Source organism: Schistosoma haematobium, chromosome 1 (genome assembly GCF_000699445.3).
Source record: "Schistosoma haematobium chromosome 1, whole genome shotgun sequence".
Taxonomy (NCBI): domain Eukaryota; kingdom Metazoa; phylum Platyhelminthes; class Trematoda; order Strigeidida; family Schistosomatidae; genus Schistosoma; species Schistosoma haematobium.
In genome coordinates this window covers 75445377-75517465 of record NC_067196.1, presented here as the reverse complement: position 1 = coordinate 75517465, position 72089 = coordinate 75445377, and the positions used below count along the sequence as shown (strand labels likewise).

The following is a 72089-nucleotide window of genomic DNA, read 5'->3' as shown; positions in this document are numbered from 1 at the left end:
AAATTAGTGCTAATACATCGTGTAATAAAAGTATTTGACTAGACGAAAGGTTTTAATATAAATTTATTATATCTAAACCAGTCAAGTGGTGTATTTAGTTAATTATTACTTTCTATAATATTTATTTAGTTATTTGGTGAATTTTACTTACTTACTTACGCCTGTTACTCCTCGTGAAGGAACATAGGCCTCTCACCAGCATTCGCCATCCAACCCTGTCCTGGGCAGTCCTTTCCAGCTCCTTCCAGTTGCTATTGATCCTTTCCATATCTGCTTTTATTTCCCGACGTAATGTGTTCTTTGGCCTCCCACTTTTCCGCCTTCCTTCAGGACTCCAAGTTAGGGCCTGTCTCGTGATGCAGTTTGACGATTTGCGTAGCGTATGTACTATCCATTTCCATCGTCTTTTCCTAATTTCCTCTTCAGCTGGAAGCTGGTTTGTTCTCTCAAACAAAAGGCTATTGCTGATGGTATCCGCCAATGGATGTTGAGTATCTTGCGTAGACAGCTATTTATAAACACTTTTACCTTCTTGATGGTTGTTGCAGTTCTCCAAGTTCCAGCTCCATACAGTAGAACTGCCTTGACGTTGATATCGAAGATTGTGACTTTGATATTGGTTGAAAGTTGTTCTGAGTTCCATATGTTCTTCAAGTGTAGGAATGCAGCTCTTGCTTTGCCAATCCTCGCCTTTACGTCTGCATCTGAACCTCCTTGTTCATCGATGATGCTTCCCAGTTATGTGAAGGATCCCACATCTTCCAGAGTTTCGCCATTAAGTGTGATTGAATTACTGTTCTCCGTGTTGAATTTGAGGTCCTTGGTTTTCCCCTTGTGTATGCTGAGGCCTACTGATGCAGAAACTGCTGCTAAACTGGCTGTCTTTATCTGCATTTGTTCGTGTGTATGCGATAGGAGTGCTAGGTCATCTGCGAAGTCCAAATCGTCTAATTGATTCTGAGCTATCCACTGTATGCCGTGTTTTCCTTCATAATCCAGTCGACCACCAAAAGAAAGAAGAAGGGAGAGAGTAAACAGCCTTGTCTGACTCCGGTCCTTACTTGGAATGCATCTATCAGCTGTCCTCCATGCACGACTTTGCATTGTAGTCCGTCGTATGAGTTTTGGATAATATTGACAATCTTCTCAGGAAGTCCGTAGTGTCGAAGAAGTTTCCATAATATCCTCCATTCTACACTGTCGAATGCCTTTTCATAGTCAATGAAGTTGATGTATAGTGACGAGTTCCACTCAATTGATTGTTTGACGATGATCCGTAGTGTTGCAATTTGGTCTGTGCACGATCGATCCTTTCGGAATCCAGCTTGTTGATCTCGAAGTCGGGCGTCTACTGCATCTTTCATCCGGTTCAGCAAAACTCTGTTGGAGACTTTCCCTGGTATTGACAGTAGTGTAATGCCTCTATAGTTTTCACATTTGCTCAGGTCTCCTTTCTTTGGAATTTTGATGAGGTGTCCTTCTTTCCAGTCCATCGGCACTTGTCCCTCCTCTCAAATCTTTTTGAATAAAAGATAAAGCATGCTTGTAGTTACTTCGATGTCTGACTTCAGTGCTTCAGCTGGTGTACTGTCGGGTCCTGCTGCTTTCCCGCTCTTGATTTGTCTGATGGCCATTCTGATTTCTTCCGTCGTTGGTGGGTTGACATCTATAGGAAGGTCTGTGTGTGCTGATTCGATGTCCGGTGGATTCATTGAAGCCGGCCTATTCAAGAGTTCCTCGAAGTATTCTACCCATCTGTTCCTCTGTTGTTGAATTTCAGTGATTGGCTTGCCTTCTTTGTCTTTGACCGGTCTCTCTGGTTTACTATATTTCCCTGCTAGTTTCTTCGTTGTATCGTAAAGTTGTTCCATATTTCCTTCTCTAACAGCTTTTTCTGCCGTCGTTGCTAATTCTTCCACGTATTTCTTCCTGTCGGCTCTAATGCTCCTCTTCACTTGTTTGTTTGCTCCTATGTATTCAGCTTGTGCTTGGACTTTCTCTGCTCGTGTTCGGCTGTTGTTAATTGCTGCCTTCTTGTTCTTCCTTTCTTTGATCTTGTCCAGTGTTTCTATAGAGATCCATTCCTTATGATGGTATTTCTTTAGACCCAGAACCTCTTGACACGTTTAAGTCAATGCTCCTTTGGTACCTTTCCAGTTGTCCTCCATAGTAGTTTCTTCTTCCTTCAGTAGATCCTGTAAGGCTTGGAACCTGTTGTTGAGAGCTATCTTGAATTCGTTGATTTTGTTAATGTCTCGAAGGAAGGCTGTATTGAACCTTCGTAGTGCTGTTTGTCCAGTTGTCCAGTTTCTCTTTAGCCTCACTTTTAAATTGGCCACAACTAGGTGGTGATCTGAAGCTATATCAGCTCCTCTCCTGGTTCTCACATCTTCCATTGTACTTCGGAATTTTTTATTGATGCAAATATGATCTATCTGGTTCTCTGTAGTGTGGTCCGGTGAGATCCATGTAGCTTTGTGTATACGTTTTTGTGGAAATATTGTGCCTCCTATGACCAATTTGTTGAATGTACACAGATTTGCAAATCTTTCTCCATTTTCGTTTCTCTCTCCCAGTCAATCGATGTCGTCCCATAATATCTTCATATCTGGTGTTGTCTATTCCAACTTTGGCATTTAGATCTCCTATCAGAATGGTGAGGTCCTTTCTTGGGCACTTCTCTATGAATGACTGCAGCCTCTCATAGAATTGATCTTTAATGTCATCGTTGCTATCATTGGTGGGTGCATAACATTGGATAATATTCATTGTGATCCCCTTCTTCTTTGTTTTCAATGATGCTTTGATGATTCTGGATCCGTGAGATTCCCATCCTATAAGTGCATTTTGTGCTATTTTGGATAGCATTAGAACAACTTCCTGAGTGTGCGGAGCATTTTCCTCCTTGTGGCCGAAGTATAGCAGCATCTCTCCCGTATTTAGCCTTTGTTGTCCACCTTGAGTACAATGGGTTTTGCTGATTCCCAGTACTGCCAAGTTGTATCTCCTCATTTCCGTTGCTATTTGACTGGTCCTCCCGGTCTCCCACATAGTTCGGACGTTCCATGTACCTACAAAAACTTTTGCTCTGGTTGTTAGAAGGGGCATCGGCCTTGTGGCTTCCGAAGGAACTCGGCTTTCACCATGAAGCGTCATAATTCTTCTAAATGAAGCCGTTCTAACTATCAAGGCAGAGTTTACATGGTTTTTTTGGTAAGCGTTTTTTAGCGAGTTAGTTTTCTACGGGATGGGGACGCTAACCCCATGCCGAACCCTCCTCCTTTACCCGAGCTTGGGACCGGCAGTAACTCTAGAAGAGCTACAGGCGGAGTTCGGTGAATTTTAGTATTTAATTAAATTTAACCGCAAGGTCCAAGATATAAAACCGAAACAGAGCTATATAAAGAGGACGTTTATGACTAAATGTATATAAATTATAATACCATAAATATTATTAATCTAAGAGATTTACAGCTCAATACGATATATATATATATATATATATATATATATATATATATATTTCAAATATGTGAAATAAATATTTGGGGTAAACTAAAACTCATATAAGAATTTTTTTCAGAATTCACATATCTTAATCCATTCATACCGAATAACATTTTACTGGGTTTTTCTTGTGAAATGCAATAGTTTGTGTTCAATAAGATAGACAATATCGCATAATGATATACTTAATTCAGTAATCACTAACTAGAACCATCTGATCAAAGTGATATTCATTTTCTTAAGTTGGTTTGTTGAATTAATAAATTTTAAAACATCAAAATACAAACCATATATGAAGTAGACAACAAGATAGATCCCTTAATACTAAGAAAACTTGAACTAAACACCATTGAAAGTAACTTATTTACAGCTAGAAATAAAATTTAGTAAAAAGGTTTCGTCGTATTACAAATAGTTGTCTAAAATGTCACTTAATAAACATTAGTCATATTCATCGTCATTTTCTACTTCAACATATGTTTACTGTCTAAAGAATTTAAATTTGTAGACTTGGAATATCACTTGCTAACCTACAATCAACCATATATCACTGGTCTTGTTTGAGAAGTGGCACGTTTTAAATTACCAAGTCATTTGGGAAATGATTTGTTTACATTGTACTCTTCAGTCTAACATTTAACATTAACGATAAGTCATCGTACTCTTACATTAGTCTGTTGATCACAGAGATAAATGCTTACCAAAATTCAGTTTTTCAATAGTATTCTACTAGAAATACAATAATATGTTAGAATTCTTAGTTTACAATACAAAAGTTCATTGCTAAACTGTTAATAAAGTTTATGAATTAAAAGTCATTATTTTAGGATTGACTATATGATGAGTTTTAAAGTTATTATTCATTATGATAGAAAAATAATAACATGTTAACTAATCATTTTTTGGATAGTGACAAAATAATAATCACTATAGATTTGTAGATCATGTTTAGTTTGTAGTGTACATTACGAACTTTGTCAAAACAATCACTGAAAATTAGGAAGTAACGGATGATTGTTTTGTGCATTATAGAATCCTGTCATATTGGAATGTGACAAGTATCAGAGATGACAGTGAATAATCATTGCTGATGTAATGGATTGTCTGAAGTTGGAAATGCAAGTAGCTGGATGTCAGTTTAGGTTTTTGGAGGTCAAGCGCTTACCACGAATTCTAGGTATCGTGGATGTGATTCACTAACGAGTTCCATACTAGAATGCAACAGATATTTAGTGCTTTCTGGTTTTCAGTGATTGTTTAGTTAAGGTCACTTCGTGGTATGAACTCCAAAACAATAGTTATTTTGTAGTAAGAAATATCTCATGTTCGTACATAATTTGAATAACACTAAGTAAACTACAAAATATTTTTCCTCTTCGTTTAAATGTATCCAGAATAACTCTAAAACTACATATTTTTACGTTTATTCCGTTTGTTTTATTTTTCTTCAAAGTAAACTCAGTTAAATGCTATGAATGTAAAAACTGCACGAAAATAACCGAAAACATTCCAGTTTTGTCTCAGTGTCGCCGCTGTTTGGTAAGTTGTAAATTTATTTCCCTTAATGACATCGTTATTTACTTCCTTCCTTCCTTCCTTCCTTGCCTTGCCTTACTTGCTTGCCTTGCCCTTGCTTGCCTTGCTTGCTTGCCTTGCTTGCTTGCTTTGCCTTGCTTGCTTGCGCTTCTTGCTTGCACTTGCGCGCTTGCTTGCTTACTTGCTTGCTTGCTTGCTTGCTTGCTTGCTTGCCTTGCCTTGCCTTGCTTGCTTGCTTACTTGCTTGCTTGCTTGCCTTGCTTGCTTGCTTGCTTTGCTTGCTTGCTTGCTTGCTTGCCTTGCACTTGCCTTGCTTGCTTGCCTTGCTTGCTTTGCCTTGCCTCTTGCTTACTTACTTGCTTGCTTGCTTGCCTTGCGCTTGCTTTACGCCTGTTACTCTTGATGGAGCAAATGCAGCCGACTAGCATTTTCCAACCCACTCTGTCCTGGGCCTTCTTTTCTAGTTCCATCCAATTCTTGTTCATTTTTCTCATGTCTATCTCAATTTCCCGGTGTAATTTATTCTTTGGCCTTCCTCTTCTCACTTACCATTGAGGATTCCAAGTGAGGGCTTGTCTTGTGATGCAGTTGGGTGCTTTTCTCAATGTGTGTCCTATCCACTTCTATCGCTTCTTCCTGATTTCTTCCTCCACTGCGATATGGTTTGTTTTTTCCCACAGTAGGTTGTTGCTAATAGTGTCCGGCCAACGGATCCGAAGTATTTTGTGTAGACAATTGTTAATAAAAACCTGTATCTTCCGGATGATGGCTTTCGTAGTTCCTCCCCATACAGTAGAACTGGCTTGACATTTGTATTCAAAATCCTGACCTTCGTGTTGGTTGATAGTTGTTTTGAGTTCCACATGTTCTTCAGTTGCAAATATACTGCTCTTGCTTTTCCGATCCGCTCTTTCACATCTGCACCAGACCCACCATGTTCATCAATGATGCTGCCCAAATATGTAAAGGTTATGACATCGTTAGTGAACATTATTATTGATTGACAAAATAATTAATTTTTGAATTGAATGTTACAGCAAGTATTTTAAGTTTTGAGTTGTTTTAAAACAAGTAATTACATTGTTAGCATTCTTGTTATAAGCAAATACGTAATTTCAAATGGAATTAGGTAACGGATTTTATGTTTAAGTATAACAGCATGAAATGCCTGATGAAAGTCTTGTCTAGGTCATTCAAACATATATATATATATATATATATATATATTATGCATCACTACTAAGGTTTGACTTGCTAATGCCTAACCGACTGGACATTGGATTAATTGTTCTCTATAGAAGAGACTAGGACCAAGTGATAGCGTCAGAAATCAGGTTTTCAACCTATTCGGATATTACAAACATCCAATATCTTATCATTATACACATATGGTATGCTGATGTTAAAATACACAACTTAGAAGTCCAGCGTTCCATAAATCTCATATTTGTGGCTGTGTGTGAAATAACATTAAAATACTGTTCTTAAATGGTTTGTGAATTCTATTACTTTCTAATGAAATCACTTTAATATCGTTAGAAAACACTCTAAAAGTGATCATAAAATATCATGAATTCTCATTTACACAACAATTAATGAAAATTTATAGAAAGGGCTACCCGATAAATATAATTTCAGTTAGCATTGCTGTTTGACTTAATGGATAATATTTCAAATAGAGAACTACTGTGTTAGATTTCATATTAACTATATTATGGTTACACGAAACTGTACGATTACTAAAGTTGTATTCTTCTACAACTAATAACCAAATATCTTGTATTTAGAAAGTATTTGATGATAGTAAGCTCCACGACCAAACCATCCAGCTCAGAGAACAAAACACCACCAAAAACAGTAAGCTTTTGTTACCATGATTTTGTAATCAGTAGTTTAAGTGACAAACTAAGCCAATTATACAAAACAAAGATGATCACCTTGAATCTGATGTTCAGACTAGTGGATTCTGACCTAAGAGTTGAAATGTAGGGTTTTTACTATGATACCTTATTGTTCTGGATTTATTTATGCTTCTGGTTATAGGCTTTGATTTCTGAAAATTATCAAGTTTCTGTAAAATAGTTGAGTAAAACTATTTGATCTCTAGTGATTCTCCTGATTATTTTAGTCATTAACGAAAAAGCAATAATTGTTAACTCAAAAAAAGTTTATTTAACTTATGTAGAACAAAAATGTTGTAAATTCACCAAACCATTATTAAACGTTGGAAATCGATAACAACAAATAAAAGAAGAATATTGACAGAATATTAAGTTTGTAGTAGAACATCTTCAACGCCCATAGTGATTACATGGCACTGATGTAATTAACACTTGGATTTATTTGGTGATCTGTGTAAACTGACGGATCACTGACTAGTGATCAGTTTCATGTTTGTGTCATCCTTAGTGTTGACCGGATTCCGTTGACTAAGTTGTAATTTAGTTACTGGTATAAACGTAAAGTAAGTTGGAGAGGATTTAGTGATCGTTGTCCATTGTGATCGATGATAATTATCATGAAATGTGTGTTCTATTTGATTTCGTATGCGTTCTGTTGACTTAACACGTTTATCACAATAGTATATTAAATGTCGAATAGTTGGTTTAAAGGTATATATATTTCATATAAGATAATATTAAACGGCAACAAAAGATGTAGCAAAGGTGTAGGGCATCGAAGTTCGGCGATATACCAACTCAGTGATTTAGTTTTTAGAAATCATGTAAGAAATAGAGGAAGTGGATAGACATATATTTACTACCATACACACACACGTATAAAAAATGTTAAAAGTTACATATGAGTAATTATAAAGGGAAAATATATGAGTGATAATAAATGTAAAAATTGGAATAATTCACCCATTCAGGGGTTAGAATAAATCATACAGGCGTGTAGCAATACTAATCGCTACAACGCAAATGATGAAATGTAACGAAGCAATGTGAATGTGAACCGTACAAGTGTACTGACACAAATTCACGAAACAGAAATATGATACATACGAAAAAGGTTCATATAAACTTAACATTGGTAATTATTCAATGATCATCCAATAAAAATGACCTAAGCCTTTGCTATTCAAATAACGCAGTGATCCTGTATCAGAATGTGAGACTTTGTAGTGTGTTTCCGGATCCTACAGAGGGCATCAACACTCTTGAGATTGCAGATACGCCTTGGAGTCAAGTCCTAATTTATACGACATCGAAGTCCAGGAATTCCTGCAGACTACATCCAGCTACTTAACATCAGAACGTCAGCGTTTTGGAGCATTTGTAAATCATGCAAATTTAAAGAATGACTATTTTCGAAGCAAAAAAATGAATAAACATTGAAGATAAGACCATTCTAGTGGAGTGGATAGAGCACGGGTTGGGATAATCGAATGTAATTAACACAAAATTACAAGACTTGTGAATAAAATCTAACAATCATTTAGTAAATGCATAATTTGCAAAATATCCATCAATTGTCTCATAATAACTCAGACTTCATTGTTCTTGCATTTTCATACAAATTGCATCCTGTTTCCATTCTTTACTATTCGATCCTCTTGTCTCTCTGCTGCCAGATCTTCTGTTCACGACTAACATCATATACTACTTATATCAATATAAGTAGCACACACTACACTAGTACAAATCAACTCGGTTTTATTTTAGTCAAAAATCCAATGCTGAATATATAATTATTTGATGATAGTAGTTGTTAATTTAAAATCCCAATTGATAACTAATTAGAAAAAAGTCATGTTTATGAAAAGCGCCCAGAATTATAACAAATCACATATTGCATATCATGCTGATCACGTCAGTTCAATACAAAGAATATCATATCTTCAATAAACAACACACTGTAATGAATCAATGTTATATTGAATAAAATATCCTGTGGTATTTGTACTAGCTGGTTGATTGCGTGCTTATTACTAATTACAAATACAATACGTTCAATTGTGCTAATCTCGTTCTATCTGTATTAAATTGCACTATTTCGGGAATTCTTAGTTGGCACATTAATTTGAATACTTTTAATTATCACAAACCTTCGTATTGAATTTTTTTTAAAAACAGAAGTAATTTTGAACAAGAATCACAATGAGTAAACAATATGATTATAATCGTTTAAAGATCCTGTAGATAGCCCATTCAACTATTGTATCATTTGTCTACTCACTGTAATTCAGACACTTAATTCACTATGTTAATTTCTGTGTGTGTATGATTGAGCGCGTGTCTGCATATCAACTTTAATCTATTCTCCTATTGGTTGTAACATACAGATAATCAATAATTTATCCACACTTGATTGACACTCAAAAATATATATGGATTTTTAACTCACACATACACACACTCTCTTGGTTTCACAGTGTGCTTGCTCGCTGTACGCTTGGGGATTTTATTTATCTTTAACAATGAAAATATCTCTACAACTGGTGTTCAGGCTTCTGAATAATCTCGGGTAGATCCATAATTCTACTAGGAGATTTACCTTGTGTTAAATACTCAGTTAACAGGATATCATTTATTGGAGTCAGATATAGAGGAAATTAGTCTCAACAATCCCCGTCATATTAAAAGACTAGTATTTGAACGAAGAATGGCCAGGTTAAGGGCAAAGTACATCGTTAAAAGCATGTGCACTATTATTTCTCTCTCACCCTATTTGACCCATATTTATTCTGATCATGGATCTTAAATCTCACTTAACATATACGCAGATTCACGGTAACATTCTATATGAGTCATATTAACATTAACAATTTTATTGTATTTTGCTTATCACAATCCTAAATTCACATACTTTGAACGATGTACTTTGCCCTTAACCTGGCCATTTTTCGGATTATTAATTTGGATATATAATTGTAGAATCTGAAGAGAATTTATCGAAAAGAATATTCTTCATTCAAATACTAGTCTTTTAATATAATTTTACCTTTTTATCCCATCATATCAATATTAGAATGAACATAATAAATTATTGATGAATCTGTAACACCAAAAAGTAGAAATTATGACTCTTAACACTGCAATACAAACTTTATACAATAAAATAACATTAGAATATTAAAGATTCCCATTGTGGAAATTAGAACAATACATATAAGTGAACAATTGTTTCCAATTAGATCGTCATCAAGCTTTACTCTAATATACACGAATATTTATACGAAAATGTTAAACCAATCAAAGCAATTTGGGTCAATAATCACAATGTAATAGAATAAGTCACAACGCATAATAGGTAAAAGTACAAGTTAATAGTAGGAAGATAGGTGTACTGATAGTAGTAAGAATAATAAAATAAGATAACAAAAGTCTTATCATCCATTATTTGTTTGTAATTTTCCTCCTCTTTCCGTTTGTATACTTCACCATCTAATTGAGTAATGTACAATCGTATATATATGAAAATTTTTGTTTTTGTAAAAGTACTAATTCCGTGAGGAAATGTGAACACAGTTACGTAATATGAATAATAAAAATAGATTTAGTGAATATAATAAGATGATTAAAATGTTTTTGTTATAATAATTAAAGGTCATAGAGGTGTAAAAAATAAGTAAGGTGATATGATGAGCATTCACGAATAAAACAATGAGAATATAAGACCGGAGTAAAGGGGGGAATGCGGTAGTAACAATAATAACAATAATAGTAATAATAATAATAGTAATAATAATAGGATAATCAAAATAATTAAGGCCAAGGTCGCCTCCATGTGCATCTACCAGTTCACCTGCTCTTGTGGAGCAACGTACATTGGCCGTAGCCAGCGCTCGCTTTCAACTCGGATACGGGAACATATCCCAGCTTGGTTCTAAAAAGGTGAAAGGAAAGCAGTTAAGAGTTCTATACTTGAACACTTAATCGACTATAACCATTCTACAGATCCACAAATTGACTTTAAGGTTGTTTATATGATTTGTTCAAATCTACCGATATTTCTTCGTATCCAACTCTTAAAAATAGCCGAGGCTCTTACCATCCAGGAGCTTGAACCAGAACTATGCGTACAAAAGAAGTACGTCTTATCGTTATCGTTACCTTGGCCTTAATTATTTTGATTATCCTATTATTATTACTATTATTATTATTATTACTGCATTCCCCCCCTTTACTTATGTCCTATATTCTCATTGTTTTATTCGTGAATGCTCATCATATCACCTTACTTATTTTTTACACCTCTATGACCTTTAATTATTATAACAAAAACATTTTAATCATCTTATTATATTCACTAAATCTATTTTTATTATTCATATTACGTAACTGTGTTCACATTTCCTCACGGAATTAGTACTTTTACAAAAACAAAAATTTTCATATATATACGATTGTACAGCTTGATAATAAATTCGTTGAAAAGAGATCCCTTCGCTGAAATTCGTGTTTTAATTTTAATGTTTAAATGGGAATTATCTGTCAATGGTTTTAATATTTGTGTTGACTATTCTAAATCTATTTACCCACATTTGACCTACTATTTCCAATGATAAGACTTTTGTTATCTTATTTTAGTATTCTTACTACTATCAGTACACGTGTCTTCTCACTATCAACTTGTACTTTTACATATTATGTGCAGTGATGTAATCTATTTCATTGTGATTATTGACTCAAATTGCCTTAATTGGTTTAATATTTTCCAATAAATTTTCATGTATATTAGAATAACATTTAATGATTCAAACTAATATACTTTATTTCATATTCTCTTTTAACAGGTCAATAAAACTCAAACAGGTATTATCAGATCGTGTGTTCAATCATGTCCATTAATTTCATTAAAGGAATGTCGTCAAAACAGTATAAAGTGTTGTAAAAAAGATCTCTGCAATTTTGCTAATCTTTTAGTCAGTAATAATATATATATTACATCTGCTGTATTAGTAATGATGGTTATGTAAATAAACTTGTTTGAAAATTTATGATCGGAATCAGAAACATTAATTTATAACGAAATTATTAGAAAACTTAATATTTTCATTGTTGAGTAATTACTAACATTTTCTAATAAAAATTATTTTCTAATACGTTGTTCATACTTTAAAAGTAGATGTGTTTGTTAGGATATTCAGAACTCTAGACTGCTCTATAGTATTCGAATTATCATATGAACTAGGAATTCCAGGATTAACGCAATTGAATTAAGAAGACACAGGCACAAACGAATGTATTGTATTTAGAATTCGAAATCGAGCATTCAACAAGTACAAAAGAATCATTAGTTAATTCAAACACCACATCCGCCACAGCTTAAATAGAAGTATAAGTGTTTGTAATCGGTTGTACGTCTTCTTGTTAAGTTCATCCTGAGTCTGTCCGACATTGTATAAGATAAAAACTTTGAAGTATCTAGAAAGTGCTCATTAGTATTGGAATTAACAAACGAAATCGGAACAGACTCACCTGGAATTGTATACAACCAGCATGTTGGTTTTGTAATGAAATCATTAATATCTAGAATTCGAACCATAGATTTTTCAACACTATCCTCTCCCACGAAATAATGTTGGATCTTTATATCCCCAAGTTATGAATAATGTGGCTTCATTTAAAACATATTTCTCACATTGTTTAGAGTAAACATTAGAACTGTTTTTGTGATAAGGGTAAACAGCAGTTGATATGAAATCATCCGAAATGTAATAAAACTCGAGGTCACTTAGTACTCGTGCTTCGCATTGAGCAGGTTTTTCACAAGGATCAAGGAACAATCAGTTGAATCTAAAAGATATATGTGTTTCCTGGATTTTGTCATAAGGCCTATTAAGTGAGGTTCAATGAAAATCAAGATTCTCTCGAATGTTACCTCTTATTTATTTACATCACTATATTTGAAATAGATTGTATCAAAATAATTCATTAGAGTAGATATCAAGATAACAATCAAAATACTACTATTTATTGTAACAGACCGTTTGTAAGACTTAAGTAATCTATATATTAAATCATTGTTTGAAATAACCGGTGGTTAAAAAATAATCAGGGTTTAATTGGTCAGCATGACTATTAAAGAAATAAATGTCATAATTACTTTAGAAATAATATTCAATATGAATCGATTTCAACTTCGAAAACACTGAGAACCTGTTTCTCACGTAATTAGGGACTTTTCAGTAATGCATGTTCTTAACCCTACTTTATAGGGAATTCAAACTTAAAGAACATATTAATAAAGCTTACAAACTGCATATTTATACTAAATTCCAAAATTGAGCCAGTTCTTTGTGTTTCAACAACATTATTTATTTTCAGTCATTATTTTTCAAATCACTTCTGTAATCTTTAAAGTCTCGACTTCATAGAAGAACTTCCGGAAATCCATTCTAAATGGAATCGATGCTGAGAGCTAAGCTAATGCACAGTAAAATTGTTATGACTTTAAGTCAGGATAGTTATCATGTAATTTATTCTCCAATCGAAATACGACTTATTCACTCTTGTACTGTACTAAACCAATGACGTTCGACCGGTCTAATTAGCTCACCGTCCTTATTAGTCCTTTGTTCGCCTAGCCCTTCCACCTGAGTCCAGAACACTAATAACAGCTTCTGCTATGCGAATCATTTATTTCAAATATACTTGGTTTATATACCAGCCAAACATACCGCATCCCATCACAATAAACTAAAAAGTGGCTGTGAACGTGAGAGACAGTAATTAATAAACTGAGTATGATTTAAGAATAGTAAATCGTATAATAATAAATTATAGTTTAGGGGTTGTGGAGATTGTTAGGTTTTTGATTGAGATCATAAACCGATTGATGTTAGACCACAATTAAAAGCCGCCCAGTGCTCCCAGGTTTTCAATGGTGGTCTAACATCAATCGGTTCATGATCTCAGTCAAAAAATAAATTATAGGTCAAAATGAATCTTATAATAAAAGGAATATAAATATACACAACCTAGTAACTGAACAGTTATACAACAGGAATATATATATATATATATATATATATATATAATACTTGTCCATTAATAGATCTCAGAGTTTGCCGGTAATTTAATCTTCTTTAGGACGACACCGCACGAAGAGCATTCTCCACAGTTAAGGAACTTATTGCTAAAGCTACAATGCTTGCTCATCAGGGCACTGAAGTGCCCATTAGAATCGCAGTAGATGCATCCGACTCAGCAGTCGGAGGAGTTTTACAACAATGGGTTAAAAACTCCTGGCAACCTTTGGCATTTTTCTCTAGACGGTTGCTAGACACTGAATCGAGGTACAGCACATTCGGTAGGGAACTCCTAGCTATGTATTGTGCTGTACGGCATTTTCAACACTATATTGAAGGCCGCGAATTTACCCTTTACACTGACCATGAACCCCTTACTTCCCCGTTAAGCTCCTCTTCAGACAAGTACCCGCCTCGTGAGTCTTGACAACTGGACTACATTTCACAGTTTACTTCAGACATCCAACACATTTCTGAAGCAAACAATGTAGTTGCAGACGCCTTATCTCGGATAACTTCTTTGATCAGTTTCCAAAGGATTGAACTTCTTAAACTCACCCAGCTTCAAAAAAAAAACACGTTATTCATATTTTTCGCCCATTTCGTGTCTAAAAGCGCGTACGAGTTTATTTCGGCATGCACCTACATATTCTTTTCTTCTTTTCCAGGACGGCTGGAAAAGATGATAAAAAGAACAATGAGGTTTACGAGGAGCCGAAATTTTCATTGTATTTTCTTCATGGTCCCTTATAGTAAGGAAAGACAACCAGACGCCGCCAAACCTAGCAACCTAACAACGACAAAACTCGTTGGGTTTACACTTCTGGCTGGCCACGTCTTAGAGTCATCACTACCCCACTAGGGGGAGTGATCTGTAGCGGTAAATAAATCCCCAAAATAAATAGCTCTGTAAGTTTTCGACGCCGGATGCTGACCATATTATTTTTGATGGACTCACCTAGGTAAAGGCGCTCTGTCATGCATCCGCGCCAGATCACGAGTGGGAACGCCGTGCTCAACATCTACTGCAATTGCTGGCCAGATTAGATCAGACGATTATCGATATATTGATGTAAGATCCATTTCGAAGGTTTTGTGTGTTGGTGAAAATCCCTCCATGTATATACTTGTACTTTGTTCCTATTGATCCCCTTAGTTGTACATTGTTGTATTTTGATTACATTTGAATTGTTAATACTTGTATTTTTTATTATAGTTTTTGTTTTCTTACGCATTCACTAAGTTTGTGTTTCTTCCTGAACTTCATCTGTGTTGTTTTACTTGACACTTGTTCTTGGCGGTAGCCATATTGACTTGCTCCTTTTGTGTGTGTTCTATCCAGTCAGGATAGAATAACGTTCGTTTGTTTTGACTGGTAATTTTCCCTCATCTTCTATCAACTTCTTTATTTATTGTAATTTAGATTTGATTGATTGAACAATTATTGGTTGAATAGCCGGGTGGTAATATTTGTTTAGGTAACGATTTACATTTAAATTTATGACGAATTATAGAACCGCTACTTACCCGATTACTTGTTTTGATTTCGACGGGAAAGGGCGCGTGTCTAAAGTCCCCGGTCGGCTATTCTTCAACATCCAAACCGTAGTTTGGATTTTACAGTTCTAAACAACTATTACTTGGCCGAAATCCTTTGGTAATCGTTCGCGGATTTTCTGGAAATAATTGGTCGTTTCGCTTATAATGCCAGTTAATCGTCGAAGGAAATCAAGCTCAAAGTTCGTCGATGTTAATGAAGAATCCCCTATTGTCAAGCAAGTGCCTTTCGACGTCCTTAAGGGTCATGGTTCAGACTCAAATAGGGTTGATTATCATGGTAGTGATTCTAGTCTTAATTCGATGTCAGATGACGTAAAAAATCTTAGTTTAAAGGAGAAGCAAGGGCCTGAATTACCAGGAAAGAGCATGTTGCCTATAGTTCATGTTGTTGGCCCAGAACTACCAAAGGTTGAACTGAGTTATTTCGATGGAGAGCCAAGAGGATACTGGAAGTTTATAAGGCAATTTGAGACATATGTAGCATCAAGAGTCACGGATGATAGCCAGCGCTTGCTCTATTTGATACACTATTGTAAGGGCAAGGCTAAAACAGCTATTGAAGGTTGCGTCATGACGGAGGCATCCTCTGGCTATAAAAGAGCAAGGGAGATTTTAAAATGTTTTTCGGACAGTCTCACGTAATTGCTCGAGAAACACTAGAGGACTTATTCAGTGCTGTGAATTTTGAGTATATTGACGGGGACCAACTATCAAACTTGGCTATTAAAATGGAAAACTGTGCCATGGTCTTGGAACAGATGAATTATACTTCTGATCTAAATTCCTTAGTTACCTTGGAAAGAATAGTGTGACTCTTGCCTCAACCTATGCAAGCCCAGTGGGCGGACTGGGTGGATAAATTGACTGAAGATAACAGGGAACCGACCTTCGACGAGCTCACTCAGTTTATCGCATCGCGTGCGAGAGTGGCTTGTAGTAGAATTGGACGGTTAGCAAACCGTTCAAGAAAAGGGCACAACGTAAAGACGAGCTGTCACGTGCAATCAGAGCAAGGGAATAGTTCGACAACGAAAACTAAATGCAGTATGTGTTCCTACGATCATGCCATTGATAAATGTCCACAGTTCTTAGCGCTTACAGTTCAAGACCGATGGTCTCACGCTAAAAGCAAGGGTATCTGTTTTGTCTGTCTTAGACAAGGACATAGAGTTAAGGAATGTAAGCTGACGAAGCGTTGTAACGTTGAGGGTTGTGAAAAGAAACACCATTCTTTGTTGCACAGCGAGAGTGAGAAACCTGGTATCTCGAATTGTTGCGGATATACTAAATCACTAATCAGTCAAGTGTGTTTAGGCACGATTCCCGTACGGTTGAAATCGCGAAAGGCCGAGATTGTGGGTTATGCTCTGTTGGACAACGGTTCTGATGTGACACTGATAAAATCAAACTGTTTGAGGTCTCTCGGGCTGAGCGAAGACGAAGCATCAGTGGTAGTTGAGACTGTGGGCGGTAATAGAACAATGAAGGTCACGAGTGCGCCTTTTGAGGTATATTCTTTAGATCGATCTGAACATGTTACGATTGAAGGAGCTCTGATTGTGGCAGGTATACCAGGTCATAAGACAACAAAGTCAGCAATGAACAACCTAGTTAAGTGGCCGCATTTAAGTGATGTGCCAATAGATAGCCTAGATTCTGAAGAAGTTTTACTGTTGATTGGTTGCGACGTACCAGAAGCACATTGGATGTTAGACCAACGGTTGGGTGGAAGGAAGAACCCGTACGCTGTGAAAACGTTGCTGGGGTGGACGGTTTTCGGACCTGCGTCGTATTCGGAATATAGGAAAAGAGTTGTTAATCATACCAGTAAATTACAGACTTTGGAGAACGAAATACGGAAACTTTAAGATGTAGAGTTTTCTGATGTTTATTCAAATGATAAATCAATATCACTAGAAGATAAGGAGGCTATAAAGATTGTGGAAGGTGGCACGCGCTTCGACAACGGTCATTTTGTAGTTTCTATACCGTGGAAAAAGAATCGAGATATGAAAGTGGATAATTATGAAGTAGCAAACCGTAGATTACAAAGTTTGAAGGGCATGTTGTCGAAGGATGTCAGTCTGCGCATCAAGTATATCAAAAGTACTGAAAGTGATCTTACTAAGACTTATGCGGAGAGGGTCTTTGAAATATATCTGCAGTCTTATTATCGCCCTCGATGGTATTTACCTCATCATGCAGTATTAAACATGAAAAAACCAGATCTTAGAGTGGTCCTTGATTGTGCCGCCCAGTTTGCAGGGGTTCCCCCAAATGATATGATTTATCAAGAACCCGATACCACCGCTGAGTTAAGGTGTATATTAATAAGTTTTCGCAAGGAGGCAGTTGCAATCCCTGCAGATGTTGGAGAAATGTTCATGCAAGTGAAGGTCACTGAGTCTGATCGAGGAGCTTCAAGATTTCTGTGGTGGCAGGAGGGAGACATGTCGAGGGAACCATCCGAGTTTCAAATGACATCCCATCCATTTGATGCCACATCATCGCCATTTTGCGTGAACTTTGCCCTGAATAAGACGGCCCAAATATTCTCTGACGGTTATGATGGTTATGTTGTAGATGATGTCAAGAATAATTTCTATGTTGATGATTGCTTGATATCCATTCCCAATTGTGATCAAGCAAAGAGTTTCGTTAAGCATATAAGTGAATTATTATGTAGAGGAAGTATACAAAAAATGACCGATCTTGAATCTTGGTTCAAATGTCCTACTTTATTGCATGGCGAATTTTATATGACAATCACTGACTGTCTGGAACCTACTCTTGACGATATTGAGTTTAGAAAAACTGCTGTGGTTAACTTGAGTAGTATAACGTACAACAAGACACCTGTTCTCTCTTATTATTCCGAGTGGTTGAAATTAGTCAGAGTTGTAACCTGGTTTAGAAGGTTCATCGAATTCCTGATGGTACTTCGTTTACCGAGTTGTGAAGGATCCGTTCATCTAGGATGTTTAAAGGTCAAAGAGCTTGAGATTGCCAAGCGTAAGATTTTATTGATGGTTCAGAGAGAAGTGTATGGAGAATTACTTAGTGAATTTAAAAACAGCAGTAAAGTAGTAAGCCATGGTGATCTGAAAGGTTTATCGTTGATAATGCTTGATGGGTTACTCTGCGTTGGAGGTCGACTAAGATACTCAGATTTCCCAAATGCTTTTAAATATCCAGTAATTTTACCCAGTCGACACTTAGTGACGGAAATGATAATTAGACATTGTCATAAAGAACAAGGACACATAGGAAGATCATTAGAACAAGGGTATGGATATGTGTTTACTTGTTTGCAAACATGGGCAGTACATATTGAAATGATGTGTAGTTTGATTACTGATTCATTTTTAATGGCTCTATTACGTTTTATTGGAAGAAGAAGGAAACCTCCAGAGATTTACAGTGACAGTGCGTCAAGCTTCGTGGGGACAGTTTCTGAGTTAAGCAAGTTTGTGCAGCAGTCGAATCAGAAGATAAACATTGAATTGTCAGCGAGGCCCTCATCCAACAGCATGGGTGGAGTTTGGGGAAGAGTGATTAGGTCTATATCACGACTGTTATTGTTGATCACCTGAGAACAGGTGAAGCAGGTCTCCTTGAAGCTTTGGAGTAGTCTTTGTTGTTATTAATGTAGTTAGGTCGAGTAGGCGTACTGTTGTAGGTCCTACTCGTTCCTATAGTGTAATATGTTATATAATGAACCATGACCGTAGGCATCAAGGTAGCTTGTGTGGTATGGAGGGATTTTGGGGGCCGGTGTAAGATCCATTTCGAAGGTTTTGTGTGTTGGTGAAAATCCCTCCATGTATATACTTGTACTTTGTTCCTATTGATCCCCTTAGTTGTACATTGTTGTATTTTGATTACATTTGAATTGTTAATACTTGTATTTTTTATTATGGTTTTTGTTTTCTTACGCATTCACTAAGTTTGTGTTTCTTCCTGAACTTCATCTGTGTTGTTTTACTTGACACTTGTTCTTGGCGGTAGCCATATTGACTTGCTCCTTTTGTGTGTGTTCTATCCAGTCAGGATAGAATAACGTTCGTTTGTTTTGACTGGTAATTTTCCCTCATCTTCTATCAACTTCTTTATTTATTGTAATTTAGATTTGATTGATTGAACAATTATTGGTTGAATAGCCGGGTGGTAATATTTGTTTAGGTAACGATTTACATTTAAATTTATGACGAATTATAGAACCGCTACTTACCCGATTACTTGTTTTGATTTCGACGGGAAAGGGCGCGTGTCTAAAGTCCCCGGTCGGCTATTCTTCAACATCCAAACCGAAGTTTGGATTTTACAATTGATATCACATCAAACATATCTTCCGATCTCCTCGATTTTGTCTTTTGGTTTCTCTTGATGGGTACGAGTTATCCTAGAAGGTGTTACTGATTAAAGCGTTGTCAAACACTGAATACCTGTGCTATCTTCAAGCATGTACTCATCTCTATAAAATCTGCTAGACTTGCGGCTAGAAAAGTGAACCAGTAGATTAAAATCGAGTTTTATATTAGTAGTCGATTCTTCAAGTGTCACTAAAGGTTCTGTTCCAAATCCTCTTCACATTCAAATGTGTTCGCTTCAGTGAAGTAATAAATGAAATCATAGAAATAGAAGTAAACCTTCAGTCACACAATTTATATTTATTCAGTTAGTGCCAGTTAACAATAAAAAGTGGATTGGAGCTATGCGATTCTCTAAACACTAACCTTTTTCAAAGAAAGTTTTACAACGTATCATAGTGTTCTGTCCGCGTCGCTTATTACTCATACTTAAATAACGAGGAACCATATCAGTTCATGCGACGCAAAGTAAAAACACCATTACTGATATAAGTGAAGATTTATTAACTAGGAAGTTTTAAGATCTCAGTTGAAAATTCACTCAATTGTATGTGGATTTGTACACCCGATTGATAACTATAAAAATGTCAAAAGTATCTGGTTTTACAACGACTTAACCAAAAACACCACATTACTCGAAGTGACAGACAAACAATTTACTCCATGGCGTACGATTAACTGATGCGCGTTGGTCATCCTTGGCCTTGACAGGGATCGATGATCGGTTCGATAGTAAGTGATCAACTGTCGGATGATTCGACTAGGGCTCAGTGAAATTTCACTGACCCTACAACGACGTGCTAGGCATCTCATAAAACATTGCTAATCAGCTTATATTAGTCGCTTATCGATATTCTGTCAAATATATCTCCGAGTCACTTTGCTTCTGACATTTGATTTGACATTTCGATTATAAAAGACGTTACTGGTTTAGGAGCAGTCAAACTCCGAATACTTGTGGCATCTTTAGAAGTGAGCCTGAGTGACTGAACGCCTTCAGCTAAGTGTGTCCAGTAAAACTAACGAAGTCATTATCAAATATTGAAGACTTACGGAACAATTTATTTTTTCGGGGTTTATCTACTTTTCTGCACAAGCGTCTATATTCTTCTAGTATGCGTTGTGAAAAAGTTCCCTCATTAGGCCACCATTAAGGCATGACGTACTGAAACTAGGATTTTCTTAGAATAATTAATCGACTATAGTGCAGAAGTGTTCATCAGACTTGTAGTAATACTTCTTTGTTGGACTTTGAACATAACATGCGCGCTACATCTAACTTCTACGCTTCTAAAGCTGGCCAGTGGAAACAATCCTAGTTCGAACAATCTCTCAGATCCTGTCGAAACATGTGAAGAGAAAGGAAAGTCGTCGAAAAAAAAAGGTTAGATCTTTTATTCAACCCTTTCTACATCATTGAACTCAGTATTCTTAGGGGAATAAATCTACAATTTCCATGTTTGACTAAATATAATCAGTCCTTAGCACGTGATTACTATCTTCTCTTTGTGTCTAGAGTAATATTTCGGTGGTTTGCTAGCCGAGGTTCATCATTATAGTCCAACCTCAACTATATGTGCTTTTCTAAACGTTTTCTGTTGTTCATTAGGATAATACCCTATTTCTTACCGAATAACTTCAAGGACGATAAGTTCGTTTACTTTTTATAGTGTCATCCTTCGATTCGTAGTGTCAACGTTTGCTATTACTTTAAGTTTTCATTTTTAAAATTGTGAATTTACTAGGACTGAGGAGTTTGTTTAAGCACGTTTCGCATTCAAGGCATTCTAACCGTAGTCAATGTTCTGCAAACGACTCCAAAACATTGGAAGGAATCTTGGTGAATAATTCATCTGATGTGAAGGATAAACCGTTACAAGATGACCGGAAACCTTTTCGGGATGTTTTGGATACTGGTGGCTCTACGCGAAGTAGTAGTCTTTCTGGTTATGAGACACAACTGCCCATAGACTATCATATACAGACTGCTTTTCTTGACACTAACAATCCGGAGTCCAAGAAAAGTGTTGAATCTATTTCGGACCGTGGTATATTTCCTGCTGAAGTGTCGAATCCCAACTCATCAGCATGCAATACCTCGTTATCGTGGTAGGTTTATTTTAATGTAAGAACTTCATTTTGCAACATTTACCAAGTTTTTTAGCAGTTGTGTTATTTCGAAACAAAGCTCGCTATCTAGCTTGTAGAGTAAATAATTTTCCTGTTTAATTCTTATCAACAATCAAGACTTACTCCTATAGTCATCAGATTCATGTAGAAATTAATTTAACCAACAATTTCCCTTATTTTCGTCAGTGATAATTTATTTTCTACTTCAAGATCAGCAATGCTGTACAGTAAGTTCAATCCGTCTATTATAATCTGGCTGGTTGGATTTAGCTGTGTATTTAACTTCTTATAATTGGGTAGCGAACCCACCTATTTATATACTTTTGGGTGGTGAAATGTTATCATAAACCTATACAAAATACCTGGTACATATTCTTGCACAAGGATGTACATGCCTGTTTTATTACATTGTCTATATCGTAGTTTTACATTCACGAGGTAATATCAGCCTTCATACAGTCGTTGTGGATCAACGCTTGTTAAACCTAAGTAATCTCATGATATTTCAACCTATGACAATTTACATATTTCATTTGAGGAGTTAAGCATTATTTGCCGTACTGTAACCATTGACCGGTTACTAGAGTCCGTATATGGCTGCTTTATGTCATCTGTCTGTTTATTTTCTGGATTACGTATATGTAGTTTAAGGACCACTTTTCACGTCACGGCTTGTTTTTTATCGACTGATTCTTAAACCGTAAGAATCGGAAATGAACTGCATTGGTTTGCATAAAGCTGGTTCATTCATAGTTACGATTGTTTGTTAATCAATATGCAGTGACGTAAACTGCGGCTAATTGGGAATTACTTGGGTAAGTCATATTTACGATACAAAGCCTCTACGTAGACGATTATAGAATGGGTAAAATAGCTCGTAAAAGATATTCGTTTAGTTTGTAGGGCAAGAACAACAAACATTTTTAGTTGAAATGAATTCCATATACCCATTAATTAAAATCCAGCTATTGCATTAGATTCCTGTCTTTCACATCAGTGCATTGATCATAGTTATTTAGCACTATCTTATAATTTAGTCATTCTTGACTGAGGTGAAATCGTGTTATTATTGAAATGATACGTTACTGTAATAGTCATTCCGACTAGTGTCGCTGCTATGACCAAATACTTTTGTTTTGCCTTATCCACAGTTTTTTCATCATTTTCTATTTCGGTTCCAGCACAACTATCATGACAGTAACCAATCCAACACCTGAAACACAGCACAGTAGATCGTTTCATACCTCGGTATCTCGTGCATATGCTTCTGTTCCTCATGCCAAGTTATCTGTTCAATACGGTTATGAGGTAAATCAAAGTTATTTTTCGCCTGGGTTTTTGATATTTGCTTTTATTATTTACATTTTAAATTCAATTACATTTATAACTTGTGGATAAAAGCCGTGTCAAATTTGTTCATAATGCATTTGACTGATCTTGTAGATAAATAAAAAAGTGCGCATACCAAATCTCTATTTATTTATTTATTTATTTATTTATTTGAACACAAACATTGGTACAAAGGGGCACCAAATACATATGCGCCACACAATAAAAGTGAGGCCAGTAATGGTTATCATTGACTTGTGTAAAGGCTGTGATACTGCCCGGGTGCCCAAACCGAAGCAGGTGGTTTTCTTAGGGGGCTGCACCCGGAGCCTTTGATCTAAAGGTCTAGTCTACAGGGCAGTGAAGCAACGTTAGGTGTGGTCCCATAGTAGCCGGTGACCAATAGGTTGATACACCATTTGTTCCCTCAGTATCCTGGAGCCCATATACACCACTGGTTTGGAATGAGTGTTTTCTAACTCCCCTAGGTGAACCCTCCGTGTCCATCAACCCGGTTAAGGCACCGGACGTTCTCTTTTCGTCCTTTCAATTTACTAAGCAACACCCGTCACTTCTCTGGAAGTGGCTGTATATGCGTGGTCATGTGAGAGCATTTCGAGAGAGTGAATGGACTCTCCAACATCGGCCATACCAGGGCATTTTGCGGGATAATTAGATGGTTTTCGCTTCACTTGAGTTAAATTGAAAACAGCAGAAATGGCTCAAAAAGTGACTTTGTTGAATCTCACTAAAATAATTTCATTCATTTGCCCGTAAACGTTTACTATACGTTTATTGTTTTGAGTCCGGAGACTCAAAATAATTATTATTTAGCTAGCGATTTACCTTCACAGAATTATTGTACTTGTTCAGACAACATCAATTGTGGCATCTTTTAAAAGTTTTATTTCTTAAACAAGTTTTTGAACAAATTAACCAATATTAAAATGTACACTTATAGAATTTCCAGGTAACCTGTATTTATTTACCACGAGTTCTGTATTTTCAAACCGTCTATGGTACTTCATGCGCGGTCAAATCCTCAAACAACGTTTTATTAAAATGCTGGTTAAGTGGGTTTTTTCCCTACCGTTTAGTTTTCTCAGGTACCACTTGTTGATAACTAAGACAAAATAGCTAAGATATATGAGCTGCCAAGTGTATATCAATTCCACTAGCAATGATAAGGCACATTGTATTCTGATTTTACCTGTTGTTCATTTTTAACTTTGTCTACATACCATTTCATAAATGAATGTTCTTAACTCACTGTTATATATTATTATAACCATTATCAGCAACAGCATCTAAAGTGCTTCTTTTGCGTCTGTAAGCAAACTGATATGGATCAGTATGCTCTTTTATCGCAGGCTGAAGTGGAAGTATTAATAATTTTTCCATTGTTTTGAGGAAGGGTGAAGTTATTGCAATAGGTCTAAATTTTACATTCTTATCACCAGATGCTTTCTTGGGTACAGGAATTATCTTCATCTTTCTCCACATTTTTGGTATGAGATTAAATGAGAAGGATCTGTTAAAGATAGCTGTGAACGGATAACATAGGACGTCAGCACACTTTTTAAGAAGGATGTTTGGGATACCATCAGGTCCCAAACATCGAGATGAATTAAGCGACTGGAGACATCTTCGTACATCAGTCTCAGTGAAAGTAGAAACACAGCTATTATTTAAACCCGTAGATAGAGGGAGCATCACATCAGATGACTGACGTACAAAAGACTTATTTAAGCCACAAACATTCATCTGGCTATCGCTTCTAAACTGTCTGTCACCTGTAAGTTCTTTAAAGAGTCTCCACATACTTGGAGAGTTTTTGCAAGACAAGAGTTTTTGAGTAAACATACAGTTGAGACGTCTAATCTCTAGGTTTATCAGTCCATTTAGCTTACGAACTTCATTCGAGTTCTTCTCCTTGTACATTCTTTCTTTCATCCTCCGTAGTCGTTTTAGTTGTGTAGATGTAAGTCAGTCAGTCAGTCAGTCAGTCAGTCAGTCAGTCAGTCAGTCAGTCAGTCAGTAACAACGTAGAACTTCGTACGTACGTACATCAGTTCGAGTTGCCACACCACATTAGCACAGAGATGCAGTTGTCGATTCAAATCCCATAGTGGTAGAGGTAATAAGAGTATAAGCAGTAATCGGGAAGATTAGGGTTTGGAGATGTTATTTAAAGAGTATAATCCAGTGAAATAAATTTGGAAAGAGGAAAAAAGGGACATGAAGAATTCAGAAGATTAGAATTTGGGAGAACACAAAGAGTGGATGCACCTGCGCCATTGCAAACGATTTTGAGCCATGTCATTCAGGGTCTCTAACCATCGGTTGCTATCATCTCGCGGTCCCCAACCAGGTAGTCTACACCTACCAACATGACTCACTCCACTTGTCAGTGACTTCATGGACTTGTGCCATGTTTTGGTTTGGCCGCCCCTAGCTTTCTTCCAACCTACTCCTATACCACTGAACATAGCACGTCGAGGCAGTCGGTCGTTGGGCATACGTAACACGTGTCCCATCCATCTCAACTGATGAAGTTTCACTACTTCATCAATTGATTTGCCATCCTTACCTAGTACCCGTTTCCTAACGACTGTGTTACTTACTCGATGGTCCCATGATATACGAGCAATGTTTCGAAGACACCTATGATCAAATACTAGTAGCCTACGGATATCCTCTACTCTTACCGGCCATGTTTCACTGCCATAAAGTAGGACGGAACGAACTGCTGCACAGTAAACACGTCCTTTGGTTGATAGACGGATATCTCGCCTACGCCATAAATGACGCAAGTTGGCAAAAGCTAGTCAAGCCTTCTGTATCCGTGCTGAAATTTCGTCACACACCAGATGTAAGTCGATCAAAACTTACAAAAATGGTTTCAGTGGGACAACAAATATGAAAACAGAATTTAAGGTAACAAGTGATAACATCAGTAGTGATTTCCAGGGAGTCATCTGTAAATAATTCCCAGTTAGTCATATGAAACATGTTTTTCAGATTTCGGATATTTTCTTCTGTGTAATTCCTATATTTGACTTTCTTGGTTTGATGTAAGAGTGTACTCTTCCCGTGCTTTCCATATGCTGTAGGTAGAACACGAATTATACAGTGATCCGAGCTAGATAATGGGGCACGTTTACGAGTCGCATATATACCCACATCATTAATGAAAACGAAGTCTAAATGATCATCCAAACGAGTAGGAAAATCTACTACGTTCTGGTGACCTAGTGACGTAAAGAAGCTACAGTCGCATGAATTGAAATCACCACATACAACTGAAAGTGAATCACTGAAGGCAGTAACAGCGAACTCAGTGGATTCATCAGCGAAAACAGATAGTGCAGATGATGTGCAATCTGGAGTCATGTAGAAATTGGTAACATAAACATATTTGTATTTATTCAGATGTTTTGGACGACACCTTAGAGTTAGACAGTCGATAAAGTCATTCTAAAACTTAAAACACACAAACGAAGATCGACACCAGTTTATGTTTACAAACGTAGCTTTCTGAACTTCTGAAAGCTAAACACTCAGACATATAACTCGTAGCAGGTGATTCTGATACACAAGTAGGTAGCTTAAAGGAAACAGAAAGACATTTTGGTATGTATTTTAGTATTCTGGCTCGGCGAACAGATAATGGTGTTTGTATGCTGCAACTGTGCTCAGACGATCGTTTATTTCGGATAAGCGATAATTTTAAGCACGAGGAGAGACATCGTCTAACATGGAGACCCCCTGCACCACACCAACGATGGACTCAGATAGACCATATTGCCATCAGTCGTCGTTGGAGAAACTCGATAGAAGACTGCCTCTCGTCCTGGAGTACATGTTTAGATTCTGATTATTCCTGTCGAGTCAGAGCTTATGGCGAACTGTCATTTGATTCTACAACCTCATGTGGTGTCCGTCAAGATGGGGAGTGAAGTAATCGAACGCATCGACAACATCACTTATCTTAGAAGGTTGATCAGCCGTAATGCGTTGGTGTCTGACGAAATCGAGATATCCGTCTATCAATTAAGAAACAAATATACTGCGCGACAGTTCGTTCTGTTCTACTTTACGGATGGGAAACGTGGTCATTAAGGGCAGAAGTTACTCGTAAGTTATTAGTACTTGATCATAGATGTCTTGGAAATATTGCCAGCATCTACTGGGATCACCGGGTAAGTAATAGTGAGGTTAGACGTAGGGTATTAGAAAATGGTGGTAAATCATGAGGTTGTGAATCTTTATCGACTGAGATGATTGGGCCACGTGTTACGTGTGTCTCAACACCGATTACTACGACGCACAATGCTGACTAGTGTTGAGGATGGTTGGAAGAAAGTCAGGGGCGGCCAAACCGAAACGTGTCAACAGTCTTTGAAGTGACTAACTTGTGGTGTGAGCCATGTTGGTAGATGTAGACTATTTGGTTGGAGTCTACGTGACCATCGTAACCAATGGTTGGAGACACTGTGTGGCATGGCTTAGAATCGATCACAACGGCGTAGGTGTATACACTCTTTGTCTTCCGTTAAACTATGAGATTAAAATTACTTTATACCTTTCTTTCTACTAACTAATTCTTTCTTCCTGTATCATATCCATGTATGAAACCGTTCTTTTACATATTACTACTTTTGAAGTAAATACTTTAATGAATCTGGTGTTCATTTTGTTGTGATGAGGTGTGGTAACTTGGACCGACGTATATGTGCCTGGTCCTACGTTGTAGGTGACTGACTGACAAGTCAGTTTTTTTTTTTAAGATAACAAAGTTATTTATCATACTCTTGTAAATTACCCGAAACTAGAATTCGAAAAAAAAACTGTAAAATCTTATCTATCCCTTTCTTATTTCATGAACCCGACCGTTGTTGCTACCTTGACGTGGTGGTCGGGCTTGCCTATCGTGATGAAGCAACCGAGCTATACTGGCTGGAGCAACCGTTCCTCAAGGTCCTACCATGTCAGACAGGTCGGTTGAAGAGCGGTAAGACTGAAAGCAACAAACCCAAGGTCCGAAGGCGAAGTCGTACTGCTGACTGTACAGAGATGTGACAGTAGTAAGGTGTTTCCTTCAGACAACCAGCGTGACAGCGATGCTGCCTTCCCACAAGGAGGAGTGGGGTTAGAAAAGGTCGACCCTAAAAATGCACACCTCACCTTACCTCACGGATTTCCGTCTCCGGCGGTAAGGCCCTTTTGAAGAACGGAGCTAACACGTCAAAAACCTCCCACGAAAAGGCCGTGCGCGACCGGCCTCAAGCAGTTGTCCCTTGGGCACTGCGGTCACGCTCTCAGGTCACTGAGACCGCCTCTAATCCAATTTCCTTTTCAGGTACCTCCAGAAGAACCCTTCCTCGGTGTGGGCAACCGGGAAGTGATAACCGCCCTCATACCTCTAACAGCACTCAAGACCACTGTATTCATAATCAACCTCCGTCTTCAATTCCTATTATCGACTTTCAACTCTAAACTTCCTCTTTCGGCCTCCTCCTCAAGTGTCACCATAGCCAACGATTCTAGTGCTCAAAACTCTGTCCCAGGTCTACTGAAACCTCGCTCCAAACTACACATTGGAGCCTTCAACGTACGCACCCTATGTCAAATCGGTCAGCAGGCTTCCTTGGCTAAAACCCTAGAGTCTCTTTCCATTGATGTATGCTGTGTCTCCGAAACACGCATACAGGATCCCAGTGTGGTCATTCACTTGACCTCACCTCGGCAAAACGGAGAGCCAACGAGATACACCCTCCGTGTATCTGGTGACCCGATGGCCAGTTCTCGTGGACTGGCAGGTGTAGGCATAGCACTAAGCATGAGGGCGGAATAAGCACTGCTAGAGTGGATCCCCGTCAACAGTCGTCTATGTGCTGTTCGGTTAAACGGCTCCGTAAGAACTCGGAAGGATAGAGATACACGTCGCTGCCTTTTCGTCGTTTCTGCCTACGCTCCCACTGACTGCAGCTCAGATGATGTGAAAGATGACTTTTACAGAAAGCTTTCTGAACTTCTTCAGAAAGCTAAGCGTTCAGACATAGTACTCGTAGGGGGCGACTTTAATGCTCAGATAGGTAGCTTAAACCAAACAGAAAGGCATTTAGGTGGATATTTTAGTATTCCGACACAGCGAACAGATAATGGTGATCGCCTGCTGCAACTATGCTCAGACAATCGTTTATTTTTAGCAAACACAAATTTTAAGCATAAGGAGAGACATCGTCTAACATGGCGACCCCTACACCAAACCAACGATGGACTCAAATAGACCATATTGCCATCAGTCACCATTGGAGAGGGTCGGTAGAAGATTGTCGCTCATTCTGGAGTACCTGCTTGGACTCCGACCACTCCCTAATACGGGCACGCATCTGCTTGCGCCTCACTGGACGCAAAAGACCCATTAGAACTGAGTTGAGTAACGAGAAAACCAAAAGTAGGTTCCAAGAACAACTGAGTTCACAATTAGGTAGTTCTGAAGACGAGGCTGACCCAGATGTTGCTTGGAAAAATATACAAGCAGCTGTGGAAACAGCAGTGACATCTATTAGCGACTTAAACCACAGAGTTATAAAGAACCAGTGGATTTCTTCAAAGTCTATCACACTGATGGATTCTCGCAAACTCGTCCCATCAGGTTCTGAACATGATGAAGAGCGACAACAAATCAGATCTAGGTTAAGAAAAAGTCTAAGAAACGACCGTGAGCAGTGGTGGGCAATGAAAGCAAAAGAGATGGAAAAGGCGGCGACTATAGGGAACACAAGACAGCTTTATAGACTAATAAAAGAAACTGGAACTAATAAATCAAGTGTAAGTGAGATTATTTCGGAAAAGACGATACTCTCATCTGCTCCCAGTCCAGACGTTTAGAACGATGGGCGGAACATTTTAGGGAACAGTTCAGCTGGCCTTCAGCGACTCTACAACTACCCTCCATTCCTAGACAGTGTGAATGGAACATTGAAGTAGGTCCCCCAACTCTTGCTGAAGTTCAAAAGGCTATAGTTAATCTGAAGCGAGGAAGGGCAGCTGGTCCAGATGGATTGACTCCAGAGGTTTTTAAGGATGGTGGTCCAATTTTAGCGATTAGGTTGACTAATATTTTAGCTAAGATCTGGGAGTTAGACGTTATTCCATCTGACTGGTCACAATCACTTATCGTCCCAATATATAAGAAAGGGTCAAAATCATCTTGTGATAACCACAGAGGGATTAGGTTAACTAATATAGTATCTAAAATACTAGCCTCGATAATTATCAGACGCCTAACTAAGACTCGTGAACTGCAAACACGAGAGAACCAAGCTGGCTTCAGACCTGGTCGTGGCTGCATCGACCACATATTCACCATTCATCAGATTCTAGAACACAGGTATACTTATCGGCGTCCGACAATGGTGGTCTTTCTTGGCTTAAAAGCAGCATTTGACTCGGTAGACCGCGAGATTCTGTGGCAGTGTCTGTCATTGAAAGGCGTACCCCAGAAGTACATAAATCTTGTAAAGGCTCTTTACTCGAACACTACTAGTCGAGTCAGAGCTTATGGCGAACTGTCATCTACTTTTGCAACCTCAAGTGGTGTCCGTCAAGGCTGTCCACTTTCCCAATTTTTGTCTAACTTCATCATAGATCTACTGATGGAAATAACTTTCTCGTCGACTGAGTTCTCGGGTATTGATCTCCATCCAGGAGGTCCTTTTATCGACTTAGAATACGCAGATGACATAGTCCTGTTTGGTGAAGACGCTGACAAAATGCAGAGTCTTCTGGTAGCACTGAGCAACAATGCCAGAATGTTTGGAATGCGCTTCTCTCTCTGTAAATGCAAGTTGTTGCTTCAGGACTGGTCTGCGTTAACACCTGAACTAAGGATAGGGAGTGAAGTAGTCGAACGCGTTGACAACTTCACTTATCTTGGAAGTCTGATCAGCCCTAATGGGTTGGTATCGGACGAAATCTCAGCACGGATTCGAAAAGCTCGTTTGGCTTTTGCCAACTTACGCCACCTGTGGCGAAGGCGAGATATCCGTCTATCAATAAAAGAACGAGTATACTGCGCAACAGTCCGTTCTGTTCTACTTTACGGATGGGAAACGTGGTCATTAAGAGCAGAAGTTACTCGTAATTATTAGTACTTGATCATAGATATCTTAGAAATATTGCTGGTGTCTGTTGGGATCACCGGGTAAGTAATAGTGAGGTCACACTCAGGGTATTAGGGAATGATGGTAAATCAGTTGATGAGGTTATGAATCTTCATCGACTGAGATGGTTGGGCCACGTGTTACGTATTCCTGAATACCGATTACCACGACGTGCAATGCTATGCGGTGTTGGGGATGGTTGGAAGAAAGTCAGGGGCGGCCAAACCAAAACGTGGCATCAGTGCTTGAAGTGACTAACTTGTGATGTGAGCCATGTTGGTAGATGTACACTACTTGGTTGGGGTCCGCGTGACTATCGTAACCGATGGTTGAAGACTCTTGGTGACATGGCTCATAATCGATCACAATGGCGTAGGTGTATACACTCCCTGTCTTCCGTTAAACTAAGAGATTAAAATCACTTCATATCTTTCTTTCTACTAACTAATTCTTTCTTTCTGTGCTATATCCTTATTGCAATCTTTCTTTTATATATTACCACCTTTGACCTAACCACTGCTATGAATCCGGTGTTCATCTTGCTGTGCTGATGCGGTATGGCAACCTGGACCGATGCATATATGTGCCTGGTCATACGTTGTAGCTGACTGACTGACTGACTATTTCATGAACTTTAATTAACTATTTATTTGTTGCAGTTAGCTATGTCATCCATTGGTATATTTGGGCATATAAATTTAAGATGTGTGCTGTACAAATTATCACCTAATATGTTTCCAATACACTTCTGTAGGATTTTATCTGTTGTGTTTAGGCGACTGAATCTCCATTAACTAGCCCAATTAGTTTTTGTTAAGTTATCACATGGCTAACACTAGTGTATAACAACCAAATTCATAAGATTTCGTATTCATTTTCTAACAATATATCCATTTGTTTAGGAAAATATATTTCAGTAGGTTATTATTTATACACGAGACCTTGAAAATATTTATAATTCTCATGTTATGTTTTAATATAGTTGTAATGATGACTGTACTAATCACATTTTCAGTAATAAAGTTGGATTATTACTTTAAGTTAGCCAATGATTCAATTGGAGTATAGTTGATTGTTACTGTAATGAACTGATGCACACATACACTGGTGCCTAAATTTATGTGCACATTCTATATACCTACCTCTTATAATACACTATACATTGTTCAATAATTTTAAGGCTAAATGAATATAAAGGCAATCATTTTTATCCGACTCTGATACGATAATAACATCAATATCAGACTATACAATTAAATTTATTATAGGTCACATAAATACATGACTACAAATGTGTTATTATTTAGACGGTATGCCAAAACTCAATATGTGTGCAGTCTGTACACTTCTGTTATGTATATACATTCATCCATTCTGTGTATAAATATGATAATGAAAATAGTAAAGTCTCTACTATTATTTTTCATGTCTAAAAGTAACTTCAATAACAAAGATTATCAAATATATCTGTGACTATACTTATGAATATCATTTATTGTCTGGTTCATAATAGAAGAAAAAGTATTATACTCATTTATAATTGTCTGAATTCTGATGCCAGTGAAATGAACATCGAGATACTTAACCACAGGATCATTATGAATTGGAGTGAAATTAAATATTTCTCAATCTATTCGATAAATTTGATTTAAACTTATAATGCTTACATGCATGTTACTTTTTGATGAGTACGTAACTTCGTTTAGTCTTATTTTTGGAAAGTCTTTGAAATATTATCATCGTAGATATCTATGCTCAAAACTATCGTTTTTACGGCTTTAATTCTTCACTTGACTGAAAATTCCATTTGATGCAATCTCAAAAAACCATGTAAATTAATTTGAATATGTTAAATGCCTCTAAAAAACAAACAAACTTGGTTAGTAATTCTTCTAAATCTGGAATTGTACAGTGAAATTTTAACATCATTATATAAACAGTTGTAAGACAAATCATTGTTAATTTCTATTATTATTTTCAATGATCCTTCTAGCCAAGTAATACTTTACAATCATCCCCTCAAACGGAGTCGGTTACTAGTACAAATGGACATAGTTTGAATAAATTAATGGAAGATTATAAACCAATCAATTCGCAGTCAGTATTATCATCTTTGTCATCACCCGTTTCTGATTTTGTCGGTGCTGATGTTGCTCCTGGCAGCGGTAATTCTACTTGCCATGATGATAGTGCCAATCCTATTGATTCTGAATTGACAGCCTTTAAAATGCAACAATTACAACATGATGTAATGCAACTTGAAACTGCAATAAAAGACAACTTAAATGAACAGAAAGGTATGTTTTTTACTTCAAAGAAAATTCATTTCTCATAATAGTATAGAGTTTTTTGTGTTTAGAATGCATGATTTCCTAAATGTCACTTTTTCGTTTCCTTTAAAGATTGTTTATATTTTGTCACTCATGCTGTCAAATTTTGGACTTTCATTTAGTGTAGTTCGGTTCTCCATTATCAGTTTAGTTCCTAATTAAAGCCATGAAACTAGTGGTCAGTATTTAAATCACTTGACTGTCATATCCTGATCACAGATTCGAACCATACTTCGCTTACCGTGATTAGAAGCGACAGGTTCTGTTACTAGCTTACTAAAGTTACGCTTAGAATTTTATAACATCAGTCTAGAATTATCTTCTTTTATACAAATTTCAACCAATTCATCATATATGGTTACTGGTTTATGGTGTCATTGATGAGGATTTTACCTTGTTCTTGAATTGGTTGTCACCTAATATAGGTAGGTATACAGTGACGCTTCGTCCTATCAGCTTACATTTAAATTAGTGAAGCATTGATTCGTGTCGTAGATTTTGTTTGTATATGTATGTGTGTAGGGTAAACATACCACTTGATTCTGTAATTTAATACCTATGAAAGAGGGAGGTTCTTAAATCTACAGCTCACTATTTGGGAATTCAGTGTTCAAGCCACAGAATCGTAGCTCCAACTATGCAATTTGATTTGTTTGTTAGTCATTTGTAGAACTTTCCAAAGCATTTCGTTTATGAAAAATGAATGTTACTTGATATGTCAACGATCGAAATTAGTTCTGACGTTTCACTTGGCAATCTTATCTGAGCTTGTTCGGGGAAATATTCAAAATAAACAGCAACTAGAACAAGCAGTAGTAGAGAAGTATGGTATGTCATATGGTTTCCAAATCAACTGAAACCATGGTTTTAGCGTCAGTTTTAGTGACCTATACCCCTCTTCCACTATTCCATTTACCCTGGTAGATTGAAGTGACTAGTACTTGGGGCTTATATGACTTATTCTTTTAAATATTACAAACAGTCACATTGTTATTGCCAAAATATTTCTATAAATCTTTCTGTTTTTTCTGTGTTTCAAATGTGAGTTGGTACATTAAGTACATCATCCACTTTATTGTGTTTATAGTTGAAATAATAGCATTAAATAACTATTGTTTTAAATAACCTAGAATTGATTATTTGAACACATGTATTTTACAAACTAATTAGGCGAAATGTGTTTAAACAGCTTTTTTGTATCGAAATTCACTGTAATGGGTTACTCTTTCTTTTTTTTGCTATAATAAAACTTTTAGAATCCAAATCACTTTGAAGTTTATATTGTGTATATTTTCTTTCCTTCTATTTTCTTTTACTTTTTTGTCTGTTATTATTATTGCGAAAGTTTCACATGCTATATGTACATGGACTTTTAAACTAGGTTAACATTTTTAGGTAATCAATTAAACATGTGAATGATACATATATATATTTGGTAATTTTAAAGGCTATTATAATCATGGCTATTTAAAATAATATTATAATGAATGTAAGTTGCTATTTGGTGGATGGTAATCAATTGTCATCAGAAAGTGTTATGATCATGTATCCAAGGTATTAAAGAAAATATACTGATCAGCATTTATTTGCATATGAACAATTAACCTGGTGTTTGGTACATTGACCTTTCGAAAATGCCGTTAATTTTGAATCGTCTTCACTTATTACGGGTTTTTCTTAATGTATAGTTGTACTTTTATTTGATGAATTTATAACTAACAGTTAGAAGATTAAGAAATTAGTATATTTTCATGTAATGTGGTAGGTTGCTTGGCCTATACGTTCATTTTTTTCCTAGAAAAAATTAGTTCCGCGTTGGAATTTGATTTTACATATTCTCTTAAGGAATATGTTTCTGTACTACTCACAATTTAATGAAAAAAGCATGTTTATTTTCACGAAATTGCTTGTCATCCAACATTTTTCTAGTATATATTCACCAAGCATTTGTTCGTCTACGAGAAGTCTAGTAGAGAACCATATGACTTTTTCAACAAACAGATATCCTTATCATGACGCTTAACGTATATGCGTTGGCCGAAGTTGCCACACTACATTAGCACTACAAGATGAATTATGATTGAAATTGATATGATGTAGGCAGTAACAATGACAATGAGATTAAACATTGAGAATATAGCTCTGTAAGGCAAAGTGGATGAAGGTATGTATGAAGGAATACTGGAGTTTAAGATCGTTAGGAAGATGGCGAGTGAGTGCTTTTGTGCTACTGTGAACTATTCTGGTCTATCTCAGCCTAGGTGTTCAGCTACTGATGCCAGTTATCACACGTACCTCAATTAGGTTGTCTACATCTATCACTGTAGCGCAAACCAACGACTACTTGTCGCCTATAGAAACTTTGTTATTTTACTCACTGATATCTTTTTTAAAAAAAGAACAAATTTAATTGTACAGAAGGGAAATGACTAAGATCAATAAGCGGAATGCCAATTTCAGTTTACGCTCTAGTTTCAGTGAATGCAAAATGTATGTTTCCCATCATGTATAATTTTAAGATGAGTATTCTCCGCACTGGTATTACTTCAATACAATACTTTCAGTAAAACTTTATTTATATTTTCCTGTATTGATTTTAATTAATAAAAGTAATTTTTCTTCACAATTACTTATGCATATCGAGTTTTCAATCAGTTGTTTAGTTATTTGTACTTGTCCATTCATTCTTTGAAAAAGCCATCTTGTTTATTTTATTAGTTTATTAAAATTTGTCTTTCTAATTGCTTGACTGTGTCGTTTCCGACGTTGTTATAATTGTTGCGAATGTTTATCTTCATTAATTGATTTAAATTAATATATTAAAATATTACCGCATCAATTATCTCCCAATGTTCAATTTAAGCGTGACGTACATATTGAACATGAGTTTTTGCGTAACTTGTATAATGTATGTGTGAATAACGAACATGACTAAACAATACTACGTTTATTTACCAATATTAAATGATGAACACTTTATCCTATTTATTAATCAGAGTATTCTCATTGCATACAATTTTTTAAAAAAATATGTCTTTGTTTTCTAGTTCTTTCTAGTTAGTTTCAAAATGATAGCTTTATATAATTTAATAGATTCCATTACCATTTAACGTATAAAGACAAGCCAGTTTAGTAATCACCTACAGGTGAGTGCATTAGGTTATAAGTTGTAGTTGTTATATGAAGGTAAGACAAAAATTCAAATACGCTACCCAAAAATATGGTCAGTTTCAATAAGTAAAAACACATGAACTTACAGTTTTACAACTCCCAACTATCATGAAAAGGAAGATAATGGAGATTAGTTCAGTTCAATGTCAATCCCTGCTACATACTGTTATCAGCTGTATAACAAATGGGAAAGCTGCTTTGTCCTAATTAGTGACTTCTCAACAGCACTCACCCTATCAAAGTTACTCAATCAAAATCATTTTGCGTACATGTACTTGATTGAATACTTTTTTGTTTGAACCTCGTCACACCTAGTTCATTTCAAGTAACAATGCCAAATGACAATCTAATTCATAAGCTCAGACTTACTGAATTTTTATTCCTATTGTTATTTTGATTTCATAATGTATTATTCTTTTTTTTTCAGAATTGAATGATCGATTATTTGAACAATTAGCAGAAGTATCGAAACCTGAAATTAGTAAAAATAAATCATCTTCCTCATTATTGTCATTGTCATCGATATCAAATGATCAATCTGCCTTTCGTGAAAGTGAAATTAAACGTATTTATAGTGAAAAGTTGAAAACACTTAAAAAACAGTTAAAAGCATTAAATGAACAATTACAAACAACGCGTTATGTTATATCAAAATCCACAACATGTAAGTTGTTTGATACTAATATTTGGAAATTATAAGTTAATCAAAAAACATAGTGTACAGTTGAGGGTTATAAAGTAGTTTGCAGATTTTATTGAATATTCCGAATTCTTTTACTTTATTAACTGTTTATGATGTAATTAAACATGAAGGAATTCCCCCTTTTTTCATATCCAGTAATATAAATCAGTTTAATACTTTTTCAATTGTACTCATGATATAGCTCTAAGCACACTAACTGAAGGTTAGTGTTCTTAGTTTTAGTCATCAATAAGTTACAACACTTCGTTGTTAATCACTCATTTTAGGTTTTAAAAGCTATGATTTCATAATAATGCAATTTGAAACAGTTGTTACTCAGTTAAAAATTAGTGATTGAACTGAGTCATCTTTTGCCAAATAAATCACATGTAACCCAGTTATTTAAAGCTATGGTATTCGTTTATTTGTAACAAGTTTTGCATTGATAAAATCCCCATCATCAACAGATAAGAACAACTTGTTTTTTTTTGTAGATGTCTAACGCGATCGTGTATACTAAGAAGTCTGTAAGTTAGCATTAACTATTTCTTACTAGTTACTCCTTACCTTTTTAAACTAGTTCGTCAACTGGCGTATTACAGTCCTTAATAGAAATCTATTTTACAAACTTCCTGATTTGATTTAAACCCTATTTAAATGACAAAGACTAGTGATAAAAAAACAAGTTCACTTGCATACAAGTTTATATTTTTGTAAATGTTCCAAATTAAAAATAATGTTGATAAATGTTCAGTTGGCTGAGTATACTGATGTGTATGATTTGTTTATTGTTTATCTATTTTTAAGTGAAATGTGACGAATTCTATTGTTTTGACGGTATACATGTAATATAAGATGAGAAAAAATCTGTTTATCAAGTTTTTGGAAAAAATAAACAATGGAAATGTTTTTGTCTAATAACTTTATGTTGTTTAGTCAAACGACTAAGAGTGTTTTTTAAGTTTCGTATCTGTATCGAAATACGCTTGGGCTTGGAGCACACGCCACTGTCATATTATGCACTGATTTAAAATAAATTTGAACTTAATTTTATCACATACGTGAACAAAACTACTATCTGGACGATTGGTTGATTGATTGACCTGAGCGTCCAATGTTGTCGAAAGTAGTTATGAGGTCAGATCAGAAACCAGAATTAGTTTATCATTACTGCATACATAACCAGTGTAAATTAATGACGAAAAATATTGCGAATTAGATTATTTGGTATTACAACTTACTTTGATAATTTTAATTGGTAATATTTATTTTATTTTAGCTCTTCCTTCTACATCTACGGTCACTAGTCATCAACAGTTACCTTGTGATGGCAGTATTACCAGTGATTACACTAATCAAATGTCAGCACCATTTGATGTTTACCACAGTCATGAATTAGCAAAAAGATTACCGGCACATATATCGGATCCAAACGGTGATTTGTGTAAAACACCTGCAAGACAATCGAATACTCTGCCAGTTAAATGTATTCATGATTCTAAGACAACCGGTAATTTTGATACATTGTTTAATTCCTTTCCATTACTTCCGTGTTTTTCTTGATGGTCGAATATCGGTATGTAATGATGTATTAACAGGCAAGTAGATGTTTTGTATGTGCACTTCAATCAACAATCTATAGAGTATATCTAATGAATATGTGAAGCGACAAACTAAGACTGTCACTCATTGACTTTACTGAATAAATAAACAGTTGTAGGTACCAAATCATTTATCTTGAATCAGTTTGAACCGGGTGATCTGTCTTTATTTAGCTAATAACAAATGAAAGTTACAATTTCTTGATGCATCTGATTATTACTACGAATTCTTTCATTTTTATTTCAGCTTCTTTTACTGTTCAATATATAAATCTTACATTCTTTTGAATGGCAGTGTGAAACGACGAGAGAGTTAAAGGTCTCGGCTGTTAAGGACGAGTTAGGTATTTTTAAAAATAAAAGCATGATTGTGAACTATCATATGTATACTACCATCAGGTTGGAATTTATCATTTTAATGATGATAAGCATATATAACAATATTTACGGTGCCAGAAGTATACCAAGAACTGCCGTTTGCTACCCAAAAGACTATAACGGACGAAGGATTTGGACTTGACAGATCATTGTATGGGTGAAAAATGACAAAGTAGAAAAAAAAACGTCGAATAAAATGACAAACATGAATATTCATTTATTGACACATGTGGTTATTGGAGTTTATGTTTGAGGAATTCACATTACGAACTGAAAATAAAATTACAAGTGAAACGTAACCGAAAAAGTTCACCACGATTTCCTCTGAAAGTAGTATAGTTCAAATAAAAACGTGTGATCTATTGGGAAGCAGCATTATAGTTGTCATCATTTTTAAAGATGCTACAACAAGATTTCCCACTCAACAGCGTAAAATGTCATTATTTATTAATGGAATATCGAATATATAAAAACCTAGTAAGTATTTCTGCGTTCATGATAAATCTAAGAGATATGTCAAGGATAAACAACATAATCATAACTTTCGATCTCTTCACTCTTTGGAATATGTTCACAGGTGTACACTTAGGAGTCTTAATTTGAGTAATTGTGCGATAATATACAACAAGTTTGATGAAAGGTAAACAAGAAAAACTATCAACACTTCATTCAAACCTACAACTTTCACCCATAGATATACTACCACAAAATTGTCATTAAAATTTAAACTAATTCATTTGGCACATACTTGATTATGAGCTACACTTTAAATGTGAGGGTTAGTTATACTACCCGTTTGCCCAAACAGAAGTAGTCGGATTGGGTTTCGAACCTAGCACTTGACTTAGTGACTGAAAATCAAGAGCCTTAATCAACGGGTCATCTCTCCGAAATTGTTACTATTCACATATTTAGAATGAATAACCAGAAATGGTGTTAGTGAACAAGCATAAAAAACACTGAATCCTCAACACGATTAGATAATTCTAAATACTCAGATTTCAAACAAAGGAGAAAACATTTACCAGATCAAAACAAATGAAAATGACAAATTGTCAGAGAGAAAGTTTCGATGGATGTGTCACTGGAATTAACAGCATGTTGTTTACACTTAGTAAACAATAACTAAATACAACTTAAATTAACGTTAAACATCAATGACTTATTTTTATCTGAAAATCTCAAAGGATAAATACTACACATCAATCAGTATAAAAGTGTTTCACAAGAGTTAAACTATCACGTCAATTTAACCGACATATTTAGTATCTTTTAAAACTAAAAACTATCCCCATAATGACAAAACAATGAATAGAAGTGTTCAATAAACCCCACTTACTCTAAATCAGTGAATACAAAGTTTAAAACATCAGTGTTTGGAGTGGTAACTGTTTTTGAAACATGACACACATCATCACAAACAGGATCGCTATGAAACAAATGAAGATATGAATGCGGTGCTATAGGATGTGAAGTGAACATTGATTTACTCAGTGTAAGTATCCTGGTTGACATAATTGGCTCAGTTGCTTTATGTTTATGCGATATTGATGCAGCTAGCGATGATCTAGATGACTGAATAAGCTTCATATTGAAACTACAGAGGTATTGACCACTGGTAGGAAATTGAGTTGAGTTAAACAATGTATCAAAATTACCGGTTGTCTTAGAATCATGAATACATTTAACTGGCAGAGTATTCGATTGTCTTGCAGGTGTTTTACACAAATCACCGTTTGGATCCGATATATGTGCCGGTAATCTTTTTGCTAATTCATGACTGTGGTAAACATCAAATGGTGCTGACATTTGATTAGTGTAATCACTGGTAATACTGCCATCACAAGGTAACTGTTGATGACTAGTGACCGTAGATGTAGAAGGAAGAGCTAAAATAAAATAAATATTACCAATTAAAATTATCAAAGTAAGTTGTAATACCAAATAATCTAATTCGCAATATTTTTCGTCATTAATTTACACTGGTTATGTATGCAGTAATGATAAACTAATTCTGGTTTCTGATCTGACCTCATAACTACTTTCGACAACATTGGACGCTCAGGTCAATCAATCAACCAATCGTCCAGATAGTAGTTTTGTTCACGTATGTGATAAAATTAAGTTCAAATTTATTTTAAATCAGTGCATAATATGACAGTGGCGTGTGCTCCAAGCCCAAGCGTATTTCGATACAGATACGAAACTTAAAAAACACTCTTAGTCGTTTGACTAAACAACATAAAGTTATTAGACAAAAACATTTCCATTGTTTATTTTTTCCAAAAACTTGATAAACAGATTTTTCTCATCTTATATTACATGTATACCGTCAAAACAATAGAATTCGTCACATTTCACTTAAAAATAGATAAACAATAAACAAATCATACACATCAGTATACTCAGCCAACTGAACATTTATCAACATTATTTTTAATTTGGAACATTTACAAAAATATAAACTTGTATGCAAGTGAACTTGTTTTTTTATCACTAGTCTTTGTCATTTAAATAGGGTTTAAATCAAATCAGGAAGTTTGTAAAATAGATTTCTATTAAGGACTGTAATACGCCAGTTGACGAACTAGTTTAAAAAGGTAAGGAGTAACTAGTAAGAAATAGTTAATGCTAACTTACAGACTTCTTAGTATACACGATCGCGTTAGACATCTACAAAAAAAACAAGTTGTTCTTATCTGTTGATGATGGGGATTTTATCAATGCAAAACTTGTTACAAATAAACGAATACCATAGCTTTAAATAACTGGGTTACATGTGATTTATTTGGCAAAAGATGACTCAGTTCAATCACTAATTTTTAACTGAGTAACAACTGTTTCAAATTGCATTATTATGAAATCATAGCTTTTAAAACCTAAAATGAGTGATTAACAACGAAGTGTTGTAACTTATTGATGACTAAAACTAAGAACACTAACCTTCAGTTAGTGTGCTTAGAGCTATATCATGAGTACAATTGAAAAAGTATTAAACTGATTTATATTACTGGATATGAAAAAAGGGGGAATTCCTTCATGTTTAATTACATCATAAACAGTTAATAAAGTAAAAGAATTCGGAATATTCAATAAAATCTGCAAACTACTTTATAACCCTCAACTGTACACTATGTTTTTTGATTAATTTATGTCTCCTATCATATGTAGCCATTTCTTTAATCTTTGAACTTGATGCATTATATAGTTGTTCTGTGAATGAACCATGAGAGTTATAATAATACTTCACTCAACTATATAAATTACTTAAGTTTTCTCAGAATTTCAGAATGGAGGAAATCAATGATTAATATATACAGAAGATGAAAAAGTGCTGATCACAAATCGGAAGAAAATATTGTCACTTACGTGAAATATCATTCACTTTCACTGAAATATTTTCATCACTCTGTGATCGAGGTTTACCAACTCGTAACAATTGACGACCGAAAGATCTAATTAAAAATGTTACAACAGATGGTAATGGCCATACAAAATGTAAACTAAACACATCTTTAAGACATGCAAAAGTGATGACTTTTATACATTCAAAGGCTTGAAAAAATGAAATATGTTGATAAGCTAACGAAATCACGATTTGTCTGATACCACACTTAAGTGTAAAATGAATACCAACCTGATTACTAGACACAGTGTAGACATATAAGTTGTACATTAATCTATTGGTTGAAGACCATCCGATAAGTGACTGCATAAACCCTTAATTTTGTATTTGTAAGATGCGCTAATATAGTACATGTTTAAGTCAAATCAAGAATATTTATACAGGATTATCAATTTAAAGTACAAAAATACTAATGCTATTACTTTAATCTCATATGCATAAAGCTTTGAACACATGGTTTTTCATAATCATCCATATTTAATAGTCTAGTTTCACATCGAACGCATTCTGAGTCTAACTTGTAAGGTCATGATTGCGCAATGCTGAGGAGTCCCATACAAGGAGGAAACGGCTGTCAAGTGCGTCTAGGTATTCAGTGATGGTCTATCATTGATCTACTCATGATATCATTCTAAACTCAACAATCTCTGAATACTATACTGATTTAATTTTTGGTAAACGTGAATGTATACTATTTTAAGCGATCGAACATACACTACCTCCAGTATTTTGTACTTTAAATTGATAATCCTGTATAAATATTCTTGATTTGACTTAAACATGTACTATATTAGCGCATCTTACAAATACAAAATTAAGGGTTTATGCAGTCACTTATCGGATGGTCTTCAACCAATAGATTAATGTACAACTTATATGTCTACACTGTGTCTAGTAATCAGGTTGGTATTCATTTTACACTTAAGTGTGGTATCAGACAAATCGTGATTTCGTTAGCTTATCAACATATTTCATTTTTTCAAGCCTTTGAATGTATAAAAGTCATCACTTTTGCATGTCTTAAAGATGTGTTTAGTTTACATTTTGTATGGCCATTACCATCTGTTGTAACATTTTTAATTAGATCTTTCGGTCGTCAATTGTTACGAGTTGGTAAACCTCGATCACAGAGTGATGAAAATATTTCAGTGAAAGTGAATGATATTTCACGTAAGTGACAATATTTTCTTCCGATTTGTGATCAGCATTTTTCAATCTTCTGTATATGTTATTCATTGGTGATTCATTAGATGTTGTTGTGTTGTACCTTCCTTAAGTTACTGTTAGTATATTACGGGTCTATTCATCTATGTAATCGTGGTTATATTGTTTTTTATGTATACTGCTGCTCAGTCAGGTAATTAGTCCATCTTTTTCCACGAGTTTTGAGTTACGATTTGAACTGTACAGTAGGAGTTTATTTGCCTGTTATACTCTTGTTCTGTGCTGTATTTCGGGAAGAGAGAGCGAATGGCTACATTTTGAACCAACCAATGGGCGTTAAGTACTGTACTCAGTCGTTATCTCACTGCCGTTGAGTTATTTATTGGTCAAAGACACTCCTTTTTGTGATTGGTTATTCTAAGGTTATAGGTTCCATGAAGAACAGTTCGATCATATGGGTTTAAATGCATTTACATAACTTTGTAACACTATGCGCTCATTATAATGCCACAATTTTTGCATGATCATCGGTTCTGGCCACAATTCAGTCCTGAATTATTTTAAAGTGTGTAGAATGCAAGAAAAGAATTGAACTGAAGTGAACTGAAATTAGTAATATAGTGGACAGAATTGTTGACAAAACACTCCTAGTTACCAGAGTTTACTATCATATAGGGAAATTCAGAGTCCAACTATTTCAGAAACATTGTCAAAAGTGATTGTATTAGCCTCCTATGTCGTGAAAAGTTGTTTCCTGACTGCTTTAAGTCTAAGGACTCAGAAGGAGCTAGTTAGGGATTATTTTAGAACCCCTAATTAGTTATTTACAAAAAAATTAGTTATCATTATACGAAGGAATAAAAATTAAACTGCTTGTTGTTAAATTTGTAAAGTGAAACATTCTTTGCTTACCTGAATTCCTGTGCTCTCTGAATTGTCCACATACATCGAATTCCAGTTTATTTAGCTACGGTTAATGTAAAATAGGATGGTGAACTTGACAAAGGGATAACAAAATGCTTTACTACTATCTGTGCGTATATATATTTAGAACTGGCTAAAGTGATTTAGAAACTTAAATCTCAACTACTGTGTTATAGTGTTGAATGTCATTGCATTTTTCAGGATTTCAGCAACCACTATACAATTAACTTAATCCTCTTATTTATCGGGATTATGTAATTAAACTTCATTTTCTGTATTCAGTAGTTTTGTGTTAATGAAATATATTGGTGTAAACCAAGTGGACATTAAACACAATCTTTGGGATTCAGTATAGGTCGACAAAGTCTACTACAGAAATAGGACCAAACTTAGATCCCTGGAGTAAACATATACAATTACCATTATTTTATTCTTTGTAAATGTTATTTAATCTAATCGGTTTACTTTTACGCAAAAGAATAGCACAAATCGAATGAAGAAATTCTTCTGTCCAATCGAGTACTCACCATATCTCCACACTACAACATTTAAACTTACATTCGTAGTTTAAAAGCATTTGGTTGCTCAAGCTTATATCATATCAAAATTTAAATGATCAGTTTGGCACGAAGTGTATAGGAGACAATCTATGTAATATTATGTTTAAAATAATTCCACTTTTTGACATTTAAATAATCCCTACGTTTTGCTTGCCTAACTGGGTCCCTAAAGTAGTTCGGATTGGTTTGCCCGGTGAAATACTGAAATTATTTAAGTTTTAAATTATTCCAAATATAATATTTCCATCTATTAACTTATGGTTCCATACGATTTATCGAATTATTTTAATAATTACCAATTATTCCAAACAACTTCACTGTTTTATATACTGAAATTTGTTGTGTACTATTTTCTCCAGATGATGATACTGGATATCGTAAGAAAAGTTCTTCACGTCCTGTCGGCTACTCATTCTTTACACCTAAGTAAGTTTTTCTCTCACAATTTATATTTTATACATTATTATTATTGTATTATTATTGTTCCGTTGTACTATTTAAACTTGGATTAATTTTAATTTGGTTATTTATTCTCTGAAGAAATGACTTACACTAAGCCACGAAACGTCAGAAAATCTAATTTTTCTACTCACTGAGATATTACAAATATACTATTTATTTATAACAATCGACCCAATGCTCAATTTATTCGAAATTATCAAATCAAACCTTGGTAATGATACCTGTATTAAAAGAAGCTTTAGTTAGTATACACTCTACATTAGTACTATTTATTGAATTTAAGTGGCAAATAATTTGTTTGTATATCATTTCTTTAAACAACGAATCGGACTGTGAATATTCTATGTAAGAGAAATTTTGAAGTTCCAATTCTAAATTTAATGATGAATAAGAAATTCGTGATAAGATGAAGATAATTCATGTATCAACAAGTATATGTGTTAAAGTAGGGTAATTACCAACGTCTCCTTAATGTTTTTTTCTTGAATCAGGATAATTTATAGAGTAACATCCTGCTATGTTTCAATAAATGATCTTTAAGTCTTGTAATACAAGACACAAAATGAAATGATGCTTAACATCTGACTGTTCAAATTTGAGGATGTACTTTTTCATCCATGATGAACTTAATTATTGCACTGTGTCCAGAGGATTTGATCTTAAAATGCAGAAAATGACTTCATAATCTGAAGACAGTTTAGAATATGCAATAATGTGCTATGCTAGACTACCTCACTGATAAAAATTTTATTATTTTCTCAGTCAGTCAGTTAGTCAGCAACAACGTAGAACTCCATGCATACGTACATCAGTTCGAGTTGCCATACCACATTAGCACAGAGATACAATTGTCGATTCATATCCCATAGTGGTAGAGGTAGTAAAAGTATAAGCAGTAATCGGAAAGATTAGGGTTTGAAGATGTTATTCAAGGAGTATAATCCAGTGAAATAAATTTGGAAAGGGAAAAAGGGGACATGAAGAACTCAGAAGATTAGAATTTGGGAGATCACAAAGAGTGAATGCACCTGTGTCATTGCAAACGATTCTAAGCCATGTCATTCAAGGTCTCTAACCACCGGTTGCCATCGTCTCGCAGATCCCAACCAGATAGTCTACACCTACCAGCATGACTCACTCCACTTGTCAGTGACGTCATGGATTTGAACCATGTTTTGATCTGGCCGTCCCCAGCTTTCTTCCAACCTACTCCTACACCATGAAACATCGCACGTCGGGGCAGTCAGTGGTTGAGCATACGTAACACATGTCCCAGCCAACTCAACTGATGAAGTTTCACTGCTTCATCACTTGATTTGCCATCCTTACCTAGTACCCGTTTCCTAACAACTGCGTTACTTACTCGATAGTCCCATGATATACGAGCAATATTTCGAAGACACCTATGATCGAATACTAGTAACCTACGAATATCCTCTACTCTTACCGGCCATGTTTCACTTCCATAAAGTAGGACGGAACGAACTGCTGCACAGTAACCACGTCCTTTGGTTGATAGACGGATATCTCGCCTACGCCATAAATGACGCAAGTTGGCAAAAGCCAGCCGAGCCTTCTGTATCCGTGCTAAGATTTTGTCACACACCAGACCATAAAGGCTGATGAGGCTCCCAAGATAAGTGAAGAGGTCGACACGCTCAACTGCTTCACTCCCTATCATTAGTTCGAGTGTCGATGCAACCCAATCCTGAAGTAACATTTTGCTTTTCGAGAGGGAGAATCGCATCCCGAACATGCTTGCATTGATGCTCAGAGTGGTCAGAAGACTCTGCATTTTGTCAGCGTCTTCACAAAATAGAACTATGTCATCGGCATATTCTAGGTCAAAAAGTGAATCTCCCGGTAGAAGTTTAACGCCTGGAAATTTAGATGAGGAAATTGCTATCTCTAAAAGCATGTCAACGACAAAGTTAAACAAGAATGAAGAGAGTGGACAGCCCTGACGAACACCACTTGAGGTAATCAATTCTGATGACAGTTCGCCATAAGCTCTCACTCTACCAGTTGTGTTCGAGTAGAGATCCTTTAAAAGGTTAATGTACTTCTTTGGTACTCCTTTCAATGACAAACACTGCCATAGAACCTCACCGCTTTAAGTTCGAAAAGTACTACGATCGTGGGGCGTCCGAATGTATGTTTATTTACTAATACTACAGTCTTCAAATTCTTGTTTTTGAATTAGTTTCGAGGTTTATCCGTTATTGTTTTTTTCTATCTTTTTGAACTCCATCATATATATGTATATTTAAACCAAATCATAGACATTGGTCAACGTCGTCCTTTTTTTCTATCGATCAACTCAGATGTCCGTTATTGAGTTGATTTCGAAAAACTACTCCATACTGATAGTAATAAATGGTTATCAGTGCCATGGTTCTTTCAGTTTGCAAATTATTATTTGCTTGTCAAAGATAATGATACCAATGTCTTTCTGTCATTCTCCTTTGCCTATTCTACCTTCTTCAACGTTCCCTACTATGTTTACTTCATTTTGTCATTTGCGATCCTGTGTATGTTTCAATAATTTCAACAGAATCGTAATTTTAATTTTTCCATACTGTAACCACTGATTGCAAGAATTCTGCAATACATATACAGTGTTACTGAATTAGCCAGCGTATAAGCGTAGCTTGAGCTTCGAGGTTAAAGTAATTTAATAGTTAGATTCATGAGTCGATTGAAGCTAGACCACCATGGAAAACCTGGAAGCGCTGGACGGCCGTTTCGTCTTGGTATGGGACTCAGCAGTATATATATATATATATATATATATATATATATATATATATATATTAGTGTAGAGCCATGTTGGATAACTAATTGAAAAAAATTTCTTCGCTTGATTTGTTCCTTCATTATTTACCAAATTTCAAAATGGGAATTTTCACTATAACTGGGTTTGTTTCCTCTTCACGAACATCACTTAGTTACTCAGATACACGTACTTCTTGTTAATATTCAACTGGTCAGCACCGGAATAAGTGTAAGAAAAAGGAATTAATCAGTCGGACAAATATTTCTCTCCCATGAGCTTTATATTTTATTTTCGAAAACTGATCACTAATTCACTGAGTGGCGTGTATTTCATTGTACAGCAAGATAATATTATGAGCTTTTTTTATTTTAAAAAAAACCAATCAGTTCCGTGAACAGAATACTACTCCTGATCTCTTGAAGTTTTGAAGAGTAGGTTGTTTCATATGTGCTTAGTTCCAGTTCATTCCACACCTTTCCGTCTGATGGATAACGACCATGTAACACAGGAAAATTTTGCTAAACATATTAGATTTACGACTGTTCACGTCAGTAAAGTAAGACACTATTGTTATTCCTTCTTTAACTAATTTCTTAGTTATACAATAACATATCATAAATTCATTGTATCCAACAATAAATGGAGTTGTAATTTAGTAATAGCACTTAACTCAAAATTCAAAAATTTACTGCAGTTTATTCTCCTGATTTTAGAAAAATATTTCCTGAATGGATTATTTGTATTTCCTTCTGAATAAAACATTATTCTATAGTTTCTCTCCTATTGTGTTGTAAATTTTATGTCAAGCTTTTATTTTGAGTTTTAAAAGTACACTTTCTGCCAGCTGACTTGTTACTCCACATATGATTCCTTAAATGCTTTCATATAGTGTGACTTACTTAAATTGACTGATTTACTTGTAAGCATTTTTGTTAAAATAACAGTTTTAGTTTCTCTTGCCAACAACATAAAATTGAGAAATTAAAAAACAATTAAAGTTATTTAATTAACGGAACCACGTGAAAAACTGGAAGAGTGAATAGTACTGAAACATATCTGGGAATTAAAAAGAAAAATTGAAATTATTTAAATTGACGTGTTTCATGTATCCCTAAGAGTTCACGCACAGAAAATCCACTCACGATATATATATATATAAACTTGATCTCTTTGAACTTGTTTTCCATTTTACAGATTACCGCATCATTCTGTACAACTTTACTCTCATTAATTATATTTAATTTTCAATTACATTGATTTTTAAACTGAATTTAAACATTAATATTAAATAATGTCACTTAATTTAAACGTTAATGTGAAGCTATCTTACTTTTACTGTTGAAAATAAAATGGAGTTTTTGTCCCGTTGTACTATTTAAACTTGGATTAATTTTAATTTGGTTATTTATCCTCTGAAGAAGTGCTTACACTAAGTCACGAAACGTCAGATTATCTAATTTTTTACCCATTGTGACATTACAAATATATTATTTATTTAAAAGATAGAATTTTACCTTCTTAACTAAAATCTGCTTAAAGTTTAATGTAGTAGTTTTAAGGTTTTTGTTGAGTCGGCTTTCGGAGAACTTCAACGGAGCCTCCAGAGGCTTAAAAGAGCCGAAGAGTCCTAGCTAATCACAGCACGATGGAGCATTCTAGAATTCCAACGTGGCGTGCTACTATTGGTCAGTAGCATAATATGTCGCTAACGGATTGGCCGAAATATGTTGATTTAACAAACGTTAACATCTATAAATAACCGTGTTTTTCTGTACAAAAACGAACCTTGGAGTAAAGTATTTCTCATACTTTGCGTCTTCTCTCTGGTGTTCAGGTCGCTGTGTAGTTCTAGCTTGTGGGTTACCGGAATAGCTTAGGAAACGAATATAGCGTTCAATCGACAAGACTTATCAGTTTTGATATTCAGCTAAAAAGATTTGAAGTTTATCCAGTTGATGTCCGCTTATAGTAGAAAACGTCTGGGAAAACATACCTTGCTAATTACTGTATACTAATGCAGTAGAGATTTGATTCTACTGCCAATCTTTCTTCATTGTTTGAAATATTTAGGATGTTGAGCTAACATATGGTGGACCTGTTTGTGTTTTGTTAAGAGAATCTAATTATTTCATAGTTCCAGCAATTTTGTATCCATAGTAATTATTTCATAGTAGCGTAATAACTGGTTTATCGAATGTATTCTCAAGGATGTATCTAAATTTTATTTTTATTTTAGCGATAGAAAGAAACATAAGAAAATTACAAAAGGCCATTTGACTACATCCAATTTGTTGTATCCTGTAAGTTATTGTTTTGAATGGTCAATTGAATATCTAGAGCAATTAACAGTGTTCAGGCTTTACGAATTTCTAGAGAGAAAATGAAATATTTATGAAAAAATCCAATTCATTCTTGAGTATCAACAATGGGGCAGTTGAAACTCTTTCTAATGTTAACGTAAACGTACGTGTTGAAGAAGTTAGTGGCTATCGGGTCTCGGTAGCTCAGTGAATAATGCTTTGATTTTCGGAGAGAAAAGTACTGGATTTGAGTCGTAGTGTGAATATCAACACCAAAATAAATTCACCTGACAAGTCCCAGTGACAAGAAATATAGGTTTTATATATTCCACTGCTAGCCACAATCCATCTGTTTTAAAAGCCATTAGTCCCACTAAAATAATTCATTTGAATAATGATTCTTTCAACGTAAAATATTTTCTACCCTCATTGTTTTAACTTTTATTTGAAAAGTAACCTATGTCGTTCCAGTTACTATCTTTCAACTTCCGATTACTGATTGTACTCAGTATATGACTAATTCCATGTAAAATATTATATATTGACCAAGATATTACTGTTTTGTTAACGTTTCTATAAGCTTAATTTATCCACAGTTTCGTATCCCGTCTACATCTATTGACTGTTAGGATTTAAATTTGTATTTAACAGAGCATAGAAAGAAATTTTTCGAAAACTTTCTCTAATAGCATTGCATTTTATTATAAACTATAATTCAGGGCAATGTGAAATTCAGCTTTTTATAGGTTTCTTTGTGTTTATCAAACTACTTTAATTGTTTCTCTCTATTGACAGCTCATAATATTACAAAGTCGTAATTTCAGTAGCTCTTCCGTACTTTCGTTTGTACAATGTATCGCAACTCGATATATATATATATATATATATATATATATATATATATATATATATATATATATATATATATTCCAAAATCTTTTTATCGAGAAAGAGATAACCCACTAGTTTTTCTAGTTTCCTTCGTTTATTTTAGGGTCACCTTAGTTTATCACTTCATCCATGGTGCACACCATTAGTGTCTTTCCGAATCAAGCTTAATATTTTGAATATACAAATACATCTTCATAACATAAAGTTCTGATCAAATGATCTACTATTCTTTTTAAACTTCAGTCTATCTGTGGTCTGATCTAGTAGTAGTTATCTGTCAATAGTATCATGAAATATACCTATTAATTGATTTTCATGCTTTATTCCTAGTATGCCTACGCAAAGTCGTTTTCGTCAGTATCAGTAGAACTGTTATTTCTATATTTTATTCAGTTCAATAAATAATAATATCAATAAATTATATTGATGAACGTGAACGTTTTGAAGTTGATTTTTGTTTTCTAGAATTTCATTTTTATCCTGATAATTAATTATTTAAATGAATGAATCTATTATCGATAATAAAATTGTCCCTATTTGACCAATTAATTGTTTTCGATTAATTATTGTCATTGTTTTATTTATAATTAATATAAATAATTTGTAAGCAAATAAATGATAGTTAATTTATTTGTAATTACACTATAGAATAATATGAGTAAAAAGTGATCGATTTCTTTCTTTCTGAAATTTATATTTCTTCGAATTTTTACATTTTATTTCAAATGACTGGGTTAAATATTTACATTGTTTAGTTAATTGTACATTCTTTATAGTATTTGTATGACAATTTCATTCTTAATAGTTTCCGTCTTTATCAATTTAATGAATTCCCATTTGATTGAACATCATGTCTACGAAGTACAATATTATCTAACGTTAAATCAATTTACCAAAGAAAAGGTGTCTTCATTTAGTGTTGTTAAGATATTTGAAATCTAAATATACACATGTTGAAGTAATAGGATCGAAATCTGTTTCAGCACTAGTAATCTGAACATTTTTTTCTAGCAAAGTTATCTGACTGTTACCAGCAATCCTATAATCATAGTTTGTAGCTTGATATAAGACAGCAACAATCACTGTATTCTTCTTCTTCGCAAATCCTACTAATTAGTTGCCTCTCTGATTTCCTATCCTATTTATAAACTTGAGCTAAATGAAATAGACTGCAATTTATATGTTCATATTTCGAAGTTTGTCTACAAAAAAACGTCAATATTAACATTAGACATAAAAATTTATGATTTTAGTGAAAACTGAGATACATTGAATATTTAAATCGTCTAAATTTTCTTAAGTCTTTTATCTAGATTTCGTTTTATTTTTATGTTCTGTCAAGTTTTTCTTAAAATAAAAAAAAACCGGTTAATCGTTTTCACTGTTGGCTTACATAAGTCTAATTGATTGTTTATGTGTATAATTGCTAACATAATAGTCAGTGATACGTTTCAATTAATTTAACTTATAGTTAACTCACGTGTCATATAATTCATTATTATTTTTCATTGTTTTACCTATGTATATGTGTGTGTGTGTCTGTTCATTCTTACTATTCATGTTAATAAAACCGACCACCTTATACATGTGAAATCTCAACGGAAAGAATAGAACACTTACTGCAATTATATGACCATTGATTTGACTTTTGGTTAATGATTGACCTTGTGTTGTGTATATGATAAAAGTTTTCACGAAATTTTCGGTAGTGATTCATTTGCTTATTGATTTCAGCTTCTTGTATTTCAAAGGATCTGTATTATAATTCATTTGCTTAAGTCTAAATGATCAAGTGATGATAACAGTAAGAAACATTGTTCATTTAATTTCGTGATCATTATAATTTCCTTGAAACGATTTATCTTTGTGTATAGTTCAGAACAATATTAGTTTTGTTTGAAGAATGAAATTGTTGAGTCAGATAAACCATCAAAATATTGAAAATATGATCAATCATAATAACAACATAAATTTATTCGAATATAATCTTTACAATAATCTGATATAACGGTGGCGAGAATAATTATTATCATGATAGTGGTAGGTAAAGGACTTCAAATGTCTCAATAATACTTCGTATATGAAGGTGAAGACTGAGATTTTGTCAACCTCGTACTTTTTGTCTTCTAAATAAAACAATCCTAAACTTCAGTATATTTAATTATTCTCCTACTTGCCTATACTGTTCAATAGATTTAACTCAACTGAATTACTTCACACATCCAGTGTTTTTCTTTCATCTAATCTATTAGTATTACTTCTGTGTGTTATAGTGAATATGTGTATATATAACTACTATTAGTGTTATTGTTTACTTTCAAATAGCTGAAATGACTGGAATATAAAGACAGCAGTTCATGACTTTCAACTAATCAAATTCTAAAAAAATGTGACTGGCAGGCAAATTCGTTGGTTTTTAAGAGATATCACTTGTAAACTTGGGTCGTGCATGTATTACAAGTCATGATTATTAAAAACATTGTAAACTTTACATTATCCCTCTGGTTGTCAGTGAACTTTTCTTACATTCAATATTCTCTTAGTTAGTTATGAAGTATCATATGCTTTAGCCTTGGGCTTCGTTTAAAGAACTTTTCATCGTCCCTAACTAAAATTGAAATAAAGTACATTATAAAGAAATAATCCTATGATCAAAATAAGTTTATAGTGTTTCTCTTATTTATATAACCTTCATCAAGTTGCAGAGTCAGCATAGCAGTGCGATTAACTAATCAATCTTGACAATTAGATAACGTTTATATAACCTAGTACTCTGACATGATATGCTCCACACATCCAGTTAGTTCCTTTGATCCTGTCCACAGTTGCACGAAATGCATTTATAAGACGGGAATCTCACGGATCAAGGATCGTTAAACGAAAATGGGGAGAGATTTAGAAATTTGTGTGGTTTTAGGCGGCACAATATACCCACACAAAGCTACATGGGTTCCATCGTATAACACCACAGGAAACCAGGTATATCATATTTGTATCAATAAAAAATTCAGAAGAACAATGGGAGACACGAGAACCGGGATAGGTGCTGACATAACTTCAGATCACCACCTGGTGGTTGCCAAAATGAAACGGAAGCTAAAGAAACACTGGACAGTTGGGGAAACAGCATTACAATGGTTCAATACAACGTTCCTTCGAGATACTAACAAACCCAACCAATTTAAGATAACTCTCAACAATAGGATCCAAACCTTAAAGGATCTACTGAAAGAAGACGAAACTACGAATGAGGACAACTAGAAACGGATCAAAGAAGCGTCAACTTCAACATGTCAGGAGGTGCTGGACCGCAAGCATCATCATCATTAGGAATGGATCTCTATGGAAACCCTAGACAAGATTCAAGAAAAGAACAAGAAGATGCCAATAAACAACAGTCGGACAAGTACAGAGAAAATTAGGACAAGGAAAATACACTTACGCAAACAAGCAAGCGAAGTGGATCTTTAGAGCAGACAAGCAGAAATACGTGGGACTCCTAGCAACGACAACAGAAAAAGTTGTGACTGAAGCAAATATGAGACAACTATATGACATAACGAAGAAACTAGCGGGAAAATATAGTAAACCAGAGTGACCAGTCAAGGAAAAATATGTTAGGCTAATCACCGAGATTCAGGGACAGAGAAACAGATGAGTGGAATACTTCAAGGAACTCTTGAATAGAGCTGCTACATTGAATCTGTCGGACATCGAAACAGCACCTACAGACATTTCTATAGATGTCACTCCACGAATGATCGAATAAATCAAAAAGGCCATCAGATAGATAAAAGTGGGAGGGCAGTAGGACCTGAAAATATATCAGCCGAAGCACTGAGGTCACACATAAAAGCAAACATTCTTCACTTTCTATACAGGAAAATTTGAGGGGGAAGAAGTAGTGCCTCTAGACTGGAAAAAAGGATATGTCATCAAGAGGGCAAGGAATATAGATCTGAGCAAGTGTGAGAACTACAGAGGTATCACACTTATGTGAGTACCAGGAACAGTTTTTGATAGAGTGTTGCCGAACCAGATGAAAGATTAAGTAGACACCCAGTTTCCAGATCAACAGGTTATGAAGACCTCAATATGTGAGGGAAAGCACGGAATACAATGGACAGATTGAACTCAACTAGAAGATTTAGAATTCTCAGATGATCCAGCCCTTCTATCTTATACAAACCGAAAAATACTGGTTAAAACAACCAGTGTAGCAGCAGCCTCTGCATCAGTAGGCTTCAACATACACAAGGGAAGAAGCAAGATCCTCAAATTCAACACAGAGAACACCAACCAAACCAATCACACTTGATGAAGAAACTGTGGAGCAGGTGGGACATTCAAGTGCATGACATGTTCAGCATCATCGATGAACAAGAAGGATCCGTTGCAGACGTAAAGGCAAGGATGGCACTCCTACAGTTGAAGAACATCTCGAACCTAAAACAACTGTCTGCAAGCGAACTTCAAAATCAGAATCTTCAATACGAATGTAAAGACAGTTCCATTGTACTGAAATGAAACATGGACAACTATCACAACGATCATCAAAAATGTTCAAGTATTTGTAAACAATTGTCTACTCAATGTCTGTTGGCCGGAAACCATCAGCAACAGCCTACTATGGGAGAGGACAAATCAGATCCCAACTGAGGCGGAAATCAGGAAAAGATGTTGGAAGTGGATAGAACATAAATAACTTGGAATCCTCAAGGGAAACGGAAAAGAAGAAGATCAAAGAACACACTACGTCGGGAATATAAAGCAGATATGAAAAGAATGAATAGCAATAGGATTGCCCAGGACATAGTTGCATGGAGAATACTGGTTGGCGAGGGTTGACAGGCGTCAGTATATATATATATATATATATATATATATATATATATATATATATATATATCATATTGTAGTCATGAGGAAAAGGGTGAGACTATAGTTTATGGACGACCTTTGAGCGATGCTAAAGTGACCTTGAGAATGTTCACCTAATAACTAGGACTAGGATTATAAAGCAGCGTGAGGAATTAGAATTATGATTTACAGTTGATGGTTGGGGTTAGAAATTAGATTTAGAGTTTTTATCACGAACTGACATGAGCTATAATGCCAAGACTCTATTTAGCCAAATGGATGGGTGGATCTGATTGGTTCATCCATAAATCATAGTCTCGCCGCCGTGACCAATGAAGTTCGATCCGTGTCGGGTGTGAGACAGTTATCCATCTCAGACAATGGATAAAGAGTTGCACAAGATCATGGTTCGCTCATAAATTATAGTTTCGCCGAAAAGCTACTTGAAGTGGAATTTTCTCTCTCTTCAGACAATAGATGAAAGGTTGCGCAAGATCATGGTTCGATTGAAGCTAGATGTTAGCTCCGCTGGATGCCGACCCAGTGGTCTGGAGGCTTAGCGTTCGCTCGCGAGATCGACTGTTCTGCATACGCGATTGTGGATGCGCACTGCTGAGGAGTCCCATAAGAGGACGAAACGATTGTACTGTGCTTCCAAGTTTTTAAATTGTTGTCTAGCTTACACTGGCTCATGAATTCAACTATTATAAGAAATCTATAAATGGAATGGCGTTATTTCAAAGTAGTTAAGTTTGTCAAGTTTTACAAGTGCTGAATATGATTAGCGTTGCATCATTCAGCGTTCTAAGCGAACGGTATCGGATTTGAGTGTGGGAGTGATTATTAACTCTGGCATATAGTTACGCAGCTAACAAGGTACAAATAGAGCGAAACGTGCGTTCTGGATTCCTCTGCTATCCAACATCTCTCTGTGCTTATTATAACGTCAGTTTTTTTTGTTTGGGTGAAGAGTTTCACATAACGTCATCAGTCGTGCTGATGTATAAGTAACCTTCATCACTGCATTCATCTAGTGTTTGATTATTCCAGTGATTTCATCTCCTTTGAAGCGTAGATTTAAGAAATAGGTTTCTTCCATTGTATCGTATTTAACCCGTACGTTGGTTTTGGCACACTTGTCAATAAATTCCACCTGATATGCCTTTTTACTTAGGCCAGGTTGTAATGAAGACAAGTTCTTTCAGACTTTCCTTCGAGAATAGTTTACGAGCGTTGTCAAAAAGTCCCTACAATCCCTATATTTGTAACTTATTAGACAGAAACTGTTGTGATTCAGATAAACTCCACTCTATTTATTTTTGCGGTGGATGTGTCCTTGTAGTGCGCCGTCTAAGTTTACTTTTTAAGTCATTTTCCGTGGTAAAATGTATATCATTGAGTGCTTACTCGATTGCTATTTAGGCTTTATTCCGATTCAAAAAGAGCACCGATTGCGTGAGATTCCTGATGAATCGCCTCCCTGCTCATGTCTTCAAGTCATTCATTTGCTTGATAACAATCCGTTTCAGAACATCGAGAGAAACAATAAGATTAAAGTTTTTGAACACTGCCAGAATGATGGCTGCTTCCCTCATCAAACTTTTAAAGGTTTACGTGCATGTAAAATACCACCGTCAAAAAACCAACAACCTCACAAAATCTCAAATTGAATGCACCCTTTTGATCTTCTTACCGTTATACATCTATATACACATTCATGCATATACACTAAACACATACAAACATAATTGCTAGTGGGTTTTTTAAGCAACTCTTGTAAGTGTAACACGGAGCAATGTTCAGAGTAGGTTAGGTCTGTTCTCAAAAATAATCAATGGTTATTATAAATCACTTACATGAGTTTATAATTGTCTGATTTAGATCCAGAGAATAATTAATTTCTTAGTTTGTGGATCCATATGTTTATCTAGCATTCATTTGTCTTAATAATCATGAATATATTTCATTTATTCCGCCACTTCATTTTACCTAATAACGAATAATATTATGATGATTTCTCTAACTATAATTTGTATCATTTTTCCATAATTAAATATATTGAACGATACTTTGTCTGTTCAGGTATTTGATAGTCAGACTGTTATTTTAGGTGCTATACAATAGTTATGGTGTGAAGATTTAATATGGGAAGCTTGACAGGTCTATTGAACTAGTTGATGCTTATTGTTACTATGATCTTTTTATCATACAGAAAAAATAGCAAAACAACCTCATTTGTCTAGCCAATTTCGTACTAATTTTCCTCATCCTTTTGTTTTGTAACTACAATGACTGATCCCTAAGTAGTGACCAGTATTAGGCGTATTTTCTCTATGGTGCTGATCGAATTCTATAGATCAAGTTGAACTGTAGCCGATATCAAAGATTAGATAAACATGAGATTGTCCCGCGGGTCAATGTTAGTAGCCTTAACTTACAGTTGAGTCGCGCCTTGTATGGCTCAGTACAAACGTCGTTCTTTAGAACTGAATGACCTAGGTTCGGATCTACCAGAAAACATCAGTTTCCTGAAGATTTCAGATACCCTTGTTATGACGAAACCCTACTAACATGAAATGTATAGATTTTCTGCCTACTTCTCTTAACCACTTAATATTATCTCATAACTCTTACGATTATCGTTATTCCCACTTCTTAATTATACTACACAATTTAAACATGATAGTTCAAGTTATGAAACGTTACTATTATTATTGTACAAAGTCAATCATTTATTCACGCTAAATGGAATTCTATCAGGAACTTTGCGTCTGGATTACCCCCGGTATTATTTTACGATTTATTTGAATTTCAACAAATAACGGAATTTTCATCCTCCTTTTGTATCAACTAGAATTAACAGAAAATCTTGAGTTCTCTATTTTATTGATAACAACTCAATCACATAGATCAGTAAATTATTTGTGATTTCGAAATTGTACTATGCAGTTTAAACACTAAAAAACAATAACATAGAAATGCAATTATTTAAAGCAATTATTCCCTTTTATAAATTTTGATAGAGCAATTAGATCAACTCCGTCTTCTAATCGCTCTATCGAAATACAATTATTTCAGTCACCTATTCTCTTATCCTTTTCACTGACTAAATGTAATTTTTATACTCTATCAATAGTGATTGTCAAGTCACCAGCTGAGAAGTCTCATACTAGGACTAATAGTCGACCATTCCCGTTTAGTTTTCTATAGTCTATCTATCGCTTACTAAAACCACTTGATAAATGGGTTCAGTTTCCTTTAAGCTCATCTGTAAATTATTGTTTGCTTGAATTATTCTTGTTTGAGAGAAAATACTGTGTAAATATTTCTATGTTCAACTCGCTTATCGGTTTCCTTTTTATATTTTCCTTTTTTAGCCTGATTCATCCAGCATATTCCTACCTGAGAATGTAGCTAGCAGTAGTTCTCAACCACTTCGAACTGGTTCATTACCTTCTACCAATGGACTTAACCCTATCAGTTGCGGTGGATATGATGCTGGTGGACGTAGTATGATTAGCGGTTTAAGTGGTATAATTAGTACATCAAAAGATGATACATGTCCCAGTATAGATCCATCTGTTGCTGTCAATTCTAACACTGGTGCATTTTCATGGTCAGATGGTGGAGATAATACACTGGCACGAATATTTGAATTTCTTGGTGTATCACCACATCAAGTGTTCAATAATCAAAATCTAACCTCTATTGGTAATAATAATGTACCCGGTGTTGGTTCTTCAGGTTCATCTGCATTGTCTGCTTCAGGATTAGGCGTGTTGGATAAGACTAAAGCTGGATCTAAAAGTCATATAAGTGGAGCGAATGTTATCTCACCAGAATCACTTAGTACTCCTCATAGTAGCGGTATTGTTACTGGGAGTTTAAGTGGTGGTGTTGCTGCTGGTAGTATTGGCCACTTAGGTAATTCAATAATGAATATTTCACCATATAATTTGGCACTTGCATTTGCTTATCTTTATCGTCGTCAAGAATGTCAATTTGCCTCTCTAACTAATCAACAATCACAGATATTTCAAGAACTTCGTGATGAATTGTCTGTTATGCATAGTGAAACACTTAGTATTCAGTCTACACTGAATAATTTAACAACAGAATTAGAAGCTATTCGAGTTAGTTTGCATTTGTTATCAGTTTTACCAATGTTATTCGAACGTTTGTTATTATTATTATCATTATTATAGATTGTGTTTGTGTTTATTTATCTTGTTTTATTGTTCAGGTGACCTTATTTTTCGACATTACTTGCCTACTGATAGTTAGGTATTTTGTCAATTAATGATCGAAATATTCTTGTGGCATTTTTTGTATAAATTTTATTACTACTGCTAGTGTTAGTATATTTCAATTAGTTTAAATAGTAAAATAATAAGTAACCATACTACTATTTATAGCTGGTTTCATTCCTTACCGTTGTTTTTGAATAATCGTTTTCATTATTCATCGACGGTTGCTCTTTTCAAAATAAGGTGTTCTACGCTGTCTTTACATCTTTATTGTCATATCGATAAATCAAAATAATGCACTGAATAGATGTTTATTTTGAGAATAGATTTCGACGGTCTGGAGCATTTAAGGTAATTTACTTCACTTGTCTTGCTATTACCTGCCTAAATGACAAATACCTGGAAAAAATTCCCACCAATGTCTACGTCATTGTTTACTGCTTTATAATCTGCCAAAAATATCAGTCTTGTCATAAAATTCCAATTGTCTTAACAGCTTATTACTTGGTTTTTCAATTCTTGGACTGATTATCATTGTATAGAAATAACTTAAGAAAACATTATTAAGTATACAGATGGCCAGCATCTAAGAAATACTGCGTGTCTTATAATAATAAGATGCTGACTCATTATATCATCTTCTTGAATCCATAAATGATTGTTTCATGCCTAACTATGAAGGTCACTTTTATTGTTGTTGGATATTTTATTTGTGTAGCACGAAAATATAAAGGAATGTAAAGATAAATTAGTTAGTTTGTTCTTCTCCTCACGAAAATACGAAAACAATAAATGTTACCTTCGTATTTGTTATATTTCTTGGATTGAATGTTTCCTTTCCCATTTATGTATATTTGTAAACACACATACACACATGGGTGCATGACATTATCACCTGCTTTAATATGTACACATGGATGTGCTTTTCGGTACTTAACATAAACAAATATCGTTATTTTCCTTCTTTTCATATTTGTTTATTTATTTATTTTTAACTCTTTCTAATAGAAACGATGTAACAAATATTATTGCATATATATTTTTATTGTGTGATTGTTGATTTTCTTAAATTATATGTTTCATTGTTCACTGAATCTATAGGAAAAGGTAAAAACATGTATATCCATATTATGCTAAAATGAACGTGTAATTAAAGGTACTATCAATGTAATCCGCATATTTTTTTTATACCTCTCAACAAAAAAACATAACAATCTTAGTTTTTAGTATTCACAACAGAAAAATTTAAACATTTCGTACCCAAAAGACAATTTAATAGGTATCTGGACTCAATAGCCTAGTGGGATATGTTTGTATAATTCACAAGTGAACATGACTCGATTAGGTCGAATCCATTTTTTGGATATTATAGTATGTCGAACTGTTAGCCAGGTTTCGACGGCTCTCTCAATCGAACAATAAAAAAGAAATCAAATGTTGTCAATTACTACACAGGCTTTCTTTTGCTCCTCATTATCATCTTTGTATCAGTAAGATCAAGGAAGCACTGGACAGTTGTTCTGTCATAGTATGGGTTTTTTCAGCAGTTCACTTTCATGACTCTCCTCCCACTGAGGATCAAACCGATGGCTTTCAGGTCTGGCTGCGAGAGCTTTATCTTTAAACCACTAAGCTATCATCCAAAAGTGTACACGTCTAACTTTAATTAATTTACTATATTTCACAATCATCTTTATTTGTCTTCGGTGGGTAACTGCCTCCCACCCGACACGATCCAACTCCACTGAGCACAGTTTCCACTAAGACTTCGGGGATTTAAATAATAATAATGATAGCAATTTTATCACATAGTTTTGACCATCCTCTCTTTTTATTTTAGCGTGATGCAACCACAAAAGCGGAGTTACAAAATCAAAAACTAACCGATGCCAGTTCACGTATTGAAAGATTGGATGCTATAGCTGAAGAATCTCGACAAGCTTTACCACATGAATTAGCAGCTATACGTAATGAATTTCATGATTCCTTATATTCAGTTGAATATCAAGTGACCACAAAAATACGCGACCTAAGTGATAATATTACAAGTATTAATAATAAGGTTGGTGTTTATTTGTTACTTCTCTGCATTATGTGAAATAAAAATGGCAACCATGTGGTTTTATTGAATCGAATTTTCTTTAGTGTAGATCTTCTTTTTAAACCAGCTCTTTTAATTTGCTAGGTAATTTTAAACAATGATTTCTGTAGTGGTGGAACGTGCTCAGAGTTGACCATGTGTATGTTCAAAAATTGAGCGATCGATTGATTGACTTCCATTTAGCTTGAAATAATCGTATGTTATCCATAATTGCTTAGTGAACAAAAATTGTTTTCACTTCAGATTGGTTTTTTTCTAAAGCCTTTTATCTTGACGGCCCACAGTGATCAATGAACACGGTGTTATTAAATCGCTTATATAAATTGTGTGGAGTATCTTCTTTCTCTTCCAATTGTGTTACCTTTAATTGATAAATTTTTTTCGTATTAGTAGCCAAAACCATTACATTAATAGTAAGATTTAAATTATCTTGTTGTTGGTATTGATGTTTGAATTTAAATCGACGTTTATTGGGATAAACTCATCCTGTTCAGATTGGTCTCGCTATAGGCATATTATAAATTTTATAGAATAGATGAACTTGCACATACTGACCAGAGTTCTGCCCGCAGTGTCAGTAACGGGATATTTCAAGCCCATACTAATATTGGTCTAAAAAGTCTATCCGCTGTATCAGTTAGTGGTTATCTGTACTCACTGCGTGTTTAGCGATTAAAGTTACTGAGTTTGAGACCCGGTACGAATGTCAACATCAGAATGTGGGTAAATTTAACTGACGCATCTCAAACAGAATAAAACATACTTTCTAGATTTCAATTCTAACCATAATTCATCTGTTCCTTGAAACTATTACACTTCAATTCTTGAATTAATTCTTCTAGAATCTATCCTGCTCCAGTTGACTGTAAAGAAAAGGATACAATATTAAGACTTATTTATGTCTTCTCTTATCGATTTATTTGTATTGATTTTTAGTGAATTTATCAACTAAACTTTTATCGCAAGAAAAGATTTTTTCATATTCATCAAACTGCGTGCATTATTTATAGTATTTAGAAAAAATAATTGTCTATATGTTATACCGATCTAGTGATTGAAGCATCAAAATGTCATTTATTATCATGATTTTCCTGCACATTACTGTTTTTAAACTTCATATCTTTCACCATAAAATTAGTAACCAGGTGCCGTTACTAAATTTCAGTTTTTAGATGCATGAGATGCATATGCAACACTACTTTTGTATCTGTTATGTTCTTTTAAAAATCTTATTACGTGTATAGTGTATAAAATTATAGGTATTGTTAACTATGTTTGGAAGTATCCCCAGTGAGATTTCATAAGAAGTATTGAGACATGTTTTTATGGGATTAATCCATTGATATAAAGACAACTCCTTCCAATATTAAGTCGTACAAGATTCTGGGATTATGTAGAACCAGAACAACTGCTGACGTCCTGTGTTCGTGACATCACTGAACATTATGCATTCTTTCGTGCGTTTCGACTGCTGATTTGATATGTGAAAACCGTTTGTATACAAGATTTTAGTTAGTGATTTCTGGTTTAAAAGATTGTGAAACAACATATTTTCTAAGACTTACAAAGATGTTTGGAAACGGTTCTATGGCACGTTTATTGATATGAATCAGTTATATTTTGAAGGAAATGTGATTAATGTACTCTGAATTTTGTAAAATAAATTTTTTCAAATGATTTTACGTTTTTTAAAGTTTGAGTAAATCAAGTTTATTATACTCTTACATCTTATGAACTACTTTGAAACAGTTGATTGATTTATATTTTTCCAATAATAATTGTAAGTGAAAAGTTGTAGCCTTAATAGATCAATCTATGTCACAAAACTGTAGTGAAAGAGAACACAGTTGAGGACAACCGAATTATATTTAGCACAACATTACAGAGTTAATTGGTAAAATAGAAAAACCATACTATAATACCTAGTTTGCAAAATGTTCAATAATTATCTCCGACTTCATTATTCTTGCATTTCTATACTAATTGCTTTCTATTCCCGTTCTTCCTTTCTTGATCTTCCCAATCTTCTGCTGCCACACATTACATTCCTGACTCGCATGATATACTATTTATGTCAATGTAAGTAGCACACACCACAATACTATAAATTGTTACTTTCATTAACTGAATACTATATCCTATCGGTTGCTTAATTTAAAAGTTATAGATTTTATTCCATGTGTAAACATTATTGAATTATGTTAGATTCAAAATATAAAAGCTCTACATATCACAATTCTCTTTAGTCACTTATTAACTCTGAATTGAAGTTCGTGACGAAAACTATTTTAAAGAAAACAAAAATTATCTTCTAATCATATCAACTTCATATTAATAATTGATCTATAAACTTGACTATCCTTTCAAATACGATTAAGATTTAATTTCTAAAACAAGAAAAAGTGTTTTTTTTTTAAAAAAAATCTTATCAGATAAACAATTTTAATTTATTGACAATTTAAATCCTTTTACTTATTTATCGCAATTATCAATTGAGTTCTAATTTAAATGAATTAATTTTTATTAAATATTAAGGTCAATTATTTTTTCCATAGGTAAGCATGATTGAAAAACCTCATGATCAATCTAATACACTTGAATCACATGGTACAGAATTAGATCGTGTTCGTCGTAAAGTATTACATTATTTAACTGATTTATGTGTGTCATTCTTTGCACTAGTTACTATGCTACTACAAGTGCTTATACGTTGTTTAAATTTGGGCGCTGTTCTGACAGAAAATAGGTATATTTTATTGTTTTAAAGAATTATTTTTAATAATTTGTAATACATTTTCGTTTTGTTATAATATAATCATAGTCAAAAATGTTTCGGATTATCTTGTTGTTAATATTCTTGACTAAATCTTTACTAATCTTCGTTGGGAAATGGATTACCTCGACATTGCCATTTGGTAAAAGCTCGTGATTCCAATCAAATTCAATAATCTTCATAACTTTTTACTAACAATTAGTATGTGCTCACTAGTGACTAACTTCTAGAAGAAATCCCTGGAGTTCTAATGAGAAACCGTGACTAGTGAAGCTAAACCGTGTCGGATGTAAGACAGTTACCTACCAAGAGCAATCGGAAGTGGTCATAAATCCACACCGCTAGATCCCGACTTAGTAGTATAGAAGTCAAGCGCTCGCATATACGTTCGTCGACACGCACTGCCAACGAGTCATATACTAGAACGTGACGGCTTTTGAGCACATCCAGGTTTTCAATGTTGGTCTTACATCGATCGGTTCATGATACCAGTGTAATTCAAAACAGTTGGATTGTGTGTCTTGCATACATGTTCCTTCCTATTCATGACTTTAGATTAATATACCTCCATCCCAATGTTAGTGTTCACGCTGGGACTTCAACCGGATACATTTCGCTTTTTACACACTATGAGCTATCCACGGAGCTAGGTAGTAGAGATAGCCATTAACCTGTATAACAGTGTAAACGTCAACGCTGAACTTCAGGTATATCCAGCTAGCAAGTCGCAAATAAAGCGAAATGCTTTTTCAAAATTCCACTGCTAACCAGAATACATCACTTCTGTTGGCTTGGTAACTCTAAAATGTTCTAAATTCTCATTTCATGTACATTTTACAAATTAATATATTTAGTTAAATGGTTCAAGTTATCTTTTCTTGTGTTGTAATTGGTTGTTCGATGTTTACAATGGCTGTCGTCAACTATTGGTTGTACCTGTCACGTTTATCCAGTTAATTCATACGACAGAAAAGTAGTTTTTATCGCTATTTTGAAATAAAGATCTATAATTCGCTTATATCGTCTTTTGTATTCATCATATTTTATAATAGTAACCAAATTCTCAGCTTATCATAATAATAACAACAACAAGATTCCGTATAAGCTCATCATGGCCTATCTATTTATTTGAACACACAAACTTTGATACAAGGAGGCACTAAATACATATGCTCCACACAGCAACAATGAGGTCAGTAGTAGTTATCATTGATTTGTGTGAGGTCCGTGATAATGCCCGGATGCACAAACTAAAGCGATTGGTTTTCTTAGGGGGCCCCAACCAGAGCCTTTGGTTCGGAATGAGGGTTTTTCAACTCCCCTAGGTGGACCCTCCGCGTCCACCAACCCTGTTAATGCACCGGAATTCTCTTCACCCTCTCAATTTCGAAAAGGCAGTGAGTAGGACTTCCATGTTAGTGGCTGTATACTCGTGGTCATGTGAGAGCATTTCGAGAGGAAGAGCAGATTCTCCATCCTCGGTCATACCAGGGCACTTAGGGGCCTACCTACATCAATTTCACAATTCTTGTCATATATCTCACCGGTGTTGAATTCGTTTTCGAAATGCTATAGAATTTCAATGGTTTACAATTTCCACCCTATTGATTTATGCAATAGATTATCGTTTCTATTTTAAATTTGTTTGACTTATTGTATATTTCCTCATTCGCTTTCGTCTGTTTTTTTTTCTTTTTGTTTTATCGCATAGGAAACTTGCTGTTTGCTTTTCCATGACATTGTTAGCTAGTTGTTTGCTTGTATATACATCGGATCCTATTATTTTATGGCTCAGGGAAGATGATACCATTACAAACCCGTCTACAACAACAACAACCATACATCGAAGATCTCAATACTGGCGAAATATACTTATTGCTATCTTGTCATTTTTTCGAAGTTTTTCCCGTGAAATGTCTTGAACCAATATTTTGATTTATCTGTTTAATCATTCAATTAATTATTCGGAAATTTCTAATGTACGCTTGTCTTGTCTTCTTTCTTTACTCAATGGTTCACTTCACTTAAAGGTTTATTATCCTTCACGACAATTACCTGGTGCTCCATTATATATATATGGGTATTCTTGTTTACTGAGATTAGTACTATTTATGCTTGCTTAAAAAGTATGGTGGATTTCTATCATTATTCACACATATATTTATACATGAAACAAATCTATCATGACGAGTGTTCTATAAAAATGCTTTGTCTGAAAGCTTAATTCTATTTTAAACCATCTCATTCATTAGTTGACTAGAATATATTTATTAGTAACAGCTGATCAACATCATTATTTGATCTTGCTCTGACACAATCTTATTTACAATTATTCACTTATTTTATTTGTTTTTCCATGAAATTTTCTGTTGAGTTACCTCAGTGTAAAAAATTTGTTTTTACTTTTAAATATTTTTATTGTTGTTGCATCATCATTAGTCTATTTTTTTAACCTTTCGACTTATTCATTTTGTTCGTATATAGTTTTTCTTCTCATTATGAACATTGTTCTGCTCACACCCGGTATTGTCTATCTATCCCTTGTTATACAATGTTACATGTACACTGGATTGTGTACGGTTGATTGTCCGACGTGTACGTTGCTTGTTCTTAAATGTTTTCCAAATCAACTAAATATTCTAATTATATTGACAGAATAATCTAATTTCTTTTATTCATCTTATGTCGATTTTTGTAGAATAAAATCTATGTTATAATGCTATCAATCCATTGCTATATTTTATAACACCATGTTATGAATGACATCACAAACTAATGTTGTTTATCATTATTATCCAACGTTACTCTTCATTTTAAAATCTTGTCATTTTCATATTATCTATTAACTAGAACCAGTCTTTCAAAAGAACAAACAACGATTTGTTTATTATTATTTACGTCTTACCTCTTCGTAAATGCAATCAGTTTGTCCAGCAATCAATATGTATGAGGAGATAGACATCGATGTAAAGCTGTTCAATTTTCTTTGTATTAAAAAAGAACATTTCTCCCAATATTTTTGTTTTAAACTTTCTTTTCTTGCTCTGTTTATCTACTAAAAACAGATACATGAGTGGCTTGTTAATCGAATATATATATATATATATTCGCTAATTTGTAAATCAAATACTATTATACAGTTTGAACAGAAACTTTCTTGTCTTTTCTTATGTTCATATTCACTCGTTCACCTGTTAAAATCAAAAACACATACCTAAGCTCATGTAACAAGTTGTAGCTTACACGTAGCTTATAAAGACGTATAATACTAATCATTTGCTCCAAGCAGAATACAAGGTGTAGCCTAAGACTACTAGACTGCATATATCTATGAGTGAAATAATAACATGTGAGGTAGTTAATCAAGAAAATACCCAGTTTTTTTATGGAATTCAATACACATGAGCAGCAGATATAACTCTACATGGTTTCCAGGACGTTTAAAACTAAAATAAAAAACTTTTATCATCGAGTAACAATGATAGTAATAAACGTAGCGAATATTCTATTCTTTCTACGCAGATTGTATATAGCACACAAATCAACCCCAACCAGAAACACTGTGGAGACTCAAAATGCTATTTGCGTTCGCGAACACATACTATAGTCATGTGAACCATACGCTGTCTTATCAGTTAACGTAGAAAAACCTGGTTACTTAATAAATCGCCATTCCCATCCTTTTATACAATATATATGTGTGTAAAGTGATACAAATTATGTATGAATAATAAATTCCTCAAACACAGTAAAACAAGTACTTATATTAGGATCATAAATTTGTGAAGGACAGTATCAAAACATGTTAAGAAATTTTAAAAAATGATACTTAAATCTTCAGCTAAAATTAATTTAGTCTATTGAATAGTATAGTACAAAATGGGTAGCTACATTCTCAAAGGATGAGTTGTCTGAATCTGGTGGATTTTCGATACTCTGATCCTGGATTTTTCATTAAAAGTATTTTAACTCCGTGACCAGACTTTTTAATTTATGCTGTTTTCCTTTGTGTTAAATTTATTAGACAACTTAGGTGATAGTTCTATGTTCAACTGTACGGTAACGGTCGACTACGCGACATCCAAACATAAAGGTGCTGGTAGGAAACACAACACACAAGGTGATGGTTAAGATTATTTAGTATTGGTGTGCGAAATAAGGAAAAGAACATTATGTTTGGTGTACTGCAGAATTAACTGATGGCATATCTGTGATAGAGAACAGAAAACGTGTAGTTTCTTTTTAAGTGCCACCAGTATGCTTTTGTAGGCTATTTCTTTTAAAACAAGGTATACACTAATTGTTCGCCTAGTATTGACCACTGTTATTTTTGTCCTTAGCGGTGATAGGATTTTACCAATCAAACTTCGATGGCCACTAGCACAAGCAACTCGATATTGTATGCATTATATTTTGAATGTAGGTAACTGGAGATAGAAAACTGTGGGCCTACGCTTAGTTTTAGTTGGTTCGCCTCCATTCCCAAAGGACTTTAGGGAACACGAATGGTCTAGAATATATGTAGACGAATTGGGTTTAAAGTAGTGCAATTCTCAGCTTACACTTCATTTTATGTGAACATTAGTGGCATCTGAATGCTTCTAAATTATTACTGTTCTCCGTTGATCCCAAGGTTGCTGAGTCGAACAGCGGAATGGTTTTCAAACAACCCTATGAATGAGGAATAACGAGCAAACATAATGGATTTGAAATGATAAATTGAACTATGTGATCGTTCAGTAAACGCTATGTACTAGACAATGTAATAAATATTTAACATCGCTTCACTCACACCACCATGTTGAATGAGACACGTTAGTGTGCTTCAGAAGAAATAACAGATATTTTAGTATCCGATTAGGATAGTTTAGTCCTACCTGGCTAGCAATTGCAAGTGAGAATGCTTAACCAAACTCTATGTGTTCTGATTTTAATGATGATGTAAGTAAATTCTTTATGTTCGGCAATCGGATCTCCAAGATACATTTACAAATATATCCTAGTGTTGTGAACACGAACACCAGTGGCGACAAAATTACAGGACTTGTTAAGAAAATATAACAATCATAAAGTAAATGCTTAATTCGCAAAATGTCCACCAATTGTCTCAAAATAACTCAGATTTCATTGTTCTTACATTTTCATTCAAATTGCATCCTGTTTCCATTCTTTACTGTTCGATCCTCTTGTCTCTCTGCTTCCAGACCTTCTGTTCACGACTAACATCATATACTACTTATGTCAATATAAGTAGCACATACCACATTAGCAGCAAGGCAATATGCATTCAAATTTGAGTAGAAATGGATGTAACTAGATATTCGCTTATCGTATGTAAGTGAGAGCAGGGTATATATACATACCTGGTAACGAGAACATTTTCTCTTCATAACGATACTGTTGTAATGAATTTGGATTTCGTTACTGTTTTTTCAGTGTGTCATCAGTGTTTGCGTGATGTACAGAAAGTGTTAATTTCATTTTACTTGACCTCGAAACTTGATAACTGCCATATTTTCTCCCGGTCTGACCATTCCTCCATAAAGTGGACGCTTTTATCTAACCAGAGGTGATATAATAAAGTTATTTATTTGGTGGGAATACACATTTTTCCTTTTATAAGTAACTGGTTTCTATGTAATATTTAGTTAATTACTGGAGGCTTCATAATTTGATTTGTGGGGCCCTTTATTTTGTCGTCATTGTTGACGGGCTCTCCACTTTAGTGGCCCGAGATCTGACTCCCGTTTGATCGTATGAATGACTGTTATTGAAATATATATGTCGCCTATCCTCGTATATAATCATCGACTTTAATCCCGTTAGTCAATAACGGAATTAAAAAGTCAAATAACGAGAATGGACTTGTGAATATATATA

The 72089-nt window shown here is 34.7% G+C and overlaps 1 protein-coding gene across 1 annotated transcript; it reads left to right on the top strand.

Moving 5' to 3' along the window:
- Positions 1-21204: 21204 nt before the first annotated feature.
- On the top strand, positions 21205-69358 carry MS3_00010220 (uncharacterized protein; the record flags this gene model as incomplete). The annotated part of the gene is made up of 11 exons (XM_051218580.1): positions 21205-21337; positions 21699-22062; positions 23265-23391; positions 33577-33880; positions 37512-37748; positions 46159-46225; positions 51274-51337; positions 60466-61221; positions 63176-63397; positions 65992-66182; positions 67921-69358. Coding segments are annotated over 11 exons (2676 nt in total), but the record flags the coding sequence as incomplete, so codon positions are not given.
- Positions 69359-72089: the final 2731 nt, after the last annotated feature.